The sequence below is a fragment of the Hyla sarda genome, chromosome 3 (genome assembly GCF_029499605.1).
Source record: "Hyla sarda isolate aHylSar1 chromosome 3, aHylSar1.hap1, whole genome shotgun sequence".
NCBI classification, from domain to species: domain Eukaryota; kingdom Metazoa; phylum Chordata; class Amphibia; order Anura; family Hylidae; genus Hyla; species Hyla sarda.
In genome coordinates, this window is record NC_079191.1 from 356,120,321 (window position 1) to 356,192,409 (window position 72,089).

At 43.9% G+C, this 72,089-nt stretch overlaps 1 protein-coding gene across 1 annotated transcript; it reads left to right on the top strand.

The window, feature by feature from the left end:
• Nucleotides 1-27,389: 27,389 nt before the first annotated feature.
• Nucleotides 27,390-53,029, top strand: LOC130361065 (cystatin-F-like). Its single transcript, XM_056563628.1, has 4 exons — nucleotides 27,390-27,669; nucleotides 49,946-50,106; nucleotides 50,232-50,345; nucleotides 51,108-53,029. Exons 1-4 carry the CDS (start codon nucleotides 27,390-27,392, stop codon nucleotides 51,228-51,230), a joined length of 678 nt encoding a protein of 225 aa, XP_056419603.1. The 3' UTR covers nucleotides 51,231-53,029.
• Nucleotides 53,030-72,089: the final 19,060 nt, after the last annotated feature.

Here is a 72,089-nt window from a genome sequence, read left to right on the forward strand (position 1 = left end):
CCCTCTGAGTATAATACTACTGCAACACATTGTGCCCTCTGAGTTTAATACTTCTGTCACACACTGTTCCCTCTGAGTGTAATACTATTGCCACACACTGTGCCCTTTGAATAGTAGACTGCCACACTGCGCCCTCTGAATATAATACTACCACACACTGCACCCTCTGAATACTACCACACACTGCTCCCTCTGAGTATAATACTACTGCCACGCACCGTTCCCTCTTAGTATAATACTACTGCCACACACTGTGCCCTCTGAATATTAGACTGCCACACACTGCACCCTCTGAATATAATACTGCAAGACACTGAACCTCCCCCCAAATATAATTCTGCCACATACTGCACCCCCCTGAATATAATACTACCAGACACTGCACCATCTGAATATAATACTGCCACACACTGCACCCTCTGAATATAATACTACCACACACTGCACCCTCTGAATATAATACTACCACACACTGCCCCCCCATTATAATTCTGCCACATACTGCACCCTATGAATATACTACCACACACTGAACACCCAGAGTAAAATACTGCCACATACTGTACCCCAATAAATAAAATACTGCCAAAAACTTCACCCTCTGATGGTCCTGCCAATGGATGATGGGGGTGCTACTGGCAGGAGGATGATCCTGCTCATGGATGATGGGGGTGCAGCACCCCTATCATACATCAGTAGCACCCTCATCATACATAAGGAGGATCATCCTCCTGCCAGTGGCACATACATCAGAAGCACCATCATCATACATCAGTAGCACCCCCATCATACATCAGCAGGATAACACTCCTGGCAGTGGCACCCACATCATCCGGGATGGTGGGGGTGCTACTGGCAGAAGGAGGATCCTCCCAATGGATGATGAGGGTGCTACTATCCCCCCCCCCCCGTAGCACCCCCGTCATACATTCACAGGATAATCCACCTGCCAGTAGCACCCCCATCATCCAGGAGGATGATGTGCTGATGGATGATGGGGGTGCTACTGGTAGGGGGGTGATCCTGCTGATGGGTGATTGGGGTGCAGAACCCCCATCATTCATCAGTAGCACCCTCATCATACATAAGGAGGATCATCCTCCTGCCAGTGGCACCCCCCATCATCCAGGAGGATGATCTGCTGATTGATGATGGGGGTGCTACTGGCAGGAGGATGATCCCGCTGATGGATGATGGGGGTGCAGCACCCCCATCATTCATCAGTAGCACCCTCATCATACATAAGGAGGATCATCCTCCTGCCAGTGGCACCCCCCCCCCCCCCAGAGCCTCTCAGCAACCCCATTATCCCTGGGGGGGGGGGGGAATGTGGTTGTGTAGTGGCGCCGCTGGTGAGGACGTGGCTGACAGATGTGTGAGTCTCTCTGCAGGTCCGGACCCACCCACGTGCTGCCGCACAGATGAGGACGGGGGGATTTTGCTGGTGAAGATGTCACTCTAACTCTGCAAGTGATTTATGGGTGGGGGTGAAGATCTCACTCTCTAACTCTACAAGTGATTTACGGGGGGGTGCTGGCGGACGTGCTGTCACCCCTCCAGGCTGGTGTCACCCGGTGCGGCCGCACCCCCCGTACCCCGGTCGCAACGCCACTGCCCCCATCATTCATCAGTAGCACCCTCATCATACATAAGAAGGATCATCCTCCTGCCAGCGGCACCCCCATCATCCAGGAGGATGATCTGCTGATGGATGATGGGGGTGCTACTCGCAGGAGGATGATCCTGCTCATGGATGATGGGGGTGCTACTGGCAGGAGGATGATCCCGCTGATGGATGATGGGGGTGCAGCACCCCCATCATTCATCAGTAGCACCCTCATCATACATAAGGAGGATCATCCTCCTGCCAGTGGCACCCCCCCAGAGCCTCTCAGCAACCCCACTATCCCTGTTAGTACCTTACAGGGGTCAGATGCACCCCAGTCGCCGGACAACAGCGGAGGACCGGTGGTGGCAGTCATGTTGTCTGTGGTGCTGCCGGACTAGTGAGGAGGACCAGGGCTGGAGGGACTCCTAGGTAGCAGCCTCGAAGGTGCACACATGCCGCCGGGGGGGGGGGGAATGTGGTTGTGTAGTGGTGCCGCTGGTGAGGACGTGACTGACAGATGTGTGAGTCTCTCTGCAGGTCCAGAGCCACCCACCCACAGATGAGGACGGGGGGGGGGGGGCTTTTGCTGGTGAAGATGTCACTCTAACTCTGCAAGTGATTTATGGGTGGGGGGTGAAGATCTCACTCTCTAACTCTACAAGTGATTTACGGGGGGGGGGGGGGGTTTCTGGCGGACGTGGTGTCACCCCTCCAGGCTGGTGTCACCCGCACCCCTCGCACCCCGGTCCCAACACCACTGGTGAATAGGGTGTAGCTGTACAGTGATGAAAGGGTGTAGCATTAACCCTTAACTGTCGTGACGCCAGGGTGCGGGTTCCTCTCCATATTTATCCTACCGCCACCCGTCCCAGGAACGATAGGGAGTAATAATGGCTTGTCCACAACCAGAATTGTAATAAATGGGAAATAACTTTGCTGATTTCATCCTGCATAAAATCTGCAGTAAACAGTCTTAACAAGATGACCGGTCTTTAGGCTCCTCACAGGTTGGTTGGGACTTTGTAGGTAATAAGCTTTGAGGCTTGCTTTACTCTGTTCCACTTTAGGGGTTTGATTTTGGTTCGGTAGTCACCTAGAATTAGCTGAATTGGAGTTGACTCACGGTTATCAAGAAGCTGAAGAGATTGGCTTCAGGCCTAATTAGTCTTGTAGATTTGCACAGAGCTCCACTCACTGTCATATCCTGGGGGAAAGAGAGAGATTATTGGACACAGCGCCCTTATATCTGAAGGGGCAGGCTCAAAGCTTATTGGTTCCCCAAACCTGTCAGTCCTATTACAAAGGATTGTGGTACATCACATGACTAAATCACATGACCTGAAAGATCCTTAACTTTAGCATAACACATTTACTATAGATGACATGACCTAAGGTCCTGTAAGTAACCTTTATATTATTATTTTTATCCCACTAAGGGAATCCTAACAGCATGGAGGAACTCTGACTATGGGGACTTACGATACAAGGTACAGGACCATGTCCAGTACCGGGACACCACATTTTGCTAGCGCTGAAATATGAATGCATCAAATACACAGCATATAGGCTTTGTGTGACCCTACCCTAATTGTTGGACTGCCCCTTAAATGTTTTTTTTTTAAATACGTAGTTGACTGTATACATGCCTAAATGACAACAAAAATATTGTGTATATGGTTACACCATGGTCGCCTCGGAGCTGATGTGACAACAGGGCTGGTGCAAGGATTTTTGCCACCGTAGCCAAAAGCTAATTTTGACTCCCCCTTGACTCCTCCAATTGACATGCCCCACCTAACTACTAGAGTGACACACTGTTACAAATCCCCTTCTCATGTAATCTCCTCTCTTCTGGGGTGACACACTGTAAAAAAAAAACCCTCCTCATGTAATCTCCTTACTACTGGGGGGACACACTGTAACAAACCTCCTCCTCATGTAATCTCCTTACTACTTGGGTGACACACTGTAACAAACCCCCTCCTCATGTAATCTCCTTACTATTTGGATGACACACTGTAACAAACCTCCTCCTCATGTAATCTTCTTACTACTGGGGTGACACACTGTAACAAACCTCCTCCTCATGTAATCTTCTTACTACTGGGGTGACACACTGTAACAAACCCCCTCCTCAGGTAATCTCCTTACTATTTGGATGACACACTGTAACAAACCTCCTCCTCATGTAATCTCCTTACTACTGGGGTGACACACTGTAACAAACCCCCTCCTCATGTAATCTCCTTACTATTTGGATGACACACTGTAACAAATCCCCTCCTCATGTAATCTCCTTACTACTTGGATGACACACTGTAACAAACCTCCTCCTCATGTAATCTCCTTACTACTTGGATGACACAACTGTAACAAACCCCCTCCTCATGTAATCTCCTTTCTACTGGGGTGACACACTGTAACAAACCCTCTCCTCATGTAATCTCCTTACTACTGGGGTGACACACTGTAACAACCCCCTCCTCATGTAATCTCAATACTACTGTGGTGACACACTGTAACAAACCCCCTCCTCCTCATGTAATCTCCTTTCTACTGGGGTTATACACTGTAACAAACCGCCTCCTCATGTAATCTCCTTACTACTGGGGTGACACACTGTAAAAAAAAAAAGAAAAAACCTCCTCATGTAATCTCCTTACTACTTGGGTGATACACTGTAACAAACCCCCTCCTCATGTAATCTACTTACTACTGGGGTGACAGCTTATCGATTGTCAGAACCTGGAGAAAGGGCAGAACGGTGCCCCATCAAGAGGGCTCTCTAGGCAGCTGTCTATTATTCCCATAGGTGGAGCCAGCCCTGCATGACAAAGAAATGGGGTAAGGTTAATAGGGTGTGTTGATGTGGTCTTATTAGTGGTCTCCAAACTGCGGCCCTGCAGATGTTGAAAAACGGCAGCTCCCAGCATGTTTTTACCCAAATATCCTAGGTAAAATGAGGATGTGTGTTATAGGCCGGTGCGTGGTATACCCCGATAAATACGGTAGTTTTCTTACCAATGCTTTAGCATATAAGTATTTTTTCATAAACACATTACTCAATTACATATAAACATCCCCTTTATTTAGCTCTTCACTCATTTTGCGCACACTACAAGGGCACAGACGCCATGTTTATTTCTTGATACTGTACTTTTCTGAAGCTTTTTAGCTGAAAATAAATATTTTAACCTGGAACAGAACAAACAAAAGAATTACTAGGAACAAATAATAAGTCAGCTGCCAGGTACACAGAAAAGGAAAATACATAGCTGAGCTCTACATATTCCCCTGCCAAGTCACCTCCTGGGCAACATGAGATTGGGATCCAAGCTGATTTTCTGATTAAAATCCCTTTTTATTCCGCTGGTCCCCTGAATAATGCTGACTAATTTCTTTTGGCATAGAAACTGAACAATGGTTATGCAACAAGCCAGCACTTTCTGCAGTGGGATAGCATCAAATATTATGAGCAGGGAAATAATTCATTATTTTGTCTTTTGTATTAATAAAATGGAGATTTTCATCATAAAAGCCAGCACTAGTATTTGCGGTATAGTATTTGTGTTTAGGCAAGTGATCTGATGTTGTAGTACACCGCATGAGCACTGTACATTGTATACTGGAATGTAATAGTAGATCTTAAATGTCATTGAATATATATTTTTTCTTAAAGGATTTTTTATATTTATTTTTAGAATATTGGCTGGAATGAAAGGATAACCTTCTTCCAGTTTTAATAGTCTACAGAAGTGAAGGGTCTACATATGCCACTCAGCAATATAATTTTTACGAGGGTAGCCGCACTGTCCTCCTAAACAACAAATATTTGCATAACCTTAAAGGGGTTTTCCACCATAAGGTGATTTTAGTATGTACCTGGCAGGCAGTAATGGACATGCTTAGGAAGGATCTGCGCTTGTCTTGGGGCTAAATGGCTATGTTGTGAGATTACCATAACACTGTGGCTAGCTTTTTGTTAATTTGAATTTCCTGTTTGACTTTTTTCTCTTTGCCTACAAATCCCATAATTCAATTTTCCTCCCTCCCGCACATCAGCCACCCCACCCATTGAAAACATAAATGAGCTGCATCCATTCAAAAGACGTGGTTTTCAATCAGGGTGCCTAAAGCTGTTGCATTAGTTGCAGGTTGATCCCACTCCCACGAAGTGATCCCTCCACCCAATGAAGCAGGCTCTTTGTCATCAGCTGACAAGTGAGTCAGATCTCGGCCGCATTGCAACCTGGGAAAAATCTGAGACAACAGTCATTTTGTATGCTTGTAAAAATAAATATTGAAGTGAAAATCACATAAGGATTGTGATTAAACCATCACACACAGGTACAGACACCATATTATGAACTACACTAACTTTACAGCCCCTGTAGCTTAGTCAAATAAAAAAAAACTGGAATACCCCTTTAACAACAATAATAATGATAATAATAATAATTTGTTTTTAGCCAAGTACCCGGGTGTTTCCTGGTTTTCCTACTTAAACCTTGTGGAATATCTGTTTGGTTAAGCAGTAACTGGAACTTTTCAGGAGACTGGGAAAGCTGGCAGGCAGTATACAGTGCAAGGCTTACAGTACTAGCCAGCTTTCCCAATCTTCTGAAGCCAGTGATTTTCTGCTTGTCCTCCCTGAACTCCTCTCTGCAGCAGCGCTGCCTTGTCCCCTCCCTGCCGCCACACTGATATCTTCTCTCCCCCCTAACTCTTCTCTCAACCCGCAATAAAACTTATCTCTCTGCCTTTGCAATAGCTATTGTCTGCACCTGCCTGCCGGACAGTTAAATCATACTTTACCATGATGCTGGTTCTGTGGCAGGAATTTTTCAATCTCCGAGCAATCTCTGCAACCAGAGAGTAACAGGATCATGAGATGTACTGGTAGTCCCATAGCCTTGCACAGGACTTGCGGTATATCTCCTGATCTTATAGAAACATAGAATGTGTCGGCAGATAAGAACGATTTGGCCCATCTAGTCTGCCCAATAATCTGAATCCTATCAATAGTCCCTGGCCCTATCTTACATGAAGGATAGCCTTATGCTTATCCCATGCATGTTTAAACTCCTTCACTATATTTGCAGCGACCACTTCTGCAGGAAGGCTATTCCATGCATCCACTACTCTCTCAGTAAAGTAATACTTCCTGATATTACTGCAGAAACCTCTGCCCCTCTAATTTAAAACTATGCCCTCTTGTGGTAGTTTTTCGTCTTTTAAATATGCCCTCCTCCTTTACCGTGTTGATTCCCTTTATGTATTTAAAAGTCTCTATCATATCCCCTCTGTCTCTTCTTTCTTCCAAGCTCTACATGTTAAGGTCCTTTAACCTTTCCTGGTAAGTTTTATCCTGCAATCCATGAACTAGTTTAGTAGCTCTTCTTTGAACTCTCTCTAGAGTATCTATATCCTTCTGGAGATACGGCCTCCAGTACTGTGCACAATACTCCAAATGAGGTCTCACCAGTGTTCTGTACAGCGGCATGAGCACTTCTCTCTTTCTACTGCTTATACCTCTCCCTATACATCCAAGCATTCTGCTAGTGTTTCCTGCTGCTCTATTACATTGTCTTCCTACCTTTAAATCTTCTGAAATAATTACTCACAAATCCCTTTCCTCAGATACTGAGGTCAGGACTGTGTCAAATAATCTATATTCTGCCTGACGGTTTTTACGCCCCAGGTGCATTATCTTGCACTTATCCACATTAAATGTCAGTGTCCAAAGTTCTGACCATTCTTCTAGTTTTCCTTAATCCTTTTCCATTTGGTAGATCCCTCCAGGAACATCAACCCTGTTACATATCTTTGTGTCATCAGCAAAATGACATACCTTACCATCGAGACCTTCTGTAATATCACTAATGAAGATATTAAACAATATTGGTCCCAGTACAGATCCCTGAGGTCCCCACTGGTGACAAGACCTTGCTCTGAATATTCTCCATTGACTACAACCCTCTGTTGTCTGTCACTCAGCCAATGCCTAAACCACTCAACAATATGGGAGTCCAAGTTCAATGACTGTAGTTTATTGATAAGTCTTCTATGTGGGACAGTTTCAAAACCCTTACTAAAATCTAGATATGCAATGTCTACTGCCCCACCACCATTTATTATTTTAGTCACCCAGTCAAAAAAATCAATAAGATTTGTTTGACATGATCTCCCTGAAGTAAACCCATGTTGTTTTTCATCTTGCAATCCATGGGATTTTAGATATTCCACAATCCTATCCTTCAGTAGGGTTTCCATTAATTTCCCCACTATTGATGTCAGACTTACTGGCTTATAGTTGCTTGATTCCTCCCTACTACCTTTCTTGTGAATGGGCACAACATTTGCTAATTTCCAATCTTCCGGGACGACTCCTGTTACCATTGATTGGTTAAATAAATCTGTTAACGGTTTTGCCAGCTCACCACTAAGCTCTTTTAATAATTTTTGGGTGTATCCCATCAGGCCCCTGTGATTTATATGTCTTCACTTTAGAAAGCAAACGTAGAACCTCTTCCTGTGTAAAGACACATGCATCAAACAATTCATTAGTCTTCCTCCCTAATGGAGGTCCTTTTCCTTCTTTTTCTTCTGAAAAACTGAACAGAAGTATTCATTAAGGCAGTCGGCTAGCCCCTTATTCTCTTCTACATACTTTCCTTCCTTTGTTTTTAATTTAGTTATTCCTTGTTTTAATTTCCTTTTTTCATTTATATATCTGAAGAATGTCTTATCCCCTTTTTTCACAGACTGAGCCTGACCTTTTTTCTTCTGCCTGCACTTCAGAAGTTCTTATAACTTGCTTGTTACTTTCAGGCTGCGGACATGGAGATTGTCAGCATTAGGACATCCCTAAACTCTACTATATTCTTATGCTGAAACATACAAATACATATATCTATTTATCTATTAAGATAAAAAAAATTCCGCAGCACTCCAAGTTAAGATGCAAAGGTGATGGATTTATGGGCCTGACGGCTATGTGGTCAGGCCAATAAATCCATCACCTTTGCATCTTAACTTGGAGTGCTGCGGAATTTTTTCATATTGCTGTCTACTTTTGACCCGTTACCTGGGACAAGGGTCTGCTGGCACCCATCATTTGTTTCCCTCTTTGGTTGTGCTGCTTTATATTTTATCTATCTATCTATATATATACATATATATACACATATATATATATACATATATATATATATATATATATATATATATATATATATATATATATATATACAGTGACCCCCCGAACCTACAATGGCCCCGACATACGATAATTTCAACATGTTGAAGGCAGCATCAACATACGATGCTTTTGTATGTCGGGGCCATCGCATAAATGGCTATCCGGCAGCGCAGACTGCTTCAGCTGCTGCCGGATAGCCGTTTACGGTGCCCCGTGTGCTCCGGTGATGGTCTTCTACCTGTCCTCGGGGCTCCAGAGTGTCATCTTCACGATCTCCTCCATCGTCGGTGTAGGAGTGGCGTGCGTCCATAGTAACGTGATGACGGCGACGGAGAGCGAGGATCCCGGGGAAGCAGAGACGTCCGGAGCGTCGGGGACACCACGGAACGCCGCGACATCAATGGAGGGCGACATCCAGGGCAGCGGTGACGGGTCCGGAGCGGCGGGGACAGGTGAGTACAGCTTCCTATACTTTACATTGCACAGATCCCTCAACATACGATGGTTTCAACAAACGATGGTTCATTTGGAACGGATTACCATCGTATGTTGTATACACACATGTTTAATATATATATATATATATAAAGAGAGAGAGAGAGAGAGAGAGAGAGAGAGAGAGAGGGGAGAGAGACAGAGTACATAAATATATATATATATATATATATATATATATATAATATTTATAATAATTACAACTAGTATATACAACAATAATTATTGCCTTCATGTCTGCTATGCAGTGGCAAGGCGAAGCTTGTGTTTCGTTGCTTTAACAACCCATGTGTACAGTCACGATGAGGACACCTGAAACAGGAAAATGAAGGAGATTTTCTCCAATGTAAAATGAAGCTGAACCTAGCAGTGTGGACCTGGAACCCTACATTTCTGCTCTAGAACATAGGGCAAGATTTATCAAAACTCAAGATTGGTGCAGTGGCCCATAGCAACCAATCAGATCACTTCTTTCATTTTTTCCCAGGCCTCTATGTAAATGAAACAATCTGAATGGTTGCTATGGGCAACTACACCGCTTCTACACAGGTTTTGATAAACCTCCCCCTATATAGTGCTCCAGAATAATGTTCCTCTACTTATAAAAGTAAAGTTGGGATCCTATAGATGGATCTTTAACTTAAACTTAAAAGCAAGTATAGATGAAAGGTTGATATTGCTAAGGGAAAAGTAGCTGTCCTAGTTAAATCACCATCAAATGAATGAATTGAAATGTTAGGATCACAAATTAGGCACAGTGACATTTTAATACGTACCAACTATTATCTGTTCTTCACGCTAAATACATCTGGCTGAGAAATAGTTTAAATCTTATTCATTTATTCAGCAGATAATCTGTGATGGATCTTCTCCTTGCAGACATTTGCTGATCGGAGGTCTTTAAGATGTAGAATACAAAAAATATCTATTCTTACTGAAAAGAAATTTGGATTAAAAGTATTAGCTTAAGAAATTGAACTTAATATAGTGGTCTTTCAATTTACAATGGCCTTGAAGAGATACAAAAATGTTTAACCCCTTAAGGACGCAGACTATTTTTACCTCAAGGACGCAGCCGTTTTATGTAAATCTGACCACTGTCACTATAAATATTAATAATTCTGGGATGCTTTAACTTATAAATTTGATTCCAAGATAATTTTTTTGTGACATATTCTACTTTATGTTAGTGGCAAATTTCTGTTGAATATGTCTAGTTTGTGTTTTCATCATAAAGTTGACAAGTTTTTACTTTTTGAAGACATTAGAGGGCTTCAAAGTTTGGCAGCAATTTTCCAATTTTTCACGAAAATTTCACAATCGGAATTTTTCAGAGACCGGTTCAGTTTTGAGGTTCTTTATATTAGAAATACCCCATAATGGACCCCCATTATGAAAACTGCCCCCCCCCTCAAAGTATTCAAAATGACATTCAGAAAGTTTGTTAACCCTTTAGGTGTTTCACAGGAATAGCAGCAAAGTGGAGGAGAAAATTCAAAATCTTCATTTTTTATACTAATATGTTCTTGTAGACCCAGTTTTTTCCTTCTTACAAGGGGTAAAAGGATAAAAAGCCCCCCAAAATTTGTAACCTAATTTCTCTCGAGTAAGGAAATATATCATATGTGGATGTAAAGTGCTCTGCGAGTGCAGTACAGGGCCCTGAAGGGAAGGACCGACAATGGGATTTTGGAGAGCAAATTTAGCTGAAATGGTTTTTGGGGGCATGTCGCATTTAGGAAGCCCCTATGATGCCAGAACAGAAAAAAAAACACATGGCTTACTATTTGGGAAAGTACATCCCTGAAGTAACATAACAAGGGGTACAGTGAGCCTTAACACCTCACAGGTGATTTACGAACTTTCATTAAAGTGGGACTTGAAAATGAAAAATGTTATTGTTTTCACTAAAATGCTGATGTTAGTCCACATTTTTCATATTTACAAGGGATAATCTGTGCGAGAGAAGGAGCGCCATTGGGCTTTTGGAGAGAGATTTTGGTTGGACTAGAAGTCGGGGGCCATGTGCATTTACAAAGCCCCAATGGTGCCAGAACAGGGGAAACCCCCACATGTGACCCCCTTTTGGAAACTACACCCCTCACAGAATTTAAAAAGGGGTGCAGTGAGCATTTACACCCCACTGGAGTTTGACAGATCTTTGGAACAGTGGGCTGTGCAAATGAAAAATAAAATTTTTCATTTTCACAGACCACTGTTCAAAAAACTGTCAGACACCTGTAGGGTGTAAATGTTAACTGTACCCCTTATTATATTCCGCGAGGGGTGTAGTTTCTAAAATGGGGTCACATGTGGGGGGGGGGGTTCCACTGTTCTGGCAGCATGGGGCTATGTAAACACACATGGCCTTTAATTCCCCCCAAATTCTCATTCCAAAAGACCAATGGCGCTTCTTCTCTTCTGAGCCCTGTAGTGTGTCCGCAGAGCACTTTACATCCACATATGAGGTATTTCCTTATTCAGAAGAAATGGTGTTATACATTTTGGGGGGCTTTTTCTCCTATTACTCTTGTGAAAATGAAAACTTTGGGGGTAACACCAGTATTTTAGTGAAAAAAAATCTAATTTTTCATTTTCACGTCCAACTTTAATGAAAATTTGTCAAACACCTGTGGGGTATTAAGGCTCACTATAACCCTTGTTACATTCCTTGAGGGGTGTAGTTTCCAAAATGGGGTCATATGTGGGTGTTTTTTTTTTGCGTTTATGTCAGAACTGCTGTTACTATCAGCCACCCCTGTGCAAATAACCAGTTTAGGCCTAAAATGTACATAGTGCGCTTTCACTCCTGAGCCCTGTTGTGCGCCCGCAGAGCACTTTACGTCCCATATGGGGTATTTCCGTACTCAGGAGAAATTGAGTTACACATTTTTGGGGTCTTTTTTTCCTTTTACTTCTTGTGAAAATGAAAAGTATGGAGCAACACCAGCATGTTAATGTAAACATTTTTTATTTTTTTACACTAACATGCTAGTGTAGACCCCAACTTTACCTTTTCATAAAGGGAAAAAGGAGAAAAAGCCCCCCCAAAATTTGTAACACAATTTCTCCCGAGCACGGAAATACACCATATGTGGACGTAAAGTGCTCTGTGGGCGCAAATGTGGGCCTAAACTGTTAAATTGAAATGCGACAGGGCTCTGAAAGTGAGAGAGCACCATGCGCATTTGAGGGATTTGCATAGGTGCGGACCCGGATACAAGCATGGTGTTTGCCTCCTTCACAAAAAATTCCCTACGGCAATGTTCCGAAAACAGGATGCCTCCAGCTGTTGCAAAACTCTTAACAGTCAATGGCTGTCCGGCAATACTGGGAGTTGTTGTTTTGCAACAGCTGGAGGCTCCCTTTTGGAAACCGTGCCATAAGAGGCATTTTTAATTTTTATTGGGGGTGGGGGGGGTGGTAACTGTGTAAAGGTGCATCTATATGTAGTGTTTTACTCTTTATTTTGTGTAGTGTAGTGTTTTTAGGTTACATTCACACTGTCGGGGGCTCACAGCAAGTTTGAGCTGCAGCTGAAAATTTGCCACAGCTCAAACTTGGAGCGAGAAACACGCTGTAAACCCCCGCGTGTTAAAGTACCCTGTACATTTACATGGGGGAGGGGCAAACCTCCTGCTGTTACAAAACTACAACTCCCAGCATGCCCTGACAGACCATGCATGCTGGGAGTTGTAGTTATGCAACAGCCGGAGGCACACTGGTTGGGAAACACTGAGTTAGGTAACAGGCTCCTGCAGTGTTTCCGCACTGGTGTACCCCCAGCTGTTGCAAAACTACAACTCCAAGCACACACGGTCTGTCAGTGCATTCTGGGAGTTGCAGTTTTGCAAAAGCTGGAGGCACACTGGTTGCAAAACACTTAGTTAGGTAACAAACCCTAACCCAATGTTTCGCAACAGTGTGCCTTCAGCTGTTGCAAAACTAAAACTCTCAGCATACACTGACAGCCAAAGGGCATGCTGGGAGTTGTAGTTATGCAACAGCTGAAGGCACAACTACAATTCTCAGCATGACCTTTTCTGTCTGTGCATGCTGGGAGTTGTACTTATGCAACAGCTGGAGGCACAATTTTTCATCGAAAAAATGTGCCTCCAGCAGTTGCATAACAACAACTCCCAGCATGCAAAGACTGCCAAAGGGCATGCTGGGAGTTGTAGTTGTGCCTCCAGCTGTTGCATAACTACAACTCCCAGCATGCCCTTTGGCTGTGCATGCTGGGAGTTGTTACTAAGCAATAGCAGAAGGCACACAGGCCTCACCTTCTGCTGCTGCTGTATCCTGCCACCGCTTTCTCCTCCACACCCGCTGCCACCGCTCCGGACCTTGCTGCTCCTCCTGACCCGCCGGAAAGGTGACCCCCGCCGCCGCCGATCACCCGCCCCACAGGACCCATGATTGATCGGCTGGTGGTCCGATTGACGCGGAAAAGCCGTGATTCGTCGGTCAGGGGGGTCACCCAGATTTTTCTGGGTGGCTGTCCAGAGACGCGGTGATCAAGGAACGCAGCGCTATAAATGTAGCATCAAATTGCCGCAGGGGCCTGACGAAGCACCAAAAGGTGCCATACGGCTGTGGCCTGACCTCCCCCGTAACATCTTCCGCCTCCCGCTGCACCTCCGCCTGACGGCGATCGCCTGAATTGACTCCACTAATACAGGGTGAGCTGCTTCGCTACTCTTTCTATTGTGGACATTAAAATCTAACTTTTGTTGACATGTTATAAGAATGTCCAATCTGTAATTTGATGCCTTTTGGAGATTTTTCCAACTTTCCTTGGCTTCTTTATGCACATTAATACACATTTTTACCTGGGGTGCCCAAACTTTTGATCCCCACTGTATATATATTTGTATATATATATATATATATATATATATATATATATATATATATATACACACACACACACACAAGGAGAGGGACAGAGAAACTGTTTTAATCCACTCCCGAGTATATTATGTAACTTAAATCTATGCTAAAGGGTCACATAATTTTTTTATTGTATATAAGAAATATTTTCTGAATATTGCTACATATCTGTTGCTTTGCTTGAAACTTTGGCGCTATTTCCATGTACGAGGAAATGTTTCTTGTTCTGTTCTTCTCATGGTGTCTAGAATAGTACATGATAATGACTTTTTTTTCACATTCATTGAACTACTAAAAGCTATGGAAAATGCCATGTCACCTCCCACACACTGTGACAAAGGCAGATGTGAACGCAGTGTAAATCTTCAGCATTTCTACAGCAGTGACAAAGTTACAAAGTTGCTTGCAAATAACTGTGAAGAGTAAGGTTGCCCCCTGCAGGTATTTGGTGTGTAGTGTGCTTACTGGCTGGAATCAATGTTCTCTTCCACAGTTCTGTTTACATGAAGGTTCAGCTATTACACAACACTGAGTACCGTTTACAGGGAAAATATATCTATACAGTGACCCCGACCTACGATGGCCCCGACATACGATCATTTCAGCATACGATGACCTCTCAGAGGCCATCGCATGTTGAAGGCAGAATCAACATACGATGCTTTTGTATGTCGGGGCCATCGCATAAACGGCTATCCGGCAGCGCAGACTGCTTCAGCTGCCACCAGATAGCCCATTTACAGTGCCCCGTGTGGTCCGCTGACGATCACTTACCTGTCCTCGGGGCTCCGGCGCGTCCTCTTCGGGATCCCATGCATCATCGGCGCTCTCCATCGTCGTCATCACGTTGCTGCGCATGCCGTCCCGTCATCCAATAGGAGCGGCGTGCGTAACGACGTGATGGCGGCAATGGAGAGCGAGAATACCGGGGAAGTAGACGCCCCGGGGACGCGGCAACAGCGATGGAAGGCGACATCCAGGGGAGCGGTGACGAGCGGTGACGGTCCGGAGCGGCGGGGACACGTGAGTATAACCTCCAATACCAGTAGTCTTCAACCTGCGGACCTTCAGATGTTGCAAAACTACAACTCCCAGCATGCCCGGACAGCCGTTGGCTGTCCGGGCATGCAGGGTGTTGTAGTTTTGCAACATCTGGAGGTCCGCAGGTTGCAGACCACTGTCCTATACTTTACATTGCACGGATCCCTCAACATACGATGGTTTCAACAAACGATGGTCCATTTGGAACGGATTACCATTGTATGTTGAGGTATGTTGTATATTTTGGTTATTTATTTATTTATTTTTGCTTTACAAACCATAGCAGAAACGGGGAACAGAAGAATAGTCAGGTTAAGACCATAGTTTGTGCCACAGTGATGCAGTCCATGGGGGATAGATCCCAGTATTTCTGTGGATTAGGTGAACAGAACTTAGATCATCAATGATTCTATGGTCATCAGGATCAGCCTTAGTGGTAATCAACCTGCACATTCCCTAAGGGCACATCAGCTGCCCCATAAAATATAATGCTTCAACTGGCCTGACACCTGCTTGGTACCACACATGTTAACCCCTTTGCAATTTCTTCTGTTTATACATGGTGCATGTGTGCTTGGAGTGTATGAAGCAGGCTCAGGAGCTGAGCTTCCTTCACATAAGGCAGGTGTCTACTTTCAGCAACCAACAGACATCAGTAATCATAGTCAATAACAACTGATGTATTTAGAAGATTTCCAGACCATTACCCACACAAGTAGGGATCCCATTGGCTCCCTGTATAACACAATTTTGTGCCTGCCTGTTTTTAAATCTCACACCTAACTGGTTAAGTTATTGTGTGTCTCCCATCCCTGGTGAACCTCCACCTATTTGGGGTAGAAACACGTCGGATTAGGGGAGTCTCAGTTTGTCAATAACTATATTGTTGTCAATGTTTGCTTTATTATCTGTACTAACATAGATCGGAAGTGCATCTGTTTATTGATATTTTGTGAATTCTACACTTATCTTCCCTCTACCTTCACACTAAAGTGTGGGAAGGGACAGTTTTTTTCAGATATGCAGGGACATCCTGGGGGGTATTTAGGAGTAGGGATGTGCACTTGTTCTCTCTCACTATCCCCTGTTTCTCTTACCCCCTCATTATTCCCCAGCATATTTTCCTGCAGTGTCTGTCCAAAAAAAGGCTTTAAAAAAGAAAAAGAAAAAAAGGGAGGTAGAAGTCATTTTTCCTTGTACACACAGATGTCCTTTTTGGGGCCAATCAATGCTAAAATATATATATATATATTTACAATTTGATTTTAGTAAATCCAGTGGGAAATGACTCTTTGTGCATATGCTTCATTTACAGCTATAATTGTTAATGTCATAAAATTAAATGCAGGAGTCTTTTTTTCAGACAATTAAGTGCCAGAATACAGCCACATGTTTTAAGATGTAAACACCCCAAAAAAGTCCCCCCTGAAAGCTATAGCTTTCGTGTAGATCAAAAGCTACTACTTTTACTGTAGATTTAAAACCTTGGGCAAAAACATTTTGTAAAGCAAAAAGGGACATAAAGGGCTCAAATGCAAAAAAAACATCAATTGTTTAAAAAAAAAAAAGAGAACGGGGGCGCTCCCTATCGCAATAAAGTTCTTAGAGGTGAAACAATAAAATAATTATAAGAAGGCTCAACTTTGGGTGTTAGGCTCAGAGCTGAACACCTATTAGCATGTTTGGAAATGCCAAGTAGTGGTCCTGCCACAGCCTGCATCCAGGTCCAATTCTTTGAAAGCAAGATCGGTATACAGGAAAAGAAGGATCCAAAGGTAGCCTGTAAAAGACAGGATCACTTATCTGTTGTGTATCATGGAGGTGCAAAGACATGGACCCCAATAAAATGAATAAACTGTATGTAACCCCTGTGGAGTTGGCTGCATTATCTGAAATGCCCAGTAGATGACGGATGGAGACCACAAATGAACTAGTATGCTGTTAAAGGAAATCTGTCATCAGAATCACCCGCACTAAACCTGTTACACAGGCTTGTAGTGCTGGTGATCCTGAATAAAACGCTTCTTACCTGGTTAAAAATGGTTCAGCGGTTCTTCAGATATCTATATTTTTAGTTTTCTGTTATTCCCTGGCTTGGGACTCAGTGGGAGGTGTTATCATCTGGGACTTGGCCACACATCATTCTAGCTGGGCGGAGCTGCCGCCCGGCTCATGAATATTCATGAAATTATCCACACAAATATATCTATATATAACCTGCTTGTTCCTTCAGTTTGTGAATAAAAACACCCTCCGTCCCTCCCTTCCTCCCACCCCGGCTTGTCACTCATGCAGCCCGTCTTCTTACTTGTATTGGGCCGCAGCTCGAGTGAAGCCGGGGGGAGAATGCCGCTTCCGGGTGTACGGAATGCGGCGCATGCGCGGCCCTCCACACCAGACCTAGAAAAAGGAGTCAGACCACGAGGATAAGTTCATGAATATTCATGAGCCGGGCAGCAGCTCCGCCCAGCTAGAATGACGTGTGGTCGAGTCCCAGATAATAACACCTCCCACTGAGTCCCAAGCCAGGGAATAACAGAAAACTAAAAATATAGATATCTTTAGAACAGCTGAACCCTTTTTAATCAGATAAGGAGCGTTTTAATCAGGATCACCCACACTACAAGCCTGTGTAACAGGTTTAGTGCGGGTGATTCTGATGACAGATTTCCTTTAATAAGACTGCAGCTGTGATCACATGATTAGCAGCCATTTCATGAGAGATAATGCTGATTGGTGGAGACTTCGGTCACATGATTGAGACATCAAACAGGTCCTGTGCCCTGGGGATTTGCGGAGATGACTACAAGCTTAGCTAGAGAAAAGACATGCTTCTAGCTGTGAGAGACTGCACCACAGAGACAGCACCTAGCTGAGAGAACTTGCTTCACACAGGACCACACTAGCTGAGAGAGAGACCTGCTGGCAGAGACAACCGCTGAGTCCAGACATCTGGTGAATACAGTGAGAGGAGACTGCTGCTGGACTGACCTGGTTAATTGTATCGTGAGGGTAAAATAAAGCCTCTTCCCTGTTCCACTACAGGACATCTGTCTCCCTACTCAACGTAAAGACTCTGAGGTCCAGTGGCGGATATTACACAGCTCAGGCTGCTTCAGTGACTCTGCGGGGCAGGATTTATAAGGGCCCCAACACTCCTATGTGCACCAGCGGCCATTAGGGCGAAGATAAGGGGGTGGGCCGCAGGTGTGCTAGTGGGTGAGTGACGAAAATCCACATTGCATTCCTATCTGTGTTACACTATTTTATTATCCTATGTATGTTGTTCATTTGCTACTTACTATATAAAGTTAGCTCACATTAGGCTGTGTCAGTCTCATTGTACCAAATATGTTCCCAGTGGGACCCTACATCCCTACCCCAGATGCTACAATGGGTGGAGGCAATGCCGCAGAAATGTACCCCAGCTCCCAGCTAGCGGAGGCTCAGGATCTGCCTGTCAGGCGTAGTGAGGTAGCTAGGGTAAGGGACCCCTGAGACACTAGGGGGTGCTACCAAAAACCCACTACATGTATATTTATTGTTAATAAAATGGACTAGTTTTATTAACAATGAATATACAGTTGTTTTTTTTTATTGGGGTCCATGTCTTTGCACCTCCACGATATCAGCACACCGCAACGAGCGATCCTGCTTTTTACAGGCTCCCATTGGATCCTTCTCTCCAAATGCAAAAACAGCCTCAAAAAAGGTCTTTTGTTCCGTGATGTCCCACCTTGGCCAGTGACTGGCTGAGGGGCAGTGTGATACTCTGGGCCTTGATGTCACTCCAAGCTCGGGTTTAACGATTTCTGAACAGAACAGCTAAGGATTTAAGTGGATCACTGCTGGAGCCACTACTGAATGGCAGGAGGTAAGCAGCTAAGTTCATACACTGTAGATCTCCTCATTAGAAGTCTGACTCATTTCAGCTTTCATAGCCTGTAGCCTATGCACTATAATAGGAGGGCAGCGCCTCGTGTAATCCTGCGAGTAAATCAGGAAAGGTGAGCGACTGTCTTAGAGACTCTCACCTATTTCATGTGGATAACAGGCACGTAACCCCTAGCAACAAGGTGGTCTTTACGGATAGCAGGCCAACGGAGCTTGACCGGGAGCTCAGGCAAGGAGTCCGCTAAACGATGAGCAGAGAAGCAAGAAAAGGAGGGCTCCAGATCAGGGGCGCTATCCCAAGCGGCATGCAGAGAATATAATTTAATATAAAAAATAATAATAAATAAATGACTCAATGGACTAGCAGAACTTAAACTTTATTATAAGAAAAAGTAGTCTGCATATACATCCATAGGCAAGACGCGTTTCGGGTACCATACTACCCTTTATCAATTGCAGGAGTTTGTATTTGCATCGCCTTGTATAGTAATGTATTATATGTGTGGTCTCGCATATGGATAATGTGTAATTAACCGTTTTGTGAAGCCAGGGCGTGATTGACCTATACACCACCCAAGGTAGACCAGCTTCTCCTGTGCCAGGCACAGGGCAAATAATCACTCCAACGCAAAGTTACGGATAACTGGCTTGCTTTCCTGAGGTTGGAAAGATGGTACAATCTGTTACAGCTCAGATTAGCGTGAAGGAGATGGCGGGTGAACTTTGGGAAGCTTATTGGCTTGCTGGGACTTATAGTTGATTGTGCTGAATAAGACTGGTTTGACTTGCTTGCAGCCCATGCTAGACTGTAGTTACTTGGACTTGACTAACTTGACTTAGACTGATCTCTGACTGTAAGGCTTAACGCAAGGCTTTGACTTTCACCTGGGTGCTGGGCTTAACCGCTAGTTGATGCGTGGTTTCTGGACTAGGCCTCAGGCCTCCTTCAGAATCACCTCACAGACAGACTTTACAAAACTGTACCTCAGAACTGACTGAGAACTGACTGAACTGAACCCTGACCTGACTATATATGGGAGGAATTTAGAGAGGGTATATTGGCTGGATAAGTCACCTGGTTCACCTTTGCATACTGCCCTAACAACAAGGTCCATGACAGCAGAATTCTTAAAGTAACCAGTGCATAGAAAATATTAATACATTAACCATTGTGTAACATTACATTATATAGTGAATTATGGAGAGTCCTGAGGAGAGTGGGCCCAAGATAGACACTGAAGCAGCATCTGCTACACAGGATGGGCAGGAGTACAGAAGAACATGTGATTCTGTACTGGGTCACCACATATGCAGTGCCATATTTTAGTGCGCATTAGTAAGTGTGTTATTTTTCTGCTCCTCAGTTTCACCACATATATTCTTGCAATAAAAGTTCAAAGTTGAAGTTCGACATTGCTCCTTTATTAATGAATTGCTGGGGAAGGTTTAGCTGTCTGTTAAGTTATGTATCCTCACACATAAGGAGAACAGTACAGACACACTATCGTTTTCCACTAAAAGATTTTACCCGATACAGACTAAAATACTGAATGTCGACCCAGCCCAGCCATGTATGCATATGTTGTTCATAGGGAGAGGGGGGTAAGCCACTGCCAGAAACCTTAGTTTGCAGCTTATCTCCCCTGAGAATGCAAGAATCAGGCATGTTAAAATCCAACTGCCTGAGTCTTCTTTCCCTGATATCTTCTCTGGAGGAAGAGTTACCATACACATTAGATGCTGACTAATCTAATCAACAATAACCTAATATGAAATTAAAGGGGTACTCCGGCACTAAGACATCTTATCCCTGATCCCTTATCCGTGATCTTCCACGCCGCATCCCGTTAGAATCAGCCCCCGGAGCATGCTCACTCCGGGTCTGATTACTGCCGATCACGGGGACGGAGCATAGTGACGTCACACTCCTCCCCCTCAATGCAAGCCTATGGAGGGGGCGTGACAGCTATCACGCCCCCTCCCATAGGCTTGCATTGAGGGTGCGGAGCCGTAACATCACACGGGGGCGGAGCCGTGATGTCACTATGCTCCGTCCCCGTGATCGCCAGTAATCAGACCCGGAGCGAGCATGCTCCGGGGGCTGATTCTAACCGGGTGCGGCGTGGAAGATCATGGGGGTCCCCAGCGGCGGAACCTCCGCAATCAGGCATCTTATCCCCTATCCTTTGGATAGGGGATAAGATGTCTTAGCGCCGGAGTACCCCTTTAATGACCAGAACTAAACAATCCTTTGACGCTTGCTTTGTCATAGTGTTTCTTACAACTCATCTAGGTCCCTATAGAGAATGACATTTGATTGTAGATGTATACCTCGTGTAGCATCCAGGGATCTTTGCATGCAGACTGTTCTCAGCAGTTAAGTATTCATTTGATAACTCAATTACTGGTGTCGGCATTAAAGCCCAGCAGGAATTTCATTAACTATTCAATATAAGAGTTATTAGATCCAGCAAAGACTTGCTTTGACCTGTGATAAATCTGTATTACAGTTCTAAATTGGAAATGACAGTTTGTGCCAGCATTCATTTCATAAGAGGATAGAAACAGTGAAGGGCCTATGCGGGGTCTGATACACCAGGCCTATGAAGAGAAATCCTTTAATCCCATCAATTAGAAATAAAAGAGTGTATAGAAAATAAATTACTTTCTTACAAGTAGATGGCCAAATATGGAATTCTAAGAGGTTAAAAGAGGTGCTGAGTATTATAAATACTATCATCATTCTAGGAGTTCACTGCCTAAAGATATAGTTAAAGTTCGCCCCTCTCATAGATTGTAGACACTGATGCAGAATTATTTAAAACGGATTGTCCAGAATTAGGCAAGGGCTCTATGCCAATTTTGGCTGCCACAGGGGTCTATCGCCGACTCTCCCATAGAGATACATGGAGGGTCCCAGGGGATACGTTTTTTCTGCATGATACTTCTCCTCTCATCTTAGGCAACCCCTTGACGGATATGTACCAGAAAATATTACACCTGCTATAGGGTTCAATTTTGGCTTACTCCTGGGTGGCAAGAACTTGATTATCCCTTCTACAAAAAAAAGTGTATTGTTAACAAGCAAATCTTGTCCCCTATTCGCAGGATAGGGCGATAAGTGTCTGACCACAGGGGGTCCGAACGCTGGGATCTCCCCTGCGATCTCCTGTACGGCCGACATGCCCCCTCCATGTATGTCTATGGGAGAGGGGAGATGCAGCATTCATGCATCCTCGCCTCTCCCATAGAACTGTATGGGGGGGGGGGGGGGGCGTGTTGTTGACCTCACTGAGGTCGACGAAACGTGCATTAGCCACAGCAATGCCTGGACCCCTACAGGAGATTGCGGGGGATCCTGCAGATAGGGGATAAGTGTTATACACCACAGATCTATATGGCACTGATCTTTATTGCACTAAAGAGAAACACTCATAGTACTCTGGCACTAACAGTGCTAGGTCTCCTTTACAATTCTGTATATCAGATTCATATAAATTCTTTTTTTTTTTTCTAAATCAAAAAAACTGTACCGGTTAATGGTTTAATTGACATTTTTGATTTTGATGGCACCTTTTATATGAAAAATAAATAAATAAATATATATATATATATATATATATATATATATATATATATATATGTATCCAAAAAAAAGGCAAGAAGCGGCACTCCAGCATTCAAAGTAAAAAAAGTAGTGCTTTTTATTCACCCATCATGTCAGCAACGTTTCAACCCTCTCAATGGGGTCTTTTTCATTGAGAGGGTTGAAACGTTGCTGACATGATGGGTGAATAAAAAGCACTACTTTTTTACTTTGAATGCTGGAGTGCCGCTTCTTGCCTTTTTTTTTGGATACTTACAAATTTGGAAGCCTGTGGTCAGGGCTTGGGCTCTCTGAGCACCCGCTGGTTGTCTTCATTGTGCCACTTCCACATCTGCTATTTTGACTATATATATATATATATATATATATATATATATATATATATATATATATATCTTACCTGGAGTAAAAAATGGTGCACTAAGGTTGAGCGTGCAGTCTTCATTTTTAGCTCAGTTTCCATCCTGCTTCTAGGATTCTTCTAAGATGTGGCTGGATGTGATGTCTCTGTGTTCAGGAGTCTACAGTTTGATGTGTGTGCTCTGCTTTCTCTATACATGTGTACACAGCCCATGTGACTCTCTCCCGCAAACTGCCTTTTGTGTGCTCTTCTCCCTATCTTCAGAATGTGTGAGTTGCCCTCCAAGTATGCTCTCCCCTTATTTCCCACTCTGAGTTGCCACAGACACCTTCCTCCCCTCCATGCTACTATCTCTAAGGGTGGCTTCACACCACGTTTTGTACTTATGGTTCCCGTATATGGCTGGGAGGAACGGGGCGGGGCTTAATCGCTGCGCCCGCACTCAGCCTTATAGGGGAACCGTATTTAATGCATGTCTTTGAGCCGACCGGAGTGAACCCACAGCCTCCGGTCGGCTACGTTTTCGGCTGTATGCGGTTTCCCGACTGTAGGCAAAAACGTGGTCGACCACGTTTTTGCCTGCGGTCGGGAAACCGCATACGGCCGAAAACGCAGCCGACCAGAGGCTGCGGTTCACTCCGGTCGGCTCAAAGACATGCATTAAATACGGTTCCCCTATAAGGCTGAGTGCGGGTGCCACGATTAAGCCCCACCCCCCTCCTCCCAGCTGTATACGGGAACCGTAAGTACAAAACGTGGTGTGAAACCACCCTAATACTGTCAGAATGGAAGGGAGAGCAGAGATCCATTTGACAGATTTTTCTTATGTTACTCCAAATAAATTGGCAAAGAATAGCTGAGCCTAGGACAGAATATAAATTAATCTGATATCAAAGAACACCATTCACTAAGATTTATCACAAAATACAAAACTTTATTAATCAATGTTCATAAAAACAAAAAAAGGGCATAAACAAAGGATAAAGGCACAGAGTCTACAGTCAGAGAAGAGAAGGTGGTGATCACAGGGCACATATCATGGTGACATACAGGTGATGGATGTGATGTAAATACACATGCTGTAAAAAGGTCACAGTAGAAAATGGATGCCAGACAAATGCTGGAACTACAGGACTGCTGGACACCAGAATGTAAATAAAAGAAACCTGCAAATCACATACACTGCACCACATGAGAACAAGAGCTCTAGTAATGCGGAAACAGAGAATAAAGAATACCTGCCGTGTATGTACCTGTAACCAGACCACTACGTACAGGAGAAATGGTCAGAATTGGTGGAAAATGGATGGCGCCAAATACTGGGCAATCCTTGAAGAAAATCTGCTCAAAAGACTTCAGATTAGGACCAAAATAAAATATAATGGTCACACAGAGCGAATATGCTGCATCAAAAATAGCAGCTGCATCTTGGGGTATGCACATTTTTATAGAATTAATATTTTAATTATTTTCATTTACTATTCTAAACCTGACTTGTTTTGTCGGGTTTTTTTGGCGCATCTTTGTCTGAGACATGTCGAAGACATCGTGCGCCAGTCTGCGACACGATGCAACATTTTTTCCCGATGGACCCGATGTGGATTCTCCCAAACCCGAAAAAGGGGCGTAACCCGACATTTCTGAGCTTTCCCACGTATTTATAAAGGTTTCCAACCCGAATTTGTTGAATTGTTGTGGATCTTTTCCCGACAACTCAGAGGAGTTGGAAACCAAAACCAATTAAACTCACAAACGACAAACAGGATGCGACATAATAATAAATACCAGGGGAAAAAAGCAGTCGGGTAAGAAAGCAACATAGACTTACAACCCGATTTTCTAAGTAAATGAGGGCCATTATGGGCTTGGCATTTTTTTCTAGTGTGATTAATTTTCTATATTAGGGTTCATTCACATGTGTGGGTTTACAGCAGGAAACTCACTGTAATCCTGCAATTGTGAATATGCCCCTAGTCCACATTTACACAGCAGAGTTTCTGCACTGAATTCTGTATGAAAATTCTGCATGAATTTAACCCCTTAAGGACTCAGGGTTTTTCCGTTTTTGCACTTTCGTTTTTTCCTCCTTACTTTTTAAAAATCATAACCCTTTCAATTTTCCACCTAAAAATCCATATTATGGCTTATTTTTTGTGTCGCCAATTCTACTTTGCAGTGACATTAGTCATTTTACCCAAAAATGCACGGCGAAACGGAAAAAAAATCATTTTGTGACAAAATCGAAGAAAAAACGCCATTTTGTAAATTTTGGGTGCTTCCGTTTCTACGCAGTGCATATTTCGGTAAAAATTACACCTTATCATTATTCTGTAGGTCCATACGGTTATACGGATACCCTACTTATATAGGTTTGATTTTGTCGCACTTCTGGAAAAAATCATAACTACATGCAGGAAAATGTATACGTTTAAAAATGTCATCTTCTGACCCCTATAACTTTTTTATTTTTCCACGTACGGGGCGGTATGAGGACTCATTTTTTGCGCCGGGATCTGAAGTTTTTATCGGTATGATTTTTGTTTTCATCGGACTTTTTGATTCATTTTTTAATGGTATAAAAAGTGACCAAAAATAAGCTTTTTTGGACTTTGGAATTTTTTTGCGCGTACGCCATTGACCGTGCGGTATAATTAATTAGATATTTTTATAGTTCGGACATTTACGCACGCGGCGATACCACATATGTTTATTTTTTTTTTTTTTTTTACACTGTTTTTTTTTTTTTTTTATGGGAAAAGGGGAGTGATTCAAACTTTTATTAGGGAAGGGTTTAAATGACCTTTATTAACACTTTTTTTTGCAGTGCTATAGGTCCCATAGGGACCTATAACACTGCACACACTGATCTCTCATCCTGATCACAGGCGTGTATTAACACGCCTGTGATCAGTGTTATCGGCGCTTGACTGCTCCTGCCTGGATCTCAGGCACGGAGCAGTCACCGGGGAGGCAGGTAAGGGCCCTCCCGGTGTCCTGTCAGCTGTTCGGGACGCCGCGATTTCACCGCGGCGGTCCCGAACAGCCCGACTGAGCAGCCAGGTCACTTTCACTTTCACTTTAGAAGCGGCGGTCAGCTTTGACTGCCGCTTCTAAAGGGTTAATATCGCACATCGCCGCGATCGGCGATGTGTGGTATTAGCCGCGGGTCCCGGCCGTTGATGAGCGCCGGGACCGACGCGATATGATGCTGGATCACGGCGCGATCCCGCTTCATATCGCGGGAGCCGGCGCAGGACGTAAATATACGTCCTGCGTCGTTAAGGGGTTAAAGGGGTACTCCACTGGAAAACTTTTTTTTATTTTTTTTAAATCAACTGGTGCCAGAAAGTTAAAAAGGTTTGTAAATTACTTCTATTTAAAAATGTCAATCCTTCCAGTAGTTATCAGTGGCTGTGATGATCCACAGGAAGTTATTTTCTTTTTGAATCTCCATTCTGCCTGACCACAGTGCTCTCTGCTGACACCTCTGTCCATTTTAGGAACTGTCCAGAGTAGGAGCAAATCCCCATAGAAAACCTATCCTGCTATGGACAGAGGTGTTAGCAGAGAGCACTATGGTCAGGCAAAAAGGAAATTCAAAAAGAAAAGAACTTCCTGTGGATCATAACAACAGCTTATAAGGAAGGATTAAGATTTTTAAATAGAAGTAATTTACAAATCTGTTTAACTTTCTGGCACCAGTTGATTTAAAAAAAATGTTTTCCAGTGTAATACCCCTTTAAAGCCAATACATTTCAATAGGATTCTGCTGTTCCATTCACACAGCAGAATTTCTGCTGCAGAATCTCCATTGCAGGAATTCCACTGAAGTGAATTGGCTATAAATTATGCAGAATTTTCATGCAAAATTCAGTGCAAATATTCTGCTGTGTGAACCCGGCCTTAGGCTTGGATTCCACTTGCCAGTTTTCTAATGACCTGCCTCTGCAGTTTTTGAGCCAAAGCCAAAAGGGTATTCACAAGGAATGGGAAATATAAAGGAAGAGCTTATACTTCTTCCTGGATCCACTTCTGACTTTGTCTCAAAAACAGCTAAGTGGAATCCCAGTCTCAAACCTATGGAAACATGCCAGGAAATGGCAATTTTTATTTAAAAATGTGGCTGAGCATAAGATTTTTTTATTTTATTCAATCCGCCCTAATCCTCCATCCAATTCCCATTACTCAGTACTACTTGGTCCCAGTATTGACACTCAGGTGAGCAGTGACTGAGGTGGGTCCCTACTGTGGGCAATATTTGGCCGAGCAGGCACTTCCTTCTGTCGAGATGTCACCTGGAAGTGGAGATCACAACACTGGAGATCGCAACACTGGAGATCACAACACTGGAAATCACAACACTGGAGATCACAACACTGGAGATCACAACACTGGAGATCACAACACTGGAGATCACAACACTGGAGATCACAACACTGGAGATCACAACACTGGAGATCACAACACTGGAGATCACAACACTGGAGATCACAACACTGGAGATCACAACACTGGAGATCACAACACTGGAGATCACAACACTAGAGATCACAACACTGGAACAGCAGGTAGGGTAGAAGTCTATGGGAGCAAAAACGCCAAGACTTCCTGGAAAATATCATTCCTTCAGTATGGGTTTTTGGGGCCTCTTTTCGTGCACAGAACCCATACCCAGAAGCGCAGTAGTACAAGTCTTTTTGTTTTACTCTTGTCTCTGATCATTCCAAGCAGCCAGAGAAAATTTGGGGGATTTATCAAAATGTGTGTACAGGAAGAGTGGAGCAGTTGCCCATAGCAACTAATCAGCTAGCTTTTTTGATTTTTTTCAGCGGCCTTTTTAAAATTAAAGCAGTGATCTGATTGGTTGCTATGGACAAATGCACCACTATTACTTTACACAGGTTTGATAAATCTCCCCTAAAATCCCATGGTTTCCAGCAGGCGGGGCTATGTTGCAGTGGGTGAATAGTAGAGTGAGAGGGATTTACTCAAGTAATGTTATCCTCCCACCTACCCAAGTTCCTGGAAGACCATGTGACCTATGACATATTGGGGAGATTTATCAAAACCTGTGCAGAGGAAAATTTGCCCAGTTACCCATAGCAACCAGTTTTTTTTTTTTTTTTTTTTTAAAGACCTCTGAAACATGAAAGAAGCTATTTGATTGGTTGCTCTGGGCAACTTTTCCTCGGCACAGGTTTTGATAAATCTCCCCCAATATCTCTGGCAGAACGCTGGGTGCGGGGTTCATGACATCATGGTCACGCCCCTCATTAAGTCACTCTACGAGCCCCCCCCCTTGGCATCATGAACCCTGCAGCCTGCACCCAGCATTCGGAACAAAATGTTCCAAACACTGGGGCAGTGGAGTACCCCTTTAAATCCGCATGCAGGGACTAGTATGGAATTTTACATCCACCTTAACTAGACAGAGCATGATCTCTAGCAGCAGTGAAATACCCAGTAGAAATGTGCAAGCACCTAAAAGTGATCCAAACAGAGCCCCCCGATGTTTCGTCATACTTACTCGTAGCCTTATTGATAAACTCCCCTCTATGTGTGAAGAAAGCCTATGAGCAAGTCAGGAAGTGGTTAATGCATTTTGCTTTCGGTTAGGAGGCAGGAGTAAACTAGTCTGCTGTGTAGTCCTTTCCCAACCACAAACATATAGGGCATACGATAGAACAGAAATCCATATTCCACTGTATATCCCTTTAAATGTCCAACATGCTATAGTTTATTTCTAACACATCCAGTTGTGCAGCCTGTGGTAGCATTGGGCGGCTGTGAGTAACAGGAAGAGTTCGGTGCAAACCATTTCTCACTAACCAAGTTACCACATCCAAACTCATCTTCCTGTGACAATCGGGTGTACGCCTCAGTCTGCAGCCTTCTCATTATTTGGCCCCTGGGAGCTGCAAGACAACATGTCTGCTCCCTGCAGCGTCTGGATCTTCCTATTCCTATCAGTGAGTGGTTCAGCTGGAGCCTTCAGTGGTGAGTGCTTATGTATCTATGATATAGGACGTTATCACTTCAAGCCATGTAAGTATTAGAATCTATGCTGATCTGTTAGATTACAGAGGTTGTGAAGGTTTTTCAGTTGTTCAGCGTTAGGGTCTATTCACAAGGCAGAATTTCCGCCTCAAATTAAAGCCCATAGACTTCTATGGGATTCCGCACTCCTATTCACACTTCTGAATTTCCGCTTGCGGAAATTCAGAAGTGTGATTGGGAGTGCGGAATCCCATAGAAGTCTATGGGCTTTAATTTGAGGCGGAATTTCTCAAGCGGAAATTCTGCTGTGTGAATAGACCCTAAGGGTACGTTCACATGCGCGGATTTACAGCGTATTTTATGCTACAAATCCACTGGTGAAGGCTCTATGCTGTCTTTACATGTGCCTGCTCGTAGTGGCAATATGCCGCTACCAGCAGACACCCTGCGATGTGCGAGTCGCAGTATACTCGCACATGGCGGGAGCTCTCTGCCTAGCTCAGAGCAGGGAGAGCGGCCGCGTTGTGCGAGTACGCTGTGCACATCGCTGCACTGTGTCTGCTCGTAGCGGAGTATTGCCGCTACCTGCAGGCACATGTAAAGCCAGCATAGAACAGGCCTTCACCAGCGGATCTGCAGCTAAATGCGCTGCGCAAATCCGCGAGTGTGAACGTACCCGCAGCTGAAGGACCCTCTGTATTCTGCCTTTACATGTGCCTGCTTGGAGCGGCAATATGCCGCTACGAGCAGACACACTGCGACGTGCGAGAGGCGCATGCGCAGTATACTCGCACATCGCGGCAGCTCATTGAGCAGGGGGAGCGGCCGTGACGTGTGTGACTACACCGCGCATGTGCGGCGACTCGCACATCGTTTCAGTGTGTCTGCACGCAGCGGAGTATTGCCACTCCGAGCAGGCACATGTAAAGATCCTTCAGCTGTGGATCTGCAGCATAAAATAGGCTGCAAACCCGCCCGTGTGAACATACCCTAAGGCTAGGTTCACACTACGGAATTTTTCCGCCTGCAATTCCGCTTTGAAATTGCAGGCAGAAATTCCGCTTGCTAAAATGTTCACAAATTCACACTTCGGAATTTATGAAGCAGAATGTGTGAGCGGAAACTTCGCTTGGAAATTTCCGCCTGAAGAAAGCGTTGCTCGTTCTTCAGGCGGAAATACTCACGGAACACATTGCAGTCTATTGGAGACTGCAATGTCCGCACGGTCCTGAATCAGTCGGCGCTGGCCGCACTCGGAATCTTCGGGCAGAAATTTTCTGCCCGGAGATTCCACAGTGTGAAACTAGCCTAAGTGTCAGCTATTTGTTAATTGATGTCATTTTTAGAGATGAGCGAACTTACAGTAAATTCGATTCGTCACGAACTTCTCGGCTCGGCAGTTGATGACTTATCCTGCGTAAATGAGTTCAGCTTTCAGGTGCTCCGGTGGGCTGGAAAAGGTGGATACAGTCCTAGGAGACTCTTTCCTAGGAGACTCTTTCCTAGGACTGTATCCACCTTTTCCAGCCCACGGGAGCACCTGAAGGCTGAACTAATTTACGCAGGATAAGTCATCAACTGCCGAGCCGAGAAGTTCGTGACGAATCGAATTTACTGTAAGTTCGCTCATCTCTAGTCATTTTCTATCAGGTTTGAGTATTCTGAGACTATATGGAAAGCTGGCCATACACAAGATAAAGGTTGTCTAAAAGGACTGGATGCAATGCGGCTGATCAGAGTTATCTGTATGGCCAGCTTAATTCCCCATTGCACTACATAAAACAGGTACAATCTTATAATAAATAGCAATCTGGCAATACGAGTAAGGCTGGGTTCACACTACGTTTTCTCCCATACGGGAGCGCATACAGCAGGGGGGAGCTAAAACCTCGCGCTCCCGTATGTCACCGTATGCGCTCCCGTATGTCATTCATTTCAATGAGCCGACCGGAGTGAAACGTTCGGTCCGGTCGGCTCATTTTTGCGCCGTATGCGCTTTTACAACCGGACCTAAAACTGTGGTTGACCACGGTTTTAGGTCCGGTTGTAAAAGCGCATACGGCGCAAAAATGAGCCGACCGGACCGAACGTTTCACTCCGGTCGGCTCATTGAAATGAATGACATACGGGAGCGCATACGGTGACATACGGGAGCGCGAGCTTTTAGCTCCCCCCTGCCGTATGCGCTCCCGTATGGGAGAAAACGTAGTGTGAACCCAGCCTAACATGAGTCATGTAGCAACAGAACAGCTTTATAAATCACTTGGAATAAAAATGTATCATTACGCATCGGAGATCAGTCGGGATGGGTCTTGTGTCTATAAGGCTAGGTTTTCACACATGTTTTTTTTTTTTAAACTGTCCCTGCAGTCTTTGAGCCAAAGTTAGAAGGGGATCCAGTAAAAAGGAAAAGCTCTTCCTTTATATGTCCTATTCCTTTTGAATCCACTTCTGGCTTTGGCTCAAAAACTGCAATGGCAGTATTAAAAAAAAATATGCTAGATGTGCATTCAAAAGGAATAGGAAATATAAAGGAAGGACATATACTTCATCTTTCTACTGGATCCACTTCTGGCTTTGGCTCAAGAAACTGAAAAGTGGAAATCCAGGCTAAGGGTGCATTCACACATGCATATTTTTGGTGCAGATCTTGCTGCTGCAGATTTAGCTGCCCATTGACTTTAATGGGCAGCAAAATCTGCAGAAGCAAATCTGCAGCAGATCTGCAGCAAAAATACGCACGTGTGAACGCACCCTAAGGGTGCGTTACCTCTTGGCATATACGCAGCGTATTTCACGCTGCGCAAAATTTACAGCAGCAGCGGGAAATACGCTGCGTATCCCTTGCTCACCATACACACAGGGCTTTCCGGCAGCAGCCCTATGTGTGTAGTGAGTTTTGAAAACGGAGCAGAACGTCACAGTCACGCCGGCACACGGCTCCGCCTCCAAAACTCACTACACACATAGGGCTGTCGCCGGAAAGCCCTGTGTGTATAGTGAGCAAGGAATATGCAGTGTATTTCCAGCTGCTGCTGTAAATTTTGTGCAGCATGAAATTCGCTGCGTATACGCCGTATGGGAACGCACCCTAAGAGTACGTTTACACAGGCGAATTACCTGCGGAATTTCTGCAGCGTATTTGCTGCAGAAAATCCGCAGAGGATTTTGCCACCATTGACTTTAATGGGTCAGCAGAAAATCCGCAATAGAGGCAGATTTGCAGATTTTCCTATAAACCCATTGTAGTCAATGGTAACAAAATCCGCTGCGGTTTTTCCGCAGCAAGTACACAATGGAGAATCCGCAGGTATTCTGCCCGTGTGAATGTACCCTTAGGGAATTAGGGAACGTACCCTTAAGAATTCTGCTGCCTGGATGCGATTGCAGAATCCCATTCAAATCAATTTGAAGTAAATAAAGGCGGAATTTTTGCTGTAATTCTTCTGCGGAATTCCGTACAGAAATTCCTCCATGTGAACATACCCTAAGGCTACTGTCGCACACTGCAGTTTTTTTCTTTAAACCGCTACTTAAATATGTGAGCCAAAGCCAGAAGTGGATCCAGCAAAAAAAAAAAGTATAAGTCCTTCCTTTTATATTTCCCTCGTTCCTTTTGAATATAATTATATTATAGGTTCAAAAACTGAAGTGAAATTACCCCCCCCCCAAAAAAAAAAATGCGACAACGGCCTTATTCAGGGTATGCTTCCACATGTTTTTTTTTTTTTTTTTTTTTAAATAACTGAAAAAAACAAATGAACTAAAAGCCTATTACTACGTCTCAAAAGTGGAAAGAAGAGACAAGCATCAGGGGACTAAAAGGAGCTAAAGCGGAACCTCCAGGGAACGGGACAGGTACGTATTTATTTATTTATTTATTTTTTTACGTTTTATCACCAGTTTCAGTATTATAAAAAAACAACAACTGTAAGTGCTTATGCACACAGGCATGGCGTCTGTAGGGCAGTGCAAGGATCCAGTATTGCACCTGCACACTCCATGGCCCGGATTTACTTTTTTACAGTTTAAGGCTATGTTCACACGGCCGAAAATGGGTGGATATTCCGAACATTTACTTAATTCAGCCATCCTTAATTCCTGTCCTCATATCCAATCCTCATATCTTGATCTTATATCCCGTCCTATTAGACTGAAATGCATTTTCAAGGCGAAACCACAGAAACATTGAACAGTTCAACGTTTCTTCAAACACCACAATTGGGTTTTCTATGGTAGAAACATCTGCTGCAAAGGTGACAACGGGACTCTGCTGCAGGTGAATTTCCGAATGGATTTTTCCCACAGAATTCTGCTGTGTACATGGCCTAATAGGCTTCCCTGGTGTGTGTCTTCCTTTCAGTGGTAGTGTATTCACTATTGTAGCACATAGGCTATGGTAATTTCGCTGCTACATGTCTGATTTTGCTAGAATGCTGCTTGTTCAAAGTATCATTTTCACTTAGACAAACTATTGACAGCACTGAGACCCCCACCGATAGGAGAACAAACCTGAACAATTCTGCTCACTCCCTGGCTTTCTGAAAGGGGTACTCCGGTGGGGAGAAAAAAAAAAAATATATATATATATATACATATACATACATACAGCAGCTGATAAGTACTGGAAGGATTTAGATTTTTTAATAGAAATAATTTATAAATCTGTTTTAACTTTCTGGAGCCAGTTGATATGAAAAAAAAATTATATACCGTATATACTCGAGTATAAGCCGACCCGAGTATAAGCCGAGACCCCTAATTTCAACCCAAAATCCCAGGAAAAGTTATTGACTCGAGTATAAGCCTAGGGTGGGAAATACCTCATCCCCCCCTGTCATCATCCAGACCCGTCATTAACATCCTCATCATCCCCTTGTCATCATCCCACACATCCCCCCTTCATCATCCCCTTGTCATCATCCCACACATCCCCTTATCATCCCACACATCCCCCCTTCATCATCCCCTTGTCATCATCCCACACATCCCCTTATCATCCCACACATCCCCCCTTCATCATCCCCTTGTCATCATCCCACACATCCCACACATCCCCCCTTCATCATCCCCTTGTAATCATCCCACACCCCCCCCTTCATCATCCCCACCCCCCTTCATCATCCCCACACCCCCCCCCCTTCATCATCCTCTTCTCATCATTCGCCCTCAGTGGTCTTCAACCTGCGGACCTCCAGAGGTTTCAAAACTACAACTCCCAGCAAGCCCGGGCAGCCATCGGCTGTCCGGGCTTGCTGGGAGTTGTAGTTTTGAAACCTCCGGAGGTCCGCAGGTTGAAGACCACTGCGGCCTTCAACATGCGGACCTCCAGAGGTTTCAAAACTACAACTCCCAGCAAGCCCGGGCAGCCATCGGCTGTCCGGGCTTGCTGGGAGTTGTAGTTTTGAAACCTCCGGAGGTCCGCAGGTTGAAGACCACTGCGGCCTTCAACATCATCCAGCCCCCTCTCACCCCCTTTAGTTCTGAGTACTCACCTCCGCTCGGCGCTGGTCCGGTCCTGCAGGGCTGTCCGGTAAGGAGGTGGTCCGGTGAGGAGGTGGTCCGGGCTGCTATCTTCACCGGGGGCGCCTCTTCTCCGCGCTTCCGGCCCGGAATAGAGCCGTTGCCTTAACAACGACGCATCTGCGTCGTTGTCAAGGCAACGTGACTATTCTGAGGCCGGGCCCGAAGCGCTTAGAAGAGGCCTCCCCGGTGAAGATAGCAGCCCGGACCACCTCCTCACCGGACCACCTCCTTACCGGACAGCCCTGCAGGACCGGACCAGCGCCGAGCGGAGGTGAGTACTCAGAACTAAAGGGGGTGAGAGGGGGCTGGATGATGTTGAAGGCCGCAGTGGTCTTCAACCTGCGGACCTCCGGAGGTTTCAAAACTACAACTCCCAGCAAGCCCGGACAGCCGATGGCTGCCCTGGCTTGCTGGGAGTTGTAGTTTTGAAACCTCTGGAGGTCCACAGGTTGAAGACCACTGCGGGTGGGGGAGTTCACTCGAGTATAAGCCGAGGGGGGTGTTTTCAGCACGAAAAATCGTGCTGAAAAACTCGGCTTATACTCGAGTATATACGGTAGATATATTTTTTTCAACAGATTTTTTCAACGGCGTACCCCTTCAAAACTGTTCAATGAATCGGGCATCTCTTGTGGCAGAGAGTTCCATAGTGTCCCTGCTCTCACAGTAAAGAATCTCTGTCTATGATGATGGTGAAACCTTCTTTCCTCTAGATGTTATGTTAAATGGTTAAAGGGGTACTCCGCTGGAAAACATTTTTTTTTTTTAAATCAGCTGGTGCCAGAAAGTTAAACAGCTTTGTAATTTACTTCTACTCAAAGAGTAGCTCCCACCATCCTATTTTTTTTCTGTCCCTGCCTATTGCACATCTATCCCTAACCCCCTCCCTGGTTTTAAATTTTTTTTTCTACTATATTAAAAATAACTTTTTGTCTGCCTGGCAATGTGCTCACTACCAGGCAGACTTCCCCAGCAGGCACCACGTCACTGATGCCTGCTGGGGGGGACTTCCGCCCTTAGTTCATCTACACAGGGTGCCTCCAGCTGTTTCACCACTACAACTCCCAGCTTGCCCTGACATCTATTGGCTGTCAGGGCATGCTGGGAGTTGTAGTAGTGAAACAGCTGGAGGCACCCTGTGTAGATGAACTATAACAGTGCCATGCGGCGCTACGCCCGCCGCCGCCACATACCCCGTTCCCTCAGTCACACACCCCCCCCGCATAACCAGTTCCCTCCATCACAAATCCCCCCTCCCCTCCTTCTGATGCCTACTGATACTGCAGAGTCCGGCAGCGGGCTTGCAGGGGCAGCTGCGGTGACGACATGTGCGGGAGGATCTGACGTCGCTGCTCCTTTTATGCAGAGATTCGGGAAAATGGCCGCAGTCCGGAAGTGTGTCAGCGGTGCAGAACTGACTTCTGCTCCCCCGGCAACAAGGGGCGGTTCTTTACAGTTCCACTTCAGCATCGATACAGCAACATGGTTTCCACACCCCATGTGGGACGCTGACCAGTGTGGGACATGTTTGCACGCTTCTCCGGTGCATCTTTAACCCTTACAGGAACAGGGAATCAGTTTACTGAGATAACTACACTGTCTCTCTTTTTATTATAGCTGGCTTAGTAAGACCTGATGAAAAAAATCTATCTTTATTCTTTTGCAAAAAATCATATTATGACCAGAGAACTAGGTAATCATTATATATCCAAACTGTACAGTATAAACATTCTAATAATTCTAGATGAAACTAGAGTAACTTATAAAGTCATTTAGGCCCTGGGGCTTTACTGAATCTAAAGTGAACGTCCACATGGTTTCTCTTTGCAAGAGGATTTTGTCCCAATTACCCCCTCCTCCACCCCTCCGCCTTTTGGTATATGGGGCTACTTCTAATACCTGTGCTATCAGTCCTCCAGGGCAGCTCTCATGGTTGCATGCAAAATGTATACCTATCGGTGTTTCTCTACTATGTACTATATCTGCCACATGCTCCTATAGTCTACTCTTAATTGTCTTGCCCACATAGTTTGCTGGGCACGGCCATGTCCACATATAGACCACTCCCTTCGTGTTACAGTTAGACAGATGTTTAATAACATACTGTTCCTTCGTACTTGGTCTTTCCTGTTTTGATAAATGCTGCTGATTCCGGACTTTAGAAACATGGCGCTTCTTCCTTGGCTTTCTCTCATGACGGACACCTGCTGTGTTCTGCGCATGACATACACGCGCAGAACACAACATTTTAGTCCCTACTGTTCCCCTATTAGACGCACTCCGTCTGGACTTTCCTATGTCCCAAGAGTGCCGTAGGGCGTCTGTGAAGGTGTCGGTAAGTGACATCATCACAGATGCTCTAGGTAATGGCAGCCTCCAGTACAAAAATTATAAATAAAAAAAATGTTAAATACGTTACATACACAATTAATACACAAATAAATGTAACTAATGTTACATCACAATGTTATTAAAGGGGTATTCCAGGAAAAAAAACTTTTTTTATATATATCAACTGGCTCCAGAAAGTTAAACAGATTTGTAAATTACTTCTATTAAAAAATCTTAATCCTTTCAGTACTTATGAGCTTCTGAAATTAAGGTTGTTCTTTTCTGTCTAAGTGCTCTCTGATGACACCTGTCTCGGGAAACGCCCAGTTTAGAAGAGGTTTGCTATGGGGATTTGCTTCTAAACTGGGCATTTCCTGAGACACGTGTCATCAGAGAGCACTTAGACAGAAAATAACAACTTTCTGGAGTGCCGAGGGGGTGGGCAGCCAATTATAGCTTATCTCACACACTAAACTGTTCTGGGCTGTGTGTAGCAGAGTAAAGGAGGAAGTTCTCCCCTGTATGGCTTCAAATGATGTCCCGCCTGCTGGGGTACACCCCTTCCCAGTCTGTGAATCTGAGACTGAACAGAAAATACAGAGCAATATCAAGGTAGAAAACTAACAAATAATAAAAATAAATGCAGGGAGTGGCTTATCATGATGGAGCAGTGAACTGGGAGGATTATAACATTTAACAAGATCATGACAGGTAATCTTTAAGTGTCACAAAGGCAGTGCTGAGATGCAGCATGCACCCTCTTGTCTCCCCGACCTCTCCCAGCTTGGATTGCATTCCTCAATCGTGCAGAGCAGAGAAGGGTGGGGTAGGGAGGGGTGTGCCTGCTGCAGCTCAACCCCACCTCCATGACACTTGAGAGGAAAACCTGATTTTTTAACATGGCACCCAGCAATCAGAAATGAGCAAGGTATCATTTGTTTTATCTTCCCATAAGCTACCTGCCCATATCTACAGCTATGGCCTTTAAAACTTCTTTTAATCATATTGTTTATTATATTTCCTGTAGAAAATGTATATTCTGTTATATTTTGGCATTTTATGGCTTAAATAGTTGCTATTGTTTAGGACAGCATTTTTTGAACATTGTATGGTTGTATTATTTAGGCACTGTAGGAGCATGTTATTGGGATCCAGGATTGCATTATTAGGGATTAACAGGGTAGATCCCATCAGTTGCATACACGAATCTTAGTCTGGTTGGTTGCCAATTTTTGTCTTCAAAAATCTTTTATCTATAAGATGTCTGTGTGTTGTATGCTGTAGATGCTGTATCATGTTGACATTCTCTTTCCAGTTAGTGGTAATGGTGTTTTTTGTTTGTTTGTTTTGCACCATCATGTGGTTTCCTCACAGTCTGTGTGAATCACACAATGATTGGTAATTCTGCACACCACCTGTTTGCTAGTAAACCTGACAGAAGTTTAAGACAGGGGTTTCTTTTGAAGAATATTTAGGTGTAAGTTGTACATGTTCAAATGAATGTTAAAGGAAAACGATCATCCTGTTTATCCACACTATACCCAATACACTGGGTTGTAGTGCGGGTGAACAGGAGACCGATGCAGGGTCTCTTACTAATATACCTATCTTCCATCCGGCACCCAGTCCCTCTGAAGATCAGCTTCTATCTTCGCTGAATTGCGTGCTGGAGGCGGGCCCACCAGGTGAATTTGAATATTCATGGTCACTGGTCCCGTGAGCGCTTGTGCCTACTGAATGCTCACGTGACTAGTACCCATGAATATTCAAATTTACCCGGCGGGCCCGCCTCCAGCACGCAATTCAGCGAAGATAGAAGCTGATCTTCAGAGGGACCAGGCGGCAGACCAGTGGTGAATCCAGAGTCTAGTCTCAGGAGAGGCACTCTCAGAGTATTTTGTGTTGGCGAACAGAAAATAAGGTGTTGTTTACTGAACTTACCGGTAGGTAATGCCCCCAGGTAGGTAGCGTCCCCGAGGTAGTTAGGCATGCCCCTTGTAGGTAAATCCCTCAGATAGCTGTCCCCTGTATGAAAACCCAGATATAAGCTATATAGGTAGTAGGTAGCCCGCTACTAGCTTGGTAGTTTGTCCCCATATTAGATTCCTAAATACATTGGTGAGCAGCACAACCACGGTAATCAGTACGGCGATGCAAGCAGTCTCAAAAAGCTCAGGTCCTGAGCCAAAGTAGATCCAAAAAAGAATCAATGCTGCAGATCTCGAGTAAAGTGAATAAGTGGGTAGCTTTATTCCATCCCTCAAACAAAAATGCAACATTTCAGCTGCCCATGCAGCCTTTTTCGAGCACTAAAGAGCTTGAAAAAGGCTGCATGGGCAGCTGGAACGTTGCATTTTCTTTGTTGGATAGAATAAAGCTACCCACTTATTCACTTTACTCAAGTGCTGCAGCGTTGCTTCTTTTATAGTCCCCATATTAACTAGGCAGGAATGTAGTACATAGTCCTCCACATTTGTTAGGCAGCAGAAGTCCCCCACATTAGGTAAGCAGCATAGTTCTCCCACATTAGGTGCGCAGCATAAGTCGCCCCCCACTAGGTGGGCAGTGGTCCCCATAGACATACAGCCTCCAGCCATATACAGTATATGGCTGGAGGCTGTATGTATGATTCCCCACTTCAGTGCTCCGACCACAGCTCCTCTGGTATTGGTTCATGATCTGTAGGTCCCGGGACCGGAGGAGTGGTGGTTGGAGAATAGAAGCTGGAATGCCGCTCGCTGCTACTCTACTCCTATGGGCGAACCGCATGGGACGTCAGAGACATCCCTGTGTGCGCTACCTCTGGACAGCCCCTGTATTTTTAAAGTGAATGCATGTCTGCAGAGGATTAACCGGGACATCCTTGTGTCCCTAAAAGACAGGAGAAATTAATCTGGGGGATCCCTTGGATCCAACACTGCGCCGCACTGAAGGTAGGTATCTTATTCAGAGACCCCACATCGATCTCCTGTTCACTCACACTTTAACCCGCTGTGGATGAACAGGATGACAGTTTTCCTTTTAAGCTTCTTTAGTCTCATACAGAGCCTCAACGCCTTTATATTTTAGATCCGCCCTAAAGTAGAACTTTACGTTTACTATATGGCAGTACATATTCCTTTATTAAGGAAAATGTGGATTGTCCTGTTTATCTGTTTTGTGCTTTATGCTATAGTTTAACGCACTTACTCTCGTCTTTACTATTTATATTGGTTCTCCCCATGATTGGGTCAGTTGTCAAGGACTTGCAGTTGTATGAGATATCTATAGTCAGACTTTCAGTTACAGAGATAGGGTTGTGTCATTGTGACAAACCCCAGAGGAGCAGGGAAGTTATCTGTTTTCATATTCTTACAAAGAACACAATGCTATTGCTTTCATTCACTGCATGTCATAAAACAGATAAAGACCTCAGACGTAATGTTCTTTCCTGTTCCATTTGTACCCACTCAGTGATAAGAATACAAATATAAAAAGCATAGTCTTCAAACTGTTTCTATCATTACAGTGCAAATTGTAAAAATATAGATAGATCTTTTTACTTCCTATGACAAGGAAATACATAAGCTGTTAGACAGACAGTATTAGGCTCTGTTCACACTGGGGGAGATTTATCAAAACCTGTGCAGAGGAAAAGTTGCCCAGTTGCCCATAGCAACCAATCATATCGCTTCTTTCATTTTGCAGAGGCCTTCTTAAAAATGAAAGAAGCGATCTGATTGGTTGCTATGGGCAACTGGGCAACTTTTCCTCTGGACAGGTTTTGATAAATCTCCCCCACTATGTTTACCAAATAGCTAATGAAAATTATGAATTTATCCATATATTACATAATATAGCCCAGAGGCGGAGCTTGTAGCTTCTGGGCCCCGATACAAAATCTGCAACAGGGCCCCATATGGCAATTATAATACTGGTCTCTAATGGGGCAGATGTGCTTTGGGGCCCCCTTAGGCACCAGGGCCTCGATGCGACTGCCACCTCTGCTACCTTTTTATAGCTACGCCTCTGATACAGCCCTGTAAAAATGATTCTGGTGCCATTTTGTTATGGATAATAGATCTAAAATGGTGGTTACATCCTGTTTCACGCCCTGTGTGACCACCCTGCTTGGCACAGAAAATATGATGCAATGCTTACGTAAAGTAGAATGCTAACTAATTAGAATGCTTATACAATGTGCTATGCCCTACTGAAGGATATATCTTGTGTGTACACTATACAATAGATCAGAAAGAACTATTTTGACCTAGTCTTGTGTCAGTGAGAGTTTTCTTCTCTCCGTGCACATATTATCTAATTTGGCTCAGGACATCAACCTAGAGCGGTCATTTGGAATGCATCCAAAACAATGTTAACCAACTATAGTTGCACTTTTCTTCTTTAACCCCTTAACGACGCAGGACGTATATTTACGTCCTGCGCCGGCTGCCGCGATATGAAGCGGGATCGCGCCGCGATCCCGCATCATATCGCGTTGGTCCCGGCGCTCATCAACGGCTGGGACCCGCGGCTAATACCCCACATCGCCGATCGCGGCGATGTGCGGTATTAACCCTTTAGAAGCGGCGTCAAAGCTGACCGCCGCTTCTAAAGTGAAACTGAAAGTGACCCGGCTGCTCAGTCGGGCTGTTCGGGACCGCCGCGGTGAAATCGCGGCGTCCCGAACAGCTGACAGGACACCGGGAGGGCCCCTACCTGCCTCCTCGGTGTCCGATCAGCTAATGACTGCTCCGTGCCTGAGATCCAGGCAGGAGCAGTCAAGCGCCGATAACACTGATCACAGGCGTGTTAATACACGCCTGTGATCAGGATGAGAGATCAGTGTGTGCAGTGTTATAGGTCCCTATAGGACCTATAACACTGCCAAAAAAATGTAAAAAAAAAGTGTTAATAAAGGTCATTTAACCCCTTCCCAAATAAAAGTTTGAATCACCCCCCTTTTCCAATAAAAAAAAAGTGTAAAAAAAAAATAAAAAAATAAATAAATAAACGTATGTGATATCGCCGCGTGCGTAAATGTCCAAACTATAAAAATATATCATTAATTAAACCGCACGGTCAATGGCGTACGCGCAAAAAAATTCCAAAGTCCAAAAAAGCGTATTTTGGTCACTTTTTATACCATTAAAAAATGAATAAAAAGTGATCAAAAAGTCTGATCAAAACAAAAATCATACCGATAAAAACTTCAGATCGCGGCGCAAAAAATGAGTCCTCATACCGTCCTGTACGTGGAAAAATAAAAAAGTTATAGGGGTCAGAAGATGACATTTTTAAACGTATACATTTTCCTGCATGTAGTTATGATTTTTTCCAGAAGTGCGACAAAATCAAACCTATATAAGTAGGGTATCATTTTAATCGTATGGACCTACAGAATAATGATAAGGTGTAATTTTTACCGAAATATGCACTGCGTAGAAACGGAAGCCTCCAAAAGTTACAAAATGGCGTTTTTTCTTCGATTTTGTCGCACAATGATTTTTTTTTCCGTTTCGCCGTGCATTTTTGGGTAAAATGACTAATGTCCCTGCAAAGTAGAATTGGTGACGCAAAAAATAAGCCATAATATGGATTTTTAGGTGGAAAATTGAAAGGGTTATGATTTTTAAAAGGTAAGGAGGAAAAAACGAAAGTGCAAAAACGGAAAAACCCAGAGTCCTTAAGGGGTTAAATATGCTTCTTGCTTAAAGAAATGTTTTATTGATTGTATTATTATTATTATTATTGTGTATGATATTCTTTTGGTGCCTGATTAGTTAGTGGTATTTCCTGATTTCCTATGTTTAGATAGTATAGACAAATGACTCAAACTTTTGTAGCCAGGTTCCTATCTTCTCCTTTGTAGTCTACATAATGCAGTTCTCCATTAGTGAAAAAAAAAAAAAAAAGCAGCAGCATAGCCCATGTTACTTGAACAAAGGCTCAAAATACTTTGCAGGCTGGTAAACAGCTGTATTATGGTTGAAAAGCAGCTGTATTGTGGTTAAAAAACAGCTGTATTTTGTGTTATTGAATTCTATTGAACTCTTTTGTGACACAAGCCTTTGTTGAAACACGTATTAAAGGGGTTCTCCACCATTCGGTGATTTTAGTTTGTACCTCCCAGACAGTAATGGACATGCTTAGGAAGGATCCGTGCTTGTCTTGGGGCTAATAGATAGCTGCATGTAGGCTGTGAGATTACTATAACGCTGTGGCTATCTTTTTGTGAACTGGCTATTTTCTGTTGGAGTTCGTTCTCTCAAATTACAAGTCCCATGATTCCTTGTTTGTAAGTGTGAGGTCATTTTTCTCCCTCCCACACATCAGCCTCCTCACCCATTGAAACACGCCTGTGACCCCTTCCATGCAATAGACCAGTGTTTTCTGACCAGGGTGCTACAATTCTTGCAGAATGATCTCTCTCCCATCCAGCGGTCATTCCACCCATTGAAGCAATGACAGGCTACCTCTGAACATTAGTGATGTAATGTCTCGGGCCACACGGCAACCTTGGACAACCTGAGACTACAGCAATTTTGTATGCTGTTAAAAACAATCACAGAAGAATTGCGAGACCACCATGAAACATAGATACAGAACCTATATTGTGAATTACATTAACTTTACAGTCCTTATAGCATAGTCAAATAAAAAAAATCCCGGAATGCCCCTTTAATTTGCAGCAGTATTTTTTTACGGGCATAAAATGAAATATATGTTCCTCGTGTATTTTTTTTTTTTCTTTCAAACTTGCAGCGTGTTTCCCGCTACAAATTTGAAAGAGCCCAGCTCTCAGCTGCAGGTTTCCGTCAGCCACATCTCTGGTGTAGAAAATCCTCTGCACTCTATTGACTTCAATGGGGTCTGTGGCAGATTTTCGGCAGCAGAGATTCCACTGCCAAAAATTTGCCTCGGACAGCCGGAACACATGCTGCAAGTTTGAAAGAAAATACACTCCTGTGAATGCACCCTCAGGCTCATGCTAATGGCCCAAACTATATCCCAAATGGAAATAGCAGTTTTGTAGTTGTTATAACCAAAAAACACAAGGCTAAAAAATACAGCCCCATTAAACCTCTAAAAGTATTTAAAAAAACTGCCTAAAAGCTAAAAATGGGTGAAAATTCATGTAACACTACAAAGAAAACCCCTTTAACCACTTAGTGACTGCCTATTCTCTATAAATGGCTGTCACTTATGGGCATTAACCCCTTAAAGAGTAGCTCCCACCATCCTCTTTTTTTTCTTTCTGTCCCTGCCTATTGCCCATCTATCCCTAACCCCCTCCCTGCCTTTATTTATTTTTTTTATTATCTTAAAAATGGCATTTTGTCTGCCTGGTAGTGTGCTCACTACCAGGCAGACTTCCCCAGCAGGCACCACGTCACTGATGCCTGCTGGGGGCCGAGTTCCGCCCATAGTTGTCAGGACAGGGTGCCTCCAGCTGTTTCACCACCACAACTCCCAGCATGCCCTGACATCTATTTGCTGTCAGGGCATGCTGGGAGTTGTAGTGGGGAAACAACTGGAGGCACCCTGTGTTGGAAGACACCCAGCCCCCGACCAATATCGCCCCCCTCCCCCTCACCTGTGCCGGACCATGAGCGGGGGTCCGTAGCAAGCAACAAGTGTATGCCCGGCTTCCTGTCATGCCCGTACACTCTGGAAACTGTCTCTATGTTTCTGGAGGATTGAAAGTCCTCCAGAACCATAGAGAGAGTTACCAGAGTGTAGGAGCATGACAGGAAGCCGGGCATACACTTGTTGCTCCATATAACGCGCTCCCCCCGGCAATGACAGGAGCAGTGAGGAGGCGGCGTATCCCCACTGGAGCCGGGACTGTAAGCAGAGGTAAGAGCCATGTTCCTCCCTGCTGCAGGGAGAATATGCAGCAGGGAGGCGGCCAGTGTGTGAGTCCAGGGAGCCAATGCGCAGCCCTGGATTTCACTGTGCTCGCTCTCGCCTGTTTGATTGACAGGCGGGAGCGAGCACCGCAGTGACTGGAAATTCTGCTCATTTGCCAGGCTCAAATGAGACGAAATTCTGTAGTGACGTCACTGCCGAATGCATTCGCCCACTAGGAGGGCGACCCCTAGTGGCCGAATTTAAAAGTGATTTTAAACTGGTTTAAAATCACTTTTTTTAATTAAACTATATTAGAGATATGTTGTAGTACTTAAGTACTACAACATATCAATTTTTTTATTTCATGACAGTGCCCATTTAAGGACCAGGCCATTTTACACCTTAGGACCAGAGCATTTTTTGAACATCTGACCACTGTCACTTTAAGCATTAATAACTCTAAGACGCTTTTACCTATCATTCTGATTCCAAGATTCTTTTTTCGTGACATATTCTACTTTATGTTATTGGTAAAATTTTGTCGATACTTGCATCGTTTCTTAGTGAAAAATTCCAAAATTTGATGAAAAAATTGAAAATTTAGCATTTTTCTAACTTTGAAGCTCTCTGCTTGTAAGGAAAATGGATATTCCAAATATTTTTTTTTAATTCACATATACAATATGTCCACTTTATGTTTGCATCATTACATTTACGATTTTTTACTTTTGGAAGACACCAGAGGGCTTCAAAGTTCAGCAGCAATTTTCCAATTTTTCACAAAATTTCCAAAATCACAATTTTTCAGGGATCAGTTCAGGTTTGAAGTGGATTTGAAGGGTCTTCATATTAGAAATACCCCATTAATGACCCTGTTATAAAAACTGCACCCCCCGAAGTATTCAAAATGACATTCAGTCAGCGTTTTAACCCTTTAGGTGTTTCAACGGAATAGCAGCAAAGTGAAGGAGAAAATTCACAATCTTCATTTTTTACACTTGCATGTTCTTGTAGACCCAATTTTTGAATTTTTACAAGGGGTAAAAGGAGAAAATGTATACTTATATTTGTAGCCCAATTTCTTTCGAGTAAGCAAATACCTCATATGTCTATGTAAAGTGTTCGGCGGGCGCAGTAGAGGGCTCAGAAGCGAAGGAGCGACGAGGGGATTTTGGAGAGTACGTTTTTCTGAAATGGTTTTTGGGGGGCATGTTGCATTTAGGAAGCCCCTATGGTGCCAGAACAGGAAAAAATACCCACATGGCATACCATTTTGGAAACTAGACCCCTTGAGGAACGTAACAAGGAATAAAGTGATCCTTAATACTCCACAGGTGTTTCACGACTTTTGCATATGTAAAAAAATGTTTAAAAATTTCACTAAAATGTGTGTTTCCACCCAAATTTCACATGTATGCAAGGGTTAATAGCAGAAAATACCCCCCAAAATTTGTAACCCCATCTCTTCTGAGTATGGAGGTACCCCATAAGTTGACCTGAAAAGCACTACGGGCGAACTACAATGCTCAGAAGAGGAGTCATATTTGGCTTTTTGAGAGCAAATTTTGCTCGGGGCATGTCGCATTTAGGAAGCCCCTATGGTGCCAGGGCAGCAAAATAACCCCCACATGGCATACCATTTAGGAAACTAGACCCCTTGAGGAACGTAACAAGGGGTACAGTGAGCATTTACCCCCCACTGGTGTCTGTCAGATCTTTGGAACAGTGGGCTGTACAAAATTTTTAATTTGCACAGCCCACTGTTCCAAAGATCTGTCAGACACCAGTGGGGTGTAAATTCTCACTGCACCCCTCATTACATTCCGTGAGGGGTGTAGTTTCCGAAATGTGGTCACATGTGAGGTTTTTTTTTTTTTTGCGTTTGTCAAAACCGCTGTAACAATCAGCCAGCCCTGTGCAAATCACCTCAAATGTACATGGCGCACTCTCCCTTCTGGGCCTTGTTGTGCGCCCCCAGAGCACTTTGCGCCCGCATATGGGGTATCTCCGTAGTCGGGAGAAATTGCATTACAAATTTTGGGGGGCTTTTTTCCCTTTTACCTCTTGTCAAAATGAAAAGTATGGGGCAACATCAGCATGTTAGTGTAAAATTTTTTTATTTTTTACACTAACATGCTGGTGTAGACCCCCAACTTCACCTTTTCATGAGGGGTGAAAGGAGAAAAAGCCCCCCAAAATTTGTTAGGCAATTTCTCCCGAGTACGGCGATACCCCATATGTGGCCCTAAACTGTTGCCTTATAAAAAAACGAGAAAAAAACAACAAGAGGTGCGCCCCTAGTGAGGACCGTTTGATGATAATGAAGGTGTAACGTAAAGATGGGTTCTTACCCCTAGGTGTTGCGCTTAGAGCACAACACCTATAGTAGCGTAGAAATCAAGGGAAACCGCTGCCACGAGGAACCACCCGGTTTGACGTCCGTCAGTCCGGTAATAAGCAATGGGAAGAAATACGTGGATAGATTCCTCTTAAGAAGGCGCTGGTACCCAAGGATGGAGATAAACTTCTTTATTGGCAACGCGTTTCGATCCCGAACCGGGATCGAAACGCGTTGCCAATAAAGAAGTTTATCTCCATCCTTGGGTACCAGCGCCTTCTTAAGAGGAATCTATCCACGTATTTCTTCCCATAAACTGTTGCCTTGAAATACGACAGGGCTCCAAAGTGAGAGAGCGCCATGCGCATTTGAGGCCTGAATTAGGGATTTGCATAGGGGTGGACATAGGGGTATTCTATGCCAGTGATTCCCAAACAGGGTGCTTCCAGCTGTTGCAAAACTCCCAGCATGCCTGGACAGTAAACAGCTGTCCAGCAATACTGGGAGTTGTTGTTTTGCAACAGCTGGAGGCTCCATTTTGGAAACAGTGGTGTACCAGACGTTTTTCATTTTTTGGGGAGGGGGGCTGTGTAGGGGTATGTGTATGTAGTGTTTTTTACTTTTTATTTTATTTTCTGTTAGTGTAGTGTAGTGTAGTGTTTTTAGGGTACAGTCACACAGACGGGGTGTTACAACGATTTTCCAGCTGCGAGTTTGAGCTGCCGCGCAAAATTTGCTCCATCGCAAACTTGCAGCCTGATACTCACTGTAAGCCCCTGCCCATGTGAATGTACCCTGTACATTCACAAGGGGGGGACCTCCAGCTGTTGCAAAACTACAACTCCCAGCATGCACAGTCCATCAGTGCATGCTGGTAGTTATAGTTTTGCAACAGCTGGAGGCACACGGGTTGGGAAACACTGAGTTAGAAAACAGACAATGTTTCCCAACCAGTGTGTCTCCTGTTGTTGCAAAACCACAACTCCCAGCATTCTCAGGCATGCTGGGAGTAGTAGTTCGGCAACATCTTTAGAGCCAGATGTTGCTGAACTACAACTCCCAGCATGCTTAGAGTTGTAGTTTTGCAACATCTGGAGGACTACAGTTTGCAGACCACTAATACATTGGTTCCCAATCTGTGCCCTTCCAGATGTTGCAAACCTACAACTCCCAGTATGCCCAAACTGTCCAGGCATGCTGGGAGTTGTAGTTCTGCAACATCTGAAGGGCCAGATGTTACAGAACTACAACTCCCAGCATGCCTGGACAGTAAGGGCATGCTGAGAATGTGTAGTTTTGCAATATCTGGAAGGGCACATTGGTCTCCAAACTGTGGACCTCCAGATGTTGCAAAACTGCAACTCCCAGCATGCCCAGACGCCAAGGGCTGTCTGGGCATGCTTGGAGTTGTAGTTTACAGGGTCCCATTACAGCAATGCATGTCGCTTTACGGCGATGTGCATTGCTGTAAAGGGCCCGACCGCGGCTGAAGAGGAACTCACCTGTCGCCGCCACCGCCGTCTCCGCCGCCGGGATCCGGGTCTTCAGGGACGAGGTAAGTACCGGGGCCGGTCCCCAGCACTCCCCCGTCCCCCGCCGCGTCCTCCGGTCTTCCTCCCGTCCTCTCCGGGATCAGCCGGGATCATGCGAATTCACCGGGCGGTCGGGTCCCAGAGACCCGATCAGCCCGGTATCGCCGCAGATCGCAAGGTCGATTTGCCTACATGGCCCCCCTCGGCGTTTGCCCTGGATGCCTGCTGAAGGATTTCAGCAGGCATCCAGTTCCGATCTCTGCCCGGCGTGCGGCAGAGACCGGAAAATGCCATGACGTTGTGGAACGTCATTGGTCCTTAAAGCCCAGGGTGCCATGATGTTCCACAACGTCATTGGTCCTTAAGAGGTTAAAGGGGTACTCTGGTGGAAAACTTTTTTTTTTTTTTTTATCAACTGGTGCCAGAAAATTAAACAGATTTGTAAATTACTTCTATTAAAAAATCTTAATCCTTCCAGTACTTATTAGCTGCTGAATACTACAGAGGAAATTATTTTCTTTTTGGAACACAGAGCTCTCTGCTGAATCACAAGCACAATGCTCTCTGCTGACATCTCTGTCCATTTTAAGAACTGTCCAGAGTAGGAGAAAATCCCCATAGCAAACATATGCTGCTCTGGACAGTTCCTAAAATGGACAGAGGTGTCAGCAGAGAGCACTGTGCTTGTGATGTCAGCAGAGAGCACTGTGTTCCAAAAAGAAAATAATTTCTTCTATAGTATTCAGCAGCTAATAAGTACTGGAAGGATTAAGATTTTTTAATAAGTCATTTACAAATCTGTTTAACTTTCTGGCACCAGTTGATTAAGAAATTTTTTTTTTCCCCACCGGAGTACCCCTTTAAGCTAGGCTGACCTCTCTAAGCGGCAGCAGCCTGATTGGTCTGTCCATCTCCCCCATGCTGGCATCGTGGGAGTCTAGCTGTCAAAATGAGAGGCGGAATCCCTCGCCAAATGCCAGGAGCAGAGAAACCTCTATTAAGGGCAGTTAACTCATTACATGCCACCGCCAAAACATGACCCCATCTCTCTAGCAGCCCAGTGACAAGATGGCTGCATGTAGACTGGTCTCCATGGCAGATGGGGTCTTTCTGAGGAACCCCCAGCCTTTCATGGATAAGTCAGTATACACCTGAAGAGCATATTTCAATATTTGAAATGAATATATGTCAGTTTCCAAAGAATTGGTTTCTAATATGCTCTGTAGTCTAATGCTATTGACTAGAAGTGACAATTGTATTCAATTAGATATTTTACTTGTGTTCTAGACCTCCGTGCGGCAACTGTAGACCCCGGATTTCCTAGGAATGCCAGCACTAATGATCCTGAAGTAAAGAAAGCAGCGAGGATAACGGTCTATGCCTTTAATAACATGTCCAATGATATCTATCTATCCAAAGAGTTAGAGATACAGAAAGCCATGATACAGGTGGGAACTGGGCAACGTTACTACTTCTGTTACTACAGACGTCCTGTCTGCGGGAGATTTTATCTACAGCATTGGGCATATATGACAATGTGATTTTTTTTTTTTTTTTTTTTTTTTTTAAATAGGTTGTGAAAGGCATAAAATATATGTTAAGAACAAAGTTGGCAAGAACAGTCTGTAAGAAGAACACAAATTATATCTTGGATGAATGTGACTTCCAGAAAGAGCCATTGAAAAGAGTAAGATAATTATGTATCATCAGGACTTTATATAGTATTTAGCATCTTTTTTTTTTTTTTCTGGAAAAGTTGCTATGTTCTCATTGACATTTTTAATAGTACAGAGAATTAGGCAATGCATGGCTTGACAAATGGCACAGACTCTGCTGTTCACTAGGATTTCAGATTTGAGCTATAAACCCACAATCCCTAGAATGGAGTGCTCCTTTAAAGGGGTACTCCGCCCCTAGACATCTTAAGATGTCAGATCGCCGGGGTCCTGCTGCTGGGGACCCTCTGGATCTACGCTGCGGCACCCACCTGTAGCGGCTTCTGGAACCACTGGAGGTCCTCACGCTAAGTCCATCCCGACCACGGGGGCTGAAGATTGTGATGGTTGGGATGGACTTAGCGTGAGGACCTCTAGCGGCGGGACCCCGGCGATCTGACATCTTATCCCCTATCCTTTGGATAGGGGATAAGATGTCTAGGGGTGGAGTACCCCTTTTACATGCATTGGGGGAGATTTATCAAAACATGTCCAGAGGAAAAGTCGACCAGTTGCCCATAGCAACATAGCAACATCAGATCACTTCTTTCATTTTTGAAAAGGCCTCTGAAAAATGAAAGAAGCGATCTGATTGGTTGCCATAGGCAACTCAGTAACGTTTCCTCTGGACAGGTTTTGATAACTCTCCCCCCCCCCCTAACATTTTCATTTTTTCTACATATAGAAGAAAGACAGCACAATTTTGTAAGTTTTGTTATATTTGTTCTGTTTAGGTTTTCACATGTTATTCTGAGGTATGGAAGATCAGCTGGATGCACTACGAGAATGTGTCCGTACTAGAGTGCAAGCAGGATCCAGCGACACAACGAATCCAAGACAACAGCCGCTTCCTGTAATACTGACGGACTATTCCGAAGTGGAGAAATAAACAAACAAAACGTCAAAGATTGTAAATAAATATTGGTAAAAAGAGGGCCCATCCACATGAACCTAGACTTAGATTATATGATGTATTTTAGATAAGAAATGAAAAACACCTGCATTGTCAGCATAGAAGCCAATATCACAGACAACTCAGTGTATTTGTCCTTAGAATGTTTTCTTTTTTATGGTGATTAAATACAATATTTGAACATACAATATATGCATAAGTCCCACCAGAACATGTAGCCACATGCAAATCAAATTGAAATGTGTGCAGAAAACAGTCTGATAAAAAGGGGGGGAAAAAAAAACTTACAGAATAGTCCCCCCCCACCCCCCTCCTTGGATGAACTTGATGGACATATCTTTTTTTCAACCATACTATATAACTTTCACTCACCACCCCTAGCACTTTGATTGCAACTCTTCTGTGGTCCCATGGCTGATCTCTGTACACTTGGCCTCCACTCAATGCACAAAATGTTCCGAACGCTGAGGCAGTAAAGTACACCTTTAAGGATGTGGGTTGTTTTTTACTTTGCAGATCCGCTGCAGAATACGCAACAGTTGGTTTTGACTTTGACTTCCTCATTGAACTCGGTGGAGAAAATCTGCAATAAGTCCTTGCTCTTTCTGCAACATAAATTGACATGCCACAAATAAAAAAAATTCTGGGCCATAAGTCAGTGTAAACACAAAAAATTTGTTCAGCATGGGGATATTTGTTAACATTAAAGTAGAGCCCGGCACTCGCCAAATCTGCTCGAAGAAGTAGAAGGTTTATTTACATCACAAGGTAATAAACCGGACGCGTTTCGGCACAAAGCCTTCCTCTGTAGTGTGGGTTATATGCCTTGTAAAAATTATTAGTTGTCTTTGTATCAGACATCTGACATCTCCAGTTATTACAAATGGCCCAGTTGTCCTTATGATGACATTTACCGGGATTCTATGCACTGCACTGCATACAATAGGCCACACTAGAAATACTATATTCTTGCAATATATACTAACCACACAGTTGTTACACTTGTTATCACAGCCCTGTTATAACACTGGCCTGACCCAAAAAGAAGTGTTGTGCTAAAGGGAAACACATTTAAAAAAAAGTCTTCCGATATGTCAAAGATCATGTAGATTACATTAGTAAAGTCTATGATTCTATATGACAGCTGTTTTTCACAACAACAGAACTCTACAGAGGGCATTAAAAAGGGGTTTTCCAAACCCTTACAATTCCTAAATGAATCTTTTCAAGGCACTTGGGATGGTCAAGGATAAGAAAAACATGGCTGCTTGCTATATCGGTTTATAGGTTGTGTGTGGTTGATGGTGAAACCCATTTACTTAACTGGAGCTGAGCTGCAATAGCATGCACAACTGAAAGTCAAATGGTTATAAAAACCCTATAGTCTTGTGGACCATTATATTAATGTTCAGCTTTTATTTTAACCCCTTCATGACCCGGGGTTTTTCTGTTTTTTGCACTTTTGTTTTTTCCTCCTTACCTTTAAAAAATCATAACTCTTTCAATTTTGCACCTATAAATCCAAATAATGGCTTATTTTTTGTGCCACCAATTCTACTTTGTAATGGCATCAGTCATTTTACCCAAACATCTATGACGAAATGGAAAAAAAATTCATTGTGTGCCAAAATTAAAGAAAAAACACAATTTTGTACGTTTTGGGGGCTTCCGTTTCTACACAGTACATTTTTCGGTAAAAATTACACCTTTATCTTTATTCTGTAGGTTCATACGATTAAAATGATACCCTACTTATATAGGTTTGATTTTGTTGTACTTCTGGAAAAAATCATAACTACATGCAGGAAAATGTATACGTTTAAAATTGTCATCTTCTGACCCCTATAACTTTTAAATGTTTCCATGTATGGGGTGGTATGAGGGCTAATTTTTTGTGCCGTGATCTGAAGTTTTAGCGGTACCATTTTTGTATTGATTGGACTTTTTGATCGCTTTTTATTCATTATATTACTTTGGAATTTTTTTCCATGCACGCCATTGACCGTGCGGATTAATTAATGATATATTTTTATAAATCGGACATTTCTGCACATGGCTATACTACATATGTTTATTTTTATTTACACAGTTTTTTTTTTTTATTAAAATGGGAAAAGGGGGGGGTGATTCTTACTTTTATAAGGGAAGGGGTTAAATGATCTTTACTAACTTTTTTTTTTTTTTCACTTTTTTTTTTGCAGTGTTATAGCTCCTATAGGGGGCTATAACACTGCACACACTGATATTTTACATTGATCATTGTTATCTCATAGGATAACATTGATCAATGATTCTGCCGCTTGACTTCTCATGCCTGGATCCCAGGCACTGAGCAGTTATTCGGCGATCGAACATGCAGGTGGAAGGTAAGGGATCCTCTGCGTGTCCACCAGCTGTTTGGGATGCCGCGATTTCGCAGTCCCAAACAGCCCACTGAGCTAACCGGCACTGAATAGCTTTCACTTTTAGACGTGGCGATCAACTTTGAACGCTGCATCTCAAGGGTCAATAGCGCACATCACAGTGATAGAAAGGGAGAGGACTCAGGACACACTGGTACATCCAGGGTCAGGAAGAGGTTAATGCTTATTAAAAACTAAAATATAAGGTGAGTTCTAATACACTGCTTGCTTGCTCGGTTAAAAACACAACTTATCAGGCAGTATGATATACAGGGTTGGCCATTTATATGGATACACCTTAATAAAATGGGAATGTTTGGTGATATTAACTTCCTGTTTGTGGCACATTAGTATATGCGAGGGGGGAAACTTTTCAAGATGGGTGGTGACCATGGTGGCCATTTTGAAGTCGGCCATTTTGAATCCAACTTTAGTTTTTTCAATAAGAAGAGGGTCATGTGACACAAACTTCTTGGGAATTTCACAAGAAAAACAATGATGTGCTTGGTTTTAACGTAACTTTATTCTTTCATGAGTTATTTACACGTTTCTGACCACTTATATGTTCAATGTGCTGCCCATTGTGTTGGATTGTCAATGCAACCCTCTTCTCCCACTCTTCACACACTGATAGCAACACCGCAGGAGAAATGCTAGCACAGGCTTCCAGTATCCGTAGTTTCATCTCGTATCTTCACAGCATAGACAATTGCCTTCAGATGACCCTAAAGATAAAAGTCTAAGAGGGTCAGATCAGGAGACCTTGGGGGCCATTCAACTGCCCCACGACGACCAATCCACTTTCCAGGAAAATGTTCATCTAGGAATGCTCGGACCTGACACCAATAATGTGGTGGTGCACCATCTTGCTGGAAAAACTCAGGGAACTATCTTAGAGGGATCTATCCAATGTGGGTTAGTGTCAGACCAATAGTGTTGGTTTTGTTTAACTTCACCATTCAAATCTTCTGCGTAAACGGAGGGTCCTGTTCCAATTTTTGTTTTGCCCAACTCTGCAAATTCAGTGCGCCGATCTGGGTCATCCTCATTGAGATGCTGTAGTAGCTGGAGTTTGTAAGGGTGTCATTTGTGAGTAGCTAATATCCACCGAAGGGATGTTGGACTAATGCCACTCTCCAGTGACATGCGGTGAGTGCTACGCTGTGGGCTCTTGCTGAATGAAGCTAGGACAGCCACTGATGTTTCTTCATTAGTGACAGATTTCATACGTCCACATTTTGGCGAATCCAACACTGAACCAGTTTCACAAAACTTAGTAAGCAGTTTGCTAACTGTAGCATGGGAGATGGGTGGTCTCGTAGGGTGTCTTGCATTGAAATCTGCTGCAATGACCCGGTTACTGCGTTCACCAGACATCAACACAATTTCTATCCGCTCCTCACATGTCAATGGCTGTAAACAAAGAGAAACTTGTAAATAACTCATGAAATAATAAAGTTACGTTAAAACAGAGCACATCATAGTTTTTCTTGTGAAATTCCCAATAAGTCTGATGTCACATGACCCTCTTCCTATTGAAAAAACTAAAGTTGGATTCAAAATGGCCGACTTCAAAATGGCCGCCATGGTAATCACCCATCTTGAAAAGTCCCCCCCCCCCCCACATATACTAATGTGCCACAAACAGGAAGTTAATATCACCAACCATTCCCATTTTATTAAGGTGTATCCATATAAATGGCCCACCCTGTATACTATGCTGATTTTTTTCTTGACACTGGTGTTAAAGGGGTACTCTGCTGCTAGACATCTTATCTCTTAACCAAAGGATTGAGGATAAGAGGTCTGATCGTGGGGGGTCCACTGCTGGGGCCCCCTGTGATCTCCTGCAGCACCGCAAATTCCTGCAGCAGTGGTCTTGATTAGATATGAGCGAACTTTTCAAAAATTAGATTCGGCCGATTCGCCGAATTTTCCGAAAAAGTTTGTTTTGATCCTAATTTTTTTGCGGTGAATCTATATTAAAAAAGGCTATTTCTAGGCTACATACAGCCTCTATAGGGGTATAGAACAATTTGCTGTGTTCTAAAACGCATATGGAGTGTGCTGGGGTAGTGAAATAATACTGTTATTCAGAATAACATGCAGATTACCGGCATCGCTCTTAGAATCACTGCCGCACAGCAGCACAATGACAGAGCCTGGTGGTGGCATCAGTGTCAGGAGACCATATAGTGGCTGAATGACACAGTGTGGAGGTGTTGGCAGCATGAGGACACCATATAGCGGCTGAATGGCACAGCGTGGAGGTGTTGGCAGCATGAGGAGACCAAATAGTGGCTGAATGGCACAGCATGGAGGTGTTGGCAGCATGAGGACACCATATAGCGGGTGAATGGCACAGCGTGGAGGTGTTGGCAGCACAAGGATACCATATAGTGGCTGAATGACACAGCGTGGAGGTGTTGGCAGCATGAGGACACCATATATTGGCTGAATGACACAGCGTGGAGGTGTTGGCAGCATGGTGACACCATATAGTGGATGAATGGCACAGCGTGGAGGTGTTGGCAGCATGAGGACACCATATAGTGGCTGAATGACACAGCGTGGAGGTGTTGGCAGCATGAGGACACCATATAGTGGATGAATGGCACAGCGTGGAGGTGTTGGCAGCATGAGGACACCATATAGTGGATGAATGACACAGCTTGGATGAAGCTGAAGCATGAGGACAACATATAGTGGCTGAATGACACAGCGTGGAGGTGTTGTCAGCATGAGGACACCATACAGTGGCTGAATGACACAGCATAGAGGTGTTGGCAGCATGAAGAGACCATATAGTGGATGAATGGCACAGCCCGGAGTTGCCAGCAGCATGAGTAGGCACTAGGCCTTCACAATCCCTAAGATTAAAAGATGAATTAAGAAATTTAAACTGAAGATTTTGGATAGCGGGTGCTACCTATGAGAAAATTTGAAATTCTCAGACCCAGGCCCAACAGCGGCATCAGTAAACCATATATTGCCTGAATGACACAGCCTGGAGTTGGCTGATGCACGAGTACACAGCAGGGCTTCACAATCCCCCCCCAAAAAACACCACAATTTTGGAAATTTTTGAAAAAGATTTTGGATAGTGGGTGCTACCTATTAGAAAATTAGAAATTCCCAGACCCAGGCCCCACAGCGGCATCAGTAACCCATATATTGCCTGAATGACACAGCCTGGAGTTGGCTGATGCACGAGTACACAGCAGGGCTTCACAATCCCCCCCAAAAAACACCACAATTTTGGAAAATTTTGAATTTTTTAAAAAGCAGCGCCATCATTTTTTGATTTGAAATTGAAATCAAACTTTGAGTGTCCTGGACCCCAGCGTGTGGGTATGAAGGACCAAATATAACAAGCCCCCACAGGGCTTATGTGGCCGTGAGATGTAGGCGCAACGTCTCCATTGCCCTAACCAGCCATTGTTTCCAAGACTTTTTGCCAAGGCAAACCATGTCGAGAACAGCGTGACACCGCCGTGCCCTGCACACATGGTATGCTGAAGGGCCACTGAGACTTGTCCGGGCAGTGGAGGCTTAAGACACAGAGGAGGATGTGGAGGGGGGAGTAGCACACTGTCACAGGACCAACGGGCTGATGGAGTGTAGCAGGAAGCAGCATGGAATACACACCAGGGCTTCACAATCCCAAAGAAAAAACAAAAATGTTTAAAATTTTTGAAGAAGATTTAGGACAGCGGGTGCTACCTATATATTGCCTGAATGACACAGCCTGGAGTTGGCTGATGCATGAGTACACAGCAGGGCTTCACAATCCCCCCCCAAAAAACACAACAATTGTAGAAATTTATGAAGACTTTTGGATAGCGGGTGCTACCTAATGAGAACATTTGAAATTCCCAGACCCAGGCCCAGCAGCGCCATCAGTAAACCATATATTGCCTGAATGACACAGGCTGGAGTTGGCTGATGCATGAGTACGCACCAAAGCTTCACAATCCCTAATAAAAAAGACAAACATTTTTGACGAAAATTTAGGACAGCGGGTGCTACCTATATATTACCTGAATGACGCAGCGTGGAGTTGGCTGCAGCATGAGGAGGCCATTGAAATGTGTGATTTTTTTTATTTGAAATTTAAATCGAAATTTGTGTCCCGGACCCCGCCGTGTGGGTACAAAGGACCTAATCTCACAAGCACCCACAGGGCTCATGTGGCCGTGAGATGTAAGCGCAACGTCTCCATAGCCCTGACCGGCCATTTTTTGTTTTTGCACCTTTGTTTAAGAACAAGCGCATATCCAAGAGTCCAGAAGACTCTATAATGCAGGACGGTGGACCACCAAAAGACGTTCTTCTCTAAAATAATTTTTTCTGAAATAAAGAAGCAGAGTTCATCCCTCTCCGTATTATTTTTGAAAATTTTAATAAAAAAATCACACACAACAAGCGTTCAATAGTGTAATGGTTATTATTCTGGAAAATTCAAGTTTATTACTGTGAAAATTATCAGAAAATTTAAAAAAAACACTACCCAAGAGTGTTTAATAACCCCATACATTGCACCATAAATGTTGAAATTTTTATTAAGCATGTATGTATGTATTTCAAAAATCCTAAAATTAAAGGCCCAAGCCCAGAAGCATCATGAAGTCAATTAGTGCCTGAAAGACACAGGAGCAGTTAGGAGTAGGCATCAGCAGTACCCAAGAGGCTTTCATAACCCCTTACATTGCACGATCAATTGCAAGATCGAGCAATAACAGGTGTGTTATGCCCTCAGATGTCCGGGGCTGCACGCGGACTGAGCGGACCAGTGTGTGTCTATCCTTCACTAACAGGTGCGGGTAACCCGCTGAACCCCGTTCGTGATAGGGATCGGGGATTGCAATTATTTGCCAGGAAAGAAGAATTCCAACTAAGTGCGGGTCATAAGCTCGGGTTCATTAAGTCCCTGCCCTTTGTACACACAACATGTCTCTACTACCGATTGGATGGTTTAGTAAGGTCCTCGGATCGGCCCAGGTGGGGTAGGAGAAGGCCCTGGCAGAGCGCCGAGAATTTAAAGATCATTGTTGAAATTTGCATTAAGCATGTATTAGCTACTGCTAAACTTCCAAAAATTAAAGGCCCAAGGCCAGAAGCATCAGTGAGGCAAGTAGTTCCGGAAAGACAAAGAATGAGTCAGGAGCAGTCTTTCGCAGTACCCAAGAGGGTTTCATAACCCCTCACATTTGAAGATCAATGTTGACATTTGCATTAAGCATATATTTAGCTACTGCTAAACATCCAAAAATTAGAGGCCCAAGGCCAGAAGCGTCAGTGAGGCAAGTAGTTCCTGAAAGACACAGGATGAGCCAGGAGCAGGCATTCGCAGTACCCAAGAGGGTTTCATAACCCCTTACATTTAAAGATCAATGTTGAAATTTCCATTAAGCATTAGTGTTGAGCGGCATAGGCCATATTCGAATTTGCGATATTTCACGAATATATGGACGAATATTCATCATATATTCGCTAAATTCGCTTATTCGTAATATTCGCGTTTATTTTCGCATATACAAAAAATCGCATATGCGAAAATTCGGAGAATCTCTCTGTAGTAGGTCGGTTTGTCCTCCCTCTCAGTGGGTGTAAAAAAGGCTCCCATTGTGGGACGGTAGCGAGGGTCTAATAAAGTGGAGATCCAGAAGTCATCTCGCTGACGAATTTTGACAATTCGGGGGTCACTACGCAAGCAACTAAGCCTGCATCGTGCCATTTGCGCCAGTGACTCGGAGGGACTACCTGCCTCCATCTCCACTGCATACTGCCATGGTGTGTCTGGGTCCTCTGTCTCGCCTTCCTCATAACCCTCCAGCTCCTCTGGCTGCTCCTGCTCCTCCTCTCCTATCCTCTGACTAGAAACACCGGCCATCTCCTCCAACCTAAACTGTGCTCCGCTCTGCTCCACATCATCCTCCTCCTCCATTTCAGCCCCCACAGGGCTCATGTAGCCTTGAGATGTAGGCCCAACATCTCCATTGCCGTGACCAGCCATCGTTTCAATCATTTGTTGTAGGAAATGTAGGCATGGAATTACGTCGTTCATGGCGTAATCCAGGCGATTTACAAATAATGTGGCTTCCTCAAAGGGCCTCAGCAAACGGCAGGTGTCCCGTATGAGCTGCCACTGGTTCACATTGACGTTACACAGGGGAGTACTCCAATCTGCTTGGATCATCAAGAAATCGGTGATGGCTTTTTTGTTCGGATAGTCTGTGCAACATATGGAGGTTGGAATTCCAACGTGTGGCAACGAAATAAGACTATGTTGTGGGATACCGTTCTGACGCTGCAGCTCAAGGAAGGTGTGCTTGGCGGTGTACGAGTGGCTGAAGTGCATGCACAGTTTCCTTGCCATTTTCAGGATGTTTTGCAAATGGGGTGAAGACTTGAGGAAGGGCTTGACAACCAGATTCAAGACGTGTGCCATGCAGAGCGCATGTTTCACACTGTCGCAGCACGGACACGATGTCCTTCCCGTTGTCGGTCACCATGGTTCCCATTTCCAGATTTCGTGGAGTAAGCCATACTCGGATTTCTTTACGAATGAACTTTAGCAGTTCCTCCCCTGTGTGACTCCGTTCGCCAAGGCAAACCATGTGAAGAACAGCTTGACACCGCCGTGCCCTACACACATGGTACGATGAAGGGCCACTGAGATTTGGACGTGCAGTGGAGGCCGAGGATGCGGTGGAGGATGAGGAGCCGGCGTCGCACACTGTAACAGGACCAACTGCCTGAGAGCGAGAGTTTGGAGGAGGAAGCGGTGTGACCTGTCCAAGTTGCTGTTGTGGCTGTGCAGGAACCACGTTTACCCAGTGGGCCGTAAAAGTCAAGTATTATCCCTGCCCGTAGTTACAGCTCCACACATCGGCGCTGCCGTGCACTTTTGAACACACTGACAGGCTCAAGGAATGGCCCACTTTCTCTTGTACAAACTTATGCAGGGCTGGTATGGCTTGGTACTCTCCACCTCGGCTCGGCACAAGCCGTCAATTCTCTGAAAGGTGCAGAGTCCACCACTTGAAAAGGGAGGGACTGCAACAGCAGCAACTTGGACAGGAGCACATTCAACTTCTGTGCCGTTGGATGAGTGAGCACATACTGTTGTCTCTTGGACATGGCTTCGTCGATGGATTGTTGGCGGAATAGCTGACTAAAAGCGGGAGAAGCAGGAGCGACAGAAGGAGGGTTTGACACACAGCTCGGCTGAGGTGGTGGAGACTTGGCTGGATGAAGGAGGGAGCGGATGGCCACTGAGTGATGCAGCAGGCTGGACCACTACATCGTAGCCATGGTTCTCCCAGGCTGCTTTATGGTGGCGAAGCATGTTTTGACGCAGGGCCATGGTGCCGACATTTGGACCCTGGCCACGCTTCACCTTCTGCCGACAGATCTTGCATGTGGCTATGTGAACCTCCTCTGGATGCCTGAGGAAAAACTTCCACACCGCCGAGTAGCTGATTTTCCCACCCGCAGTCCGCACTAATTGACTGCTACTGGCGCCGTCTCCAGGAACCCCTGTTTCACTACCTCCCGGAAAGGTAGGCTGCCGCGAAGCAGGTGGTCTCCCCTGGGCACATTTGGCACCTTAATTTCCACTCCTGCCACCACGCTGACTACCAACCGTGCTACTGCCTTGTTGCCTCAAGGGCAACCTGCAACTCTCTTCTCCTGATGATAATGAAGCCTTTTCTTCACCCGGCTCCCAATTGCGATCGGCTTAATCATCATCAACAGGTGTGTGCACGTCACTGATATCCTCCTCTGGTTCCCCAACTGTGTCTGCTTCAGGAGCCTGAACCCTTGCAACACCGCCTCCCACATCACTCTCTGCATCACTACTTGGTTGCCTAGCGGAGCAAGCGGCGCATGTCTCCTCCCCTTCTTGGCTGGGCAGTAGCTGCTGACTGTCCTCTATTAGATCGTCCTCAGGAAATAGTGGAGCTGAACCTACAGCATAAGATACTTCTTTAGGAGAGGGAACAGCATAGGACAAAGGCAATGGGAGGACAGGGACTGCTCCCGGGCCATGCCAACTGAGGGTTGTGTCTGAGGAACCCACCGACTGTTGACTGGGGGTGTCAGATGTCACTTGTGATGATGTTGATGAGCGTGTTAACCAATCGACGACGGCAGATGGGTTGCTGGTGGAGACACGACCGCTGGCTGATAACGGGAGCTCAGGCCTCTCGCTGCGACTCCTGCTGCCACTCGCCTCTAGCCTGCTCCAAACTCTGCCTGAAGTATTTAGCCCTCTGCCACTCCTCTGTGCACATCCTGGCACTTCTCTGCCTGACATACTTAGTGCGTTTATGAGGCTATTACAATACGCTACACTACTCTTTAAACAGTATTTGTCTAGAACAGCAGCAGGTGATTACTTATGGCTGTCCTTTCACAGTATGTAGGACCTTAACAGATTAACAGGTACAAAATGTTACACTACTTGGATGTACGTATGCGGTATGCACTGATGAGGGCAGAAATATGCGCAACAATATGCAGTAAAAACTCTGTATTTTTGTAAAACACCAGCCGGTGGATACTATTGTTTGGACTTTGACAGTATGTAGCCCCTTGACAGGTTAAAAATGGTATAATACTTGGATGTACATAAGCGGTATGCACTGATGAGGGCAGTAATATGCTCAACTCTACGCAGAAAAAATAAGTATTTTTTAAAAACACCAGCAGGTGATTACTTTTGCCAGGAGTCAGGACTTTCCCTGTATCTAGACTTGTTACAGATAAAGAATAGTAGACTGATTTGATGTAGGCATGTGTTATGCACGTATGAGGGCAGACAAATGCACTATAGTCCGCTGAAAAATAACGTATTTGTGAACAGCAGCAGGACCCAACAGTGCAGCACCACAATAAAAAAAAAAATACAGGGATTAAACCCTAAATTGCACTCGGTCACACAATTCTGAGCAGCAGATGATTTGTGGAGCAAAAAAAAATAAAAAATACTGAATTGGGCTGAAAAATGAGGAGATAAGATGGTTGATAAAGTTCAGGCAGCTTGGAGATCTGTATGAGGCAGCTGACAGCTATCTGCCCCTCTCTGCTGCAATGCTCAATAACGTGAATAGGAGGTTTAGCTATCAATGATCCTTCTCAGTGTAACAGCACAGCACTCTGCACTCCTGCCTTTCCCTAATGCTGATGTGACTAGCAGTTGCAGTGTAACGCTGTGGTATGAGCTATTCACACACACACGCAGTCCAGTCCTCTCCATCTGAGTGCACAGATGAAATGAAGGGAGGCCGATTATATAGGGCTGTGACCTCACAGGGGTCAATGAATGCTGATCTCACATGTGATTCAGGGTCATCCCGTCTACCTTCATTTCCGCCGCTGTTTCCTGCCCCATGTACTCACACGTGGATCCACTATTTTAGGTCTCCAATAGCCTGGAACGCTGTAAAATGAAGTTTAATGAAGCGATTTGCACGATCGAATCGCGGCGATATTCGCATTCGTTGCAAATCAAATATTTCATGAAATTCGTAACGAATTTGGGTTCATCAGCTTCGATTTGCTCATCTCTAGAGGTATTATATAGTCTTGTGATGTATATGGAGCACAGGGGGCTTAACGGGATTATCCAGATGGAGGGTTTTGTTTTTCTAGAGGCATGCCCATTCTATGTTATATAAGAAAAAAAATTAACCTTTACTTACCCCCAGCACTCCCGCGGTAACAGTCTTACCATAACTGCTGAGTACTGGATCCACTGTCCTGTGTGAACTATGGCTGAACTGTACCAGGGAACGGATTCTAAGTGCTGCAAAGCGGGATGGACTTGCAGGAGCAGGTGGCACCCAGGTCACTACCCCTGGCACGATCCGTCCACACAGGTTGCCATGATGTAACTTGGCACAGATGGTATAGCATAGTCAGGATGAAGCACAGGTCAGAAGGCAGGTGGCAAAGAAGTGTAGTCGGGTCACAGGCACAAGGTCAGGTCACGGGCTGGAGGTCAGGAACACTAATATGGCACACACAATGTAACGCTTTCTCTAAGGCAATAAGCACGAAGATCCAGCACCATGATAGGGAGGTTCCGGACTTATATAGAGTCCGCCCAACAGGCGACCAATTATGGGCATACTGGCCCTTTAAATCTAGCAACGCTGGCGCGCTCGCCCTAGGTAAAGGGAATGCGCGTGCCGGAGAAGTACAGAAGCCGGAAGCCGGCTCGTCCCACATAGCGAGTCCAGAAGCTGCCGCAGGAACTAGACGGGGTCGCTCACGGCAAGACAGAACGGCCGGAGCATTTCTACTAGCAACTCCCGGGACACGCATGCGGGAGGAATACGTCGGTGCCACAATGCCAGTGGCTGTAGGGCTGGTTTGCAATTATTTCCAGGGATGGTTTTTATTCCCAGTCTGTCCCTTAATACAGCAGTGAGAATATAGCCTGATAGTTGTCCGAGCTGCACAGAGGCCATAGACAGTACACACACTAAATTTGGATCTTCCAGGACCTTTGGTGACATCCTCAGGACTCTAAGCCAATAGGTGTCATCCGAGGTCTTGGAAGATACAGTATATCTAGTTATCCTTTTATCCATTCCATTCCTTTCAGCCTCACTACAAAATATTTATCTACATCCTAAGGTACTTTTAGCCATTTTTTATCTCAACCTCCCTTCCTTTATATATATTTAATTAATATTTTATATCAATTCAATGTTTTATATATTTATTATGATATTACTATATATTTACATACTATATATATATAAACCTATGCAGTCTGTATACTGTTTTATGCCAACGTCTGCTACACAGCTGCAGACTGCATTTATTCCATTCACCTTCTTTCCTTATAGAAGTGTTGTTCCATTCATTGTCAATCTCCCTTCCCTTAACTGTATTTTATATCAATTTTCTATTTTCTACATTTATTGGTTATAATTTATCATATTATATACATTTATCATATAGATTTATTATTATATATATTATTTATTTATAGATATATCATATACCCATTTACTTACGCAGTCTGTATACCTTTTATGCCAATGCTTGCTATACAGCCGCAGATTACATCTAGTTCAACCACCTTCTTCCTTTTAGAAGTGTTGTTCCATTCATCCATATTGTATTAAAGGAGTACTCCGGTGCACACTTTTTTCCTTTTATCCCGTCTGGGCTGCAAAATAAAAGAAAACTCACTTTATCTTACCTGCCAACGACCCCCCGGAGCTCCGGTACAGGTGTTCGGTCCCCGGGCTGTATTCTTCTTACTTCCTGTTAGCCCGGCACGTCACACGGAGCTTCAGCCTATCACTGGCCGAGGCGGGACATCGCTGCGGCCAGTGATAGGCTGAAGCTCCGTGTGACGTGCCGGGCTAACCCGGAGTAAGAAGAATACAGCCCGGGGACCGAACACCTGTACCGGAGCTCCGGGGGCTCGTTGGCAGGTAAGATAAAGTGTGTTTTCTTTTATTTTGCAGCCCGGACGGGATAACATTAAAAAAGTGTGCACCGGAGTACTCCTTTAACATATCCTCGCAATTAATAATCTATATGTTCAAGCTTTCTTTTCCTCTAGGTTATCTAGACCAGTATGTCACCATTTGTTTATTTTATCATTAATTTCTTCAATATACAGACAAGCAGTCCGCCTGCTCTGTAATACATCTGTTACAAGGACGCCCTCCCTAGCGACGCGTCCTTCGTAACTCATACGCTGCGACATGCTGTTTCTGTTTACAAGCCTTGGAGCGCACGGCAGATAATGTCAATATGCGGACCAAGCCTCATCCCTGCCCCGAACAGGATGGAGTACACATCTTCCATTCAATGTACTGTATTGTACTTAGTTTTATGTTTGTTTTTTTTTTTTTTTTTTTTCTAGACGTTTTAAATAGCCATATCCATATTACAGTTAGGTAACTATACATCAATCTGGAACTTCATCTTATCTGAGGATTTATGCTGGTTTATGGCCGGAATTCCACTTGGATTTTTTTGTTGGCAAAAACTACAAGAAAAATGCCAATTCTGCCGCATGGCGTTTTTTTGGGCAAAAAACACTGCGGCCTGATGTTCGCTGTAAATCAATTAGAAATTACTAAATTCTTTTTCAGTTTCGTGTTTTTTTTTTTCTTTTTGCATTTTTTCACTCTTTTTTGGCATTTTTCAGCTCCTTGGTGGTTTAGAAAAATCGCAGCATGTTGAGCCTATAGCATTTTTTTCCTGAAATTGTGGCATTTTTCTCCCATAGAAGTCTATGGGAGTAATAAAAACACCAAGAAAAACGCTATGTGGGTTTTAACTTTGGCATTTTTCCAGACGATTTTTATTCTTTAGCGATCCAAAAATGTGATGGACATACCTTTTTTAATAGAATTTCGTAGGGTACCATAAAAAAAATGACAAAAAAGATACAATAGAAATGGAAAAGATTGTATTTAACAAAATTTATATTTTTATTAATTTTTAAACAGGGTTCAATTTATGTGTGCAGGCATGGCACAAAAAATGTAGCCGACAATAATAATAATGTAGTGTGCGCGTGTTTTTCACTTCTTTTTCTTAATTTTTTAGGTGGTACTACTATACTGTTCCATGATGGGAGTAGTAGTACCTGTACTAATTGACAGATCGCCTCGGGTCCCTTGCCATCCTCGGATGTATAATGTATAGATGCGGGCGGCCGCTCTTCTATGGTCCCCTGCACTGACGTATATATACACTTATTCATATTTCCCGCAGAGAGTTGTGATTGGCTGGAACCATCTGGCCAATCACAGCTCTCTGCGGGAAATATGAATAGGTATATATATATACGGCAGTGCAGTGGGCCATAGAAGAGCGGCCGCCTGCATATATAAATTATGCAGGAGGATCACAGCGAGTGTCAGGAGTGACATCCACTGTGATCTTTCCTTAACAGCAGGTACTACAGCTCCAAACATGGAGCAGAGTGTGCTCCATGTTGGGAGTAGTAGTACCTGCAGTTAAGGACAGATCACAGCAAGTGTCACTCCTGACACCCGCTGTGATCTTCCTATCTATTGCAGAGATGCGGAGCGGCTTTCTCCTGCGCCCCGCATCTCTGCTATATTATGGATGATAGCATTGGGTGTCAGGATTGACACCCGGGGCGATATGTCTATTAGTACAGGAACTACTACTCCCATCATGGAACAGTCTGTACCATGCTGGGAGTAGTAGTACTACCTAAAAAATGTAAAATCATAGAGAAAAAAGTGAAACACACACACACTTTATTAACCTCTTAAGGACCCATGACGTACCGGTACGTCATGAGTCCGCTCCCGATCTATAACGCGGGGCCCATGGCTAATAGCGCGCGGCATTGATCGCTGTGCCGCGCGCTATTAACCCTTTAGACGCAGCGTTCAAAGTTGAACGCCGCATCTAAAGTGAAAGTAAAACCATGCCGGTTAGCTCAGGGGGCTGTTCGGGATCGCCGCGGCAAAATCACGGCATCCCGAACAGCTTACATGACAGCCGGAGGATCCCTACCTTGCCTCCATACTGTCCGTTTGCCGAATGACTGCTCAGTGCCTGAGATCCAGGCATGAGCAGTCAAGCGGCAGAATCATTGATCACTGGTTTCTTATGAGAAACCACTGATCAATGTAAAAGATCAGTGTGTGCAGTGTTATAGCTCCCTATGGGAGCTATAACATTGCAACAAAAAAAAAGTGAAAAAAAAGTGAATAAAGATCATTTAACACCTTCCCTAATAAAAGTTTGAATCACCCCCCTTTTCCCATAAAAAAAACAAACAGTGTAAATAAAAATAAACATATGTGGTATCGCCACGTGCGGAAATGTCCGAATTATAACAATATATTGTTAATTAAACCGCACGGTCAATGGCTTACGCGCAAAAAAATTCCAAAGTAAAAAATAGTGCGATCAATAAGTCCTATCAATGCAAAAATGGTACCGCTAAAAACTTCAGATCACGGCACAAAAAATGAGCCCTCATACCGCCCCATACGCGGAAAATAAAAAAAAGTTATAGGGGTCAGAAAATGACAATTTTAAACGTATACATTTTCCTGCATGTAGTTATGATTTTTTCCAGAAGTCCGACAAAATCAAACCTATATAAGTAGGATATCATTTTAATCATATGGACCTACAGAATAAAGAGAAGGTGTCATTTTATCGAAAAATGTACTACGTAGAAATGGAAGCCCCCAAAAGTTACAAAATGGCGGTTTTTTTTTTTTTTAATTTTTTCTCACAATGATTTTTTTTTTCCGTTTCGCCGTAGATTTTGGGTAAAATGACTGAAGTCCTTACAAAGTAAAATTGGTGGTGCAAAAAATAAGCCATCATATGGATTTTTAGGTGCAAAATTGAGTTGTGATTTTTTAACCCCTTAAGGACTCAGCCCATTTGGACCTTAAGGACCAGTTGTCCGTTGTAACGCCATCACTCACTTTATCATAAAATGTATGGCGCAACCCAAAAAATACTATTTGTGTGGGGAAATTAAAAAGAAAACCGCAATTCAGCAAATTTTGGAAGGTTTTGTTTTCACGCCGTACAATTTATGGTAAAAATGACATGTGTTTTTTATTCTCTGGGTAAATACGATTAAAATGATACCCATGATTATAACTTTTCTATTACTGTTGCGCTTAAATAAAATCGCAAACTTTTTAACCAAATTAGTATGTTTAAAATCCCCCTATTTTGAAGACCTATGACTTTTTCATTTTTCCGTATAAGCGGTGGTATGAGGGCTCATTTTTTACGCCGTGATCTGTACATTTTATTAATACCATATTTGCTTATCTAAAACTTTAATTAAATTTTTTATTAATTCTTTTTGGAATAAAATGTTATAAAAAAGCAGCTATTTTGGACTTTTTTCTTTTTTTACGTTCACACCGTTCACCACACGGGATCATTTACATTTTACTTTAATAGTTCGGATATTTACGCACGCGGTGATATCAAAAATTTTCCCTTTTTTTTTTTTTTACACTTTAATAGTCCCCATAGGGGACTATTTAACCCCTTAAGGACTCAGGGTTTTTCAGTTTTTGCACTTTCGTTTTTTCCTCCTTACCTTTTAAAAATCATAACCCTTTCAATTTTCCACCTAAAAATCCATATTATGGCTTATTTTTTGCGTCACCAATTCTACTTTGCAGTGATGACAGTCATTTTACGCAAAAATGCACGGCGAAACAGAAAAAATATCATTGTGAGACAAAATCGAAGAAAAAACGCCATTTTGTAACTTTTGGGGGCTTCCGTTTCTACGCAGTACATATTTTGGTAAAAATTACACCTTATCATTATTCTGTAGGTCCATACGGTTAAAATGATACCCTACTTATATAGGTTTGATTTTGTCGCACTTCTGGAAAAAATCATAACTACATGCAGGAAAATGTATATGTTTAAAAATGTCATCTTCTGACCCCTATAACTTTTTTATTTTTCCACGTACAGGGCGGTATGAGGACTCATTTTTTGCGCCGTGATCTGAAGTTTTTATCGGTATGATTTTTGTTTTGATCGGTCTTTTTGATCACTTATTATTCATTTTTTAATGGTATAAAAAGTGACCAAAAATGCACTTTTTTTGATTTCAGAATTTTTTTTATAGTTCGGACATTTACGCACGAGGCGATACCACATATGTTTATTTTTTTTTTTTACACTGTTTTATTTTATTTATGGGAAAAGGGGGGTGATTCAAACTTTTATTAGGGAAGGGGTTAAATGACCTTTATTAACACTTTTTTTTTGCAGTGTTATAGGTCCCATAAGGACCTATAACACTGCACACTGATCTTTTACACAGATCACTGGCGTGTATTAACACGCCTGTGATCAGTGTTATCGGCGCTTGACTGCTCCTGCCTGGATCTCAGGCACGGAGCAGTCATTCGTCGATCGGACTCCGAGGAGGCAGGTAAGGGCCCTCCCGGTGTCCTGTAAGCTGTTCGGGATGCCGCGATTTCACCGCGGCGGTCCCGAACAGCCCGACTGAGCAGTCGGGTCACTTTCACTTTAGGTCACTTTCACTTTAGCACTTCTAAAGGGTTAATACCGCACATCGCCGCGATCGGCGATGTGTGGTATTAGCCGCGGGTCCCGGCCGTTGATGAGTGCCGGGACCAACGCGATATGATGCAGGATCGTGGCGCGATACCGCTTCATATCGCGGGAGCCGGCGCAGGACGTCCTGCGTCGTTAAGGGGTTAAAGCAATCACTCGATTGCTAATCCTGTTCAGTGCTATGTATAGGACATAGCACTGATCAGGGTTATCGGTGATCTTCTGCTCTGGTCTGCGGGAAGGCAGATCAGAGCAGAAGACTCCCGGAAGGCAGCGGAGCCAGATGAGGGGACCTCCGTCTGCCGTGCAGGATGATCGGATCGCCGCAGCAGCGCTGCGGGCGATCTGATCATCCTGTTAAGTGACTGCGATGCTGCAGATGCCGTGATCGGTATTGATCACTGCATCTGAGGGGTAATGGCGGACATCCGCGGGAGTCCGCCATTACCGGCAGGTCCCTGGCTGTGATCCATAGCCGGGTCCTGCCGCGCATGATGCCGGCATCGCTCCGATGCCCGCGGTCATGCTCAGGACGTAAATGTACGTCCTGGTGCGTTAAGTACCACATCACCAGGACGTACATTTACGTCCTGCATCGTTAAGGGGTTAAAGGTAAGGAGGAAAAAAAATGAAAATGCAAAAACGGAAAAACCCTGGGTCCTTAAGGGGTTAAAAATAAAAATTATTTAAAAGTTCATTATTAAAAAATAAAAATTTCCTTAAATAAATTTTTTTCCATCCCTACTGCATCCTTTTATTTAATTTTTTATTTTTTTGGTACTCAACACATTAAAAAAAATGCCAAAGGGGCCACAAAAGCAATTTCAACTTAAATGCAAAAATGCCAGAAAAAATGTCAGATGTAGGAAATTGCACTGGCATTTTTTCTGGAAAAATGCTGGAAATAAATCCCAAGTGAAATCCTAGCCTGTTTGCTACTTTGACCTGGCCACCATCTTGATTTTTATTAGTGTGTGTGTGTATATATATATATATATATATATATATATATATATATATATATATATAAAGACACTGTGTTCGTGTTACTGTATGAATCTGCCAATCTGAAGAAGGCGTTTATACACCCTGAAATGAGTCATTGCTGCTGTATTCCAATAAACTTGAAGCTTTAATTCACTCACATGACCCGGTTGTGATTTTTCCATGGATACCTGGGCGCCTTTATGAAGGTCATCTTCTCCTTACCATACCCAGTTCCTGACATGGACAGAGGTCAGCAGAGAGGACTGTTGTCAGACTGGAAAGAACTGAACTATTTTCTCTGTAGTATTCAGCAGTTGATACTAGAAGGATTAAGATTTTGAAATAGAAGTAATTTAAAAATCTGTTTATCTTTCTGGCACCAGTTGATTTGAAAACATTTGTTTCCACCGGAGTTCCCCTTTAATTTACAGATGACGCCCGGTCTATCTTTTCGCTCAATGCTGCCAAAGCTTTTGATAACATTGAGTGGAATTATTTGTGGAAGGTCATAGGATGTATGGGATCTAGGCCTTGGTTTATGTCCTTTGTTCGGCTGCTCTATGTTAGGGTGAATGGATGGCTCTCGGATCCATTTGCACTGCATAAGGGTACATTACATGGGTGTCCTCTGTCGCCACTTCTGTTTGCCCTTGCCATAGAGCCTCTGGCTTGTCTAATTTGGTCATCTACAGACATAGTGGGATTTCAATATGGTGGCATTAAAGAGAGAGTAGCTCTGTATGCTGAGGACGTGTTATTGTTCCTGGAAGATACTGCAAGGTCCCTGACTCCAGTTATGTGGTTATCTCTGATTTTGGCTCGTACTTGGGCCTCTTGATCAACTGGGATAAGTCGGTCCTTATGTTTCATGTAAATTGTACTTAAAAAACGTAATAAAAAAGTTACCTGATAAAAAAAAAATGGAAAATAGGGTTTATATGTAGATTATGCTTATGCCTGTGCCACTAGGGTCCAGATACTGAAGATACTACCATTTTGGAAGTTATGATATAAGTAAAAATAAATCAACATCTTCAAGTGGCTTATATAAAATGTCTAGGTAGTATGTATGTAAATTGCCCTAGGGTCAACATTTACCCTAAAGATATTAAAGGAGTACTCCAATGCAGGAACATTTATCACCTATCCAAAGGACCTCCCTCCATGTGTCTCTATGGGAGAGCTGGGGATATCCAAACGCTGTATCTTCAGCTCTCCCATTAAGATACTTGTTGGCTGCCGCTTTGTGCAGGGGTCGTCACGATCAGTTCGTAGGGATAAGTGTTACCGCCCCGGAATACTTTCCAAAG

What these genes read in the sequence shown, in the direction of transcription:
- LOC130361065 (XM_056563628.1), top strand. Translation starts at nt 27,390, where the DNA reads ATGTCACCTGGAAGTGGAGATCACAACACTGGAGATCGCAACACTGGA. An exon ending in TACAGAAAGCCATGATACAG is followed by an intron (nt 50,107 to 50,231) that starts GTGGGAACTGGG and finishes TTTTTTAAATAG; the next exon opens with GTTGTGAAAGGCATAAAATA. An exon ending in AGAAAGAGCCATTGAAAAGA is followed by an intron (nt 50,346 to 51,107) that starts GTAAGATAATTA and finishes TGTTCTGTTTAG; the next exon opens with GTTTTCACATGTTATTCTGA.